General features: G+C 33.6%; 7 protein-coding genes and 1 long non-coding RNA gene across 8 annotated transcripts in view; 1 reads left to right on the plus strand and 7 right to left on the minus strand.

Annotated features, from left to right (window-relative positions):
- Nucleotides 1–619, minus strand: part of LOC130934693 (probable carboxylesterase 15) — a 1,026-nt gene extending 407 nt beyond the window's left edge. The window contains exon 1 of the mRNA XM_057864236.1: nucleotides 1–619. This exon is cut by the window's left edge and continues 407 nt beyond it. Within this exon, the coding sequence (XP_057720219.1) occupies nucleotides 1–619 (619 nt within the window).
- Nucleotides 620–21,810: 21,191 nt separating this feature from the next.
- LOC130934694 (uncharacterized) lies at nucleotides 21,811–23,632 on the minus strand. The gene is made up of 2 exons (XM_057864237.1): nucleotides 21,956–23,632; nucleotides 21,811–21,885 (listed from the first exon to the last, which is right to left on the minus strand). Exons 1-2 carry the CDS (start codon nucleotides 23,630–23,632, stop codon nucleotides 21,811–21,813), a joined length of 1,752 nt encoding a protein of 583 aa, XP_057720220.1.
- A 371-nt stretch (nucleotides 23,633–24,003) lies between these two features.
- Nucleotides 24,004–26,071, minus strand: LOC130935892 (uncharacterized). The gene is made up of 3 exons (XR_009067990.1): nucleotides 26,021–26,071; nucleotides 25,806–25,934; nucleotides 24,004–24,369 (listed from the first exon to the last, which is right to left on the minus strand). It is a non-coding gene; the product is annotated as an uncharacterized LOC130935892 (long non-coding RNA).
- A 512-nt stretch (nucleotides 26,072–26,583) lies between these two features.
- On the minus strand, nucleotides 26,584–28,289 carry LOC130934695 (uncharacterized). Its single transcript, XM_057864238.1, has 6 exons — nucleotides 28,140–28,289; nucleotides 27,638–27,905; nucleotides 27,410–27,506; nucleotides 27,166–27,287; nucleotides 26,982–27,066; nucleotides 26,584–26,758 (listed from the first exon to the last, which is right to left on the minus strand). The coding sequence occupies exons 1-6, from the start codon at nucleotides 28,287–28,289 to the stop codon at nucleotides 26,584–26,586; spliced, it is 897 nt and encodes a 298-aa protein (XP_057720221.1).
- Nucleotides 28,290–30,464: 2,175 nt separating this feature from the next.
- LOC130934696 (uncharacterized) lies at nucleotides 30,465–34,125 on the minus strand. Its single transcript, XM_057864239.1, has 14 exons — nucleotides 33,976–34,125; nucleotides 33,506–33,773; nucleotides 33,306–33,402; nucleotides 33,049–33,170; nucleotides 32,852–32,936; nucleotides 32,609–32,741; nucleotides 32,356–32,510; nucleotides 32,054–32,204; nucleotides 31,793–31,960; nucleotides 31,525–31,698; nucleotides 31,288–31,374; nucleotides 30,991–31,107; nucleotides 30,645–30,833; nucleotides 30,465–30,560 (listed from the first exon to the last, which is right to left on the minus strand). The coding sequence occupies exons 1-14, from the start codon at nucleotides 34,123–34,125 to the stop codon at nucleotides 30,465–30,467; spliced, it is 1,992 nt and encodes a 663-aa protein (XP_057720222.1).
- Nucleotides 34,126–38,572: 4,447 nt separating this feature from the next.
- LOC130934697 (uncharacterized) lies at nucleotides 38,573–43,651 on the minus strand. Its single transcript, XM_057864240.1, has 8 exons — nucleotides 43,546–43,651; nucleotides 42,809–43,121; nucleotides 42,328–42,577; nucleotides 41,888–42,129; nucleotides 41,660–41,787; nucleotides 40,348–41,565; nucleotides 39,373–40,233; nucleotides 38,573–39,291 (listed from the first exon to the last, which is right to left on the minus strand). The coding sequence occupies exons 1-8, from the start codon at nucleotides 43,649–43,651 to the stop codon at nucleotides 38,573–38,575; spliced, it is 3,837 nt and encodes a 1,278-aa protein (XP_057720223.1).
- Nucleotides 43,652–67,856: 24,205 nt separating this feature from the next.
- Nucleotides 67,857–70,788, plus strand: LOC130936847 (uncharacterized). The gene has a single exon (XM_057867008.1). It carries the CDS (start codon nucleotides 67,908–67,910, stop codon nucleotides 70,527–70,529), a length of 2,622 nt encoding a protein of 873 aa, XP_057722991.1. The 5' UTR covers nucleotides 67,857–67,907; the 3' UTR covers nucleotides 70,530–70,788.
- An 812-nt stretch (nucleotides 70,789–71,600) lies between these two features.
- The window catches only part of LOC130933351 (uncharacterized), a 738-nt gene continuing 249 nt past the window's right edge, over nucleotides 71,601–72,089 (minus strand). Inside the window, exon 2 of the mRNA XM_057862940.1 lies at nucleotides 71,601–72,063. Within this exon, the coding sequence (XP_057718923.1) occupies nucleotides 71,601–72,063 (463 nt within the window). The remainder of the gene's footprint in view (nucleotides 72,064–72,089) is intronic.

The following is a 72,089-nucleotide window of genomic DNA, read 5'->3' on the forward strand; positions in this document are numbered from 1 at the left end:
CAGGGCACAAGATCAACCCACCGACCAACCTCACTGGCTCGATGTCCGTACACCCTGCTCGAGCTGCCACGTCATGAACAATGTTTCCACCGGCACTGTCGCCAATAAGAAAAACTCGCTTGAAATCAAGAATATCCGTCGTCAGCCATGGCTCACACGACTCGGCTAGAGCCAAAGAACGGATCCACATGAGTGACGCAAGTGCTGCATCGCTTGCCGCCGGAAGCTTGTGTTCTGGAGCTAAGGGCAAGTACAGTGACACGCACGGAGCACGTGCCTTGCGCACGAGGTTGGTATAGAAGTGATAGTACATGAACCAGTCGGGTTGGGTTATACAGTATCCCCCGCCATGAAAATGGAGAAGGAGGGGAAGCTTATTTGTCCGTTGTTCTGCTGTTGTTTCGGGAAGGTATATGCGCGCCTTTAAGCCAGTTTCTGGGTTTATGATGAGGTCTTTGGTGGCAACGCCGTGGATGAATTCTTGATGTGGTGGGACTGGATTCAAAAGAATCTGGGCCTGTGGCGGCCCAGTCCATGTACGGTCTACTGTGCCGTCGTCGTACACCCGTAAGAAGCCGGAAACCTCTTCCACAACTTTCTTGCCGGTGTTAGAAGCCATTGCTTGGGTGGGACTTTAGTTTGATTGGGTCACAAAGAAGAGGGAAATATATAAAATGGAGCATTCCATAAAGATCCTATATCAATAATTTTATTCATTGATTCAAAGCTAAATAAATCACTTCTTGTAGAATGTACGTAGGAGAGAGGTTGTACCATTGTAGTCTTGTCTTTTGTAGACGATAATTGAAGTGAGAGAGAGAGAGACAAAACGTGGTAGGGATGGAATGGAGTCCAGCTGAGTTTGAACTAGACGGTTTACAAAATTGAGTTTGGCTCCCTGAATTTATTAACAATTTAGTTTATTTCATAAGTTCAATCTTGTTTCATAAAAAATTTACGAGTGAGTTCAAATTTGCGAACTAATTTAAATAACAAAAACATAATTTATAATCTTATATCAATAAATTATAATTTGTATATATAAAAAATAGAGATTTGCTATACATTCAAACTTTTTTGACTTACAAACTATATAAGTTGGTTCAAGTCCAAGAAAAAAAATATGTGCACCATTCCTTTAAAACCAAGCGTCCAACGCATGCGTTCATTATGCTGCACTCTTCTTCTTCTTCCTCAATCAAAACGCAAACCGTCAAGATTCAAGCGACATTCGAAACAAAAGACACGTTCCAACTCCTCATGAAGAGTAGAAGAAATCAAGAAGAAAATATACAAATCTCCATAAAAAATCACCAGAAAAAACGAAGAAACATTATTCAAGTTACTCTTCTAGGTTTTTTTTAGATTGTCTCTATCATGTGCCTCATCCTTAACCAGCAAAACATTAAAAGATTTCAAAAAGAAATATATTGTCTCCCCCATGTTTTGGGTGTATTTCTTAAATCTTTTGGGTGTATTTCTGTAATCCTTTTGGTGTATTTCTGTAATCCTTTCTGTAACCGTTTGTGTGTATTTCTGTAATCGTTTGGGAGTATTTCTGTAATTATTTTGATGTATTTCTGTAATCGTTTGGGTGTATTTCTGAAGTTTCATTATCTTCAAAATAATTTCAAAGCTTGATTTCAGAAACCATGAAAATCGAAAAAAACGAAGTAAGAAAGAGATCCAACAAATTTGGCAAGAAATTCGAAAAAAGAAACGAAATCTTTTGAAAAATGGAAGTTATATATTTGTGCGCTAATTGATTTGAATTGATTTAAAAGTCTGTTAAAGAAGCACGTAACATAAGCAGCGCGTTTAGTGGGTTTTGTTTTTTTCAGACTTGTAAAGCTTGTAAGCGCAAAACACTTGTATGTAGAGATTAATCTTAAAAAATATTTAAAAAATTAATTTTATATATTATCCATCTATCAAATATAAATTTTTTATTTATATTTTATATCAAAATTATATATAAAAATAACTATAAAATTTTAAAAACTAAGAACATTAATATTTTTGTAAATTATATATTACTATTTTATAAGACAATTCACGTTAATAAACCAAATAGATCTCAAATTTACATATATCTCCCAAAATAAAAGATGTAACGTGAATCTCCCCATGCACAAATATATATAAATCGAATTAGTGTAACTCGATTTAGCATGAATAGTAAATCGAACTAGATTGAGTTGATTTATTATGAGTTTTGGTAGTTCAAATTGGTCCAATTCGATTTAATTAGGGAGTGCACGACGAATGAAGTAAATCGAAGCACTGATTCAATTTACCAAGACAGAATGTATTGTATGTAAATCGAATTAGACATGAAATTAAGGGATTAAATATTGAATGCTCATAGTAAATCGAATAAGCATAATTCGATTTATTCAAAACGGTGGCTATGGTCAATCGACTCAGTGTATGCCGATTTACAATGGATTGAGTTATATATATAAATCGAATTTGACTAATTCGATTAGTGTGAAACTAACATATATAAATATTACCTGAAGGTGAATTCCTTATGATAGTGGAACACAATGTCTAGTGAGGATAGTTTAATTTGATTTACTAATGCACGTAACGTAAGCAATAAATCAACACACTCCAATTCGATTTACCATGTATTCACCAAGATATATAAATGGATGTAAGTTAATTCGATTTACTGTGGTGCAAACGTATATAAAGAGTATAATAAAGATTAAATTTAATAATGAGATATTCTCGACATCCAAGCAATTTTGGCATCCTAGTTCATCCAAGCAATTTTAGGTCACGCGCTTTTTTCGTTTTCTTCTTTCCTCACGCTTCTTCTCTTCTCCCCGTGCTTCTTCTTCTTCACACGCTCGTTTATGCACGGAGCGTCTTCTTCTTCTTCGCCTTCTTCTTCGCGTTTCTCCTCCTCATTCTCCTCATTCTTTTTTGCGTTCCTTCTTCTTCACGTGTTTTCTCCTTATCGTCATTCTTTTGTTGTTGCTGCTGTATTTTTTTGTCTTTTCCTCCTTCTCTCCCTGGTGAAGAAGCACTAGAAGGTGATGAGAAAGAGATTTGAATTGTGCAGAACAGAAATGAACCGAACATGTTATTATGGTGAAACAATTGTATAGTACTAAATGAATGGAACATTATCCATTATATAAATTCAAATTCGAACAGCTTTCTGCATAATAAACCGAACACGTACTCATGGTAAAATAATTGTATAGTACTGAATGAACGAAACATAATCCATTATATAAAATCAAATTCAAATAGCTTTCTACATAATGAACCGGACACGTACTCATGGTGAAACAATTGTATAGTACTGAATGAACGAAACATAATCCATTATATAAAATCAAATTCAAACAGTTTTATGCATAATGAACCGAACACGTACTCATGGTGAAACAATTGTATAGTACTGAATGAACGAAACATAATCTATTATATAAAATCAAATTCGAAACACCTCTGTCTACAATTTAGAGATTATCAATTCAATTCAATTCAGATTCAGAACACATGCGTCCATTCAATTCAATTTAGCAAAATGTTGGTGTTGTTGGTGATGACAATAACGAAGGAGGAAGAGGAGGAGGAGGAGGAGGAGGAGGAGGGGGAGGAGAATGAGAAGAATCTGAAGAGGAAGAGGAAAAGGAGGTATACGTGAATTTGAAAGAAGAAGAAGAAGAAGCGCGTGGGAGAAGAAGAAGAAGCGCGGGGAGGAGAATAAGATAAAGCGCATGTAATGATGCTCTTTTAATGAAAGTGGTTTTTGTTGGTGTTAGACCTACTTGGATAATACTTGGATGTGTAGCATAGCCATTTAATAATACCCATAATGAATATAATAAAGAGTACATTCAATAATAAATTAAAAAAATAATAATTATAAATATTTCCTATAAAGGTGTTGCTGTTTTTGTTCTTCGGTCATGTCTGTCTTCTTCGCCTGGTATATTCTGTCTAAGTGGGTCGACGTTGACGTGATTGTTGATGTCGTGAAGTTTCCATTTCTATTTGTCAGAAAGAGAGCATTATGCAAATAGACCAAGTTTGAAAGTGAAAGAGTAATCTAATTCTCTTGTGGGTTAAGTACATTGAAGGTGGAATAATTTTTTATTGTAAATGAGTCGGTTTTTAAATTGAGTACGTAGTAGCAGTTTTTTTATTGGAAGTAAATCAATTTTAAAATATGTCGTGGGTTAAGAGTGAATCCATTTGATACTCTGTCGTGGGATAAATTATCTTTTTGATAAAAAAAAATGGAAGACGTAGTAACAGTTTGTTATATTGAATTTATTGTTTAACAAAAAAGAACTAAGAATAAAATAGGAAGAAGAAATTGGATACCAAATTTTCCTATCCCTATTATACATTGGTACAGCCCATTATATTTATTGGTATAAATTTGATTAAGAAGTACTATTTTATACATAATTTTTTTATTAAATATACACATAAAAAAAGTTTACTTTAATTGACATACGTAATTAAAATTCAAGTACTATAATAAGTAAATTCAAGTACTATAATAAAAGTTAGTGTTTCTTTTTCTTTTTGGTAGTACTCTTAACATACGTAATTTTAATATCATTTCTTTTATACACATGTTAAGTTTTGTTTTATCTGAAATAAAATGAATCAATTTTAAATTCTATCATAGGGTAAAGTCAATTTTTTTTATTAAAAAAATAAAAAAATTGAGAGTGAGCACCGAGGAGATTGATTTTAATTCCTTTCGCGATTGAAAATGGAGGAATTACGTAATTCTCTCGTGGGTTAACGGAAAATTTACAAAACTGAATAGTTTTAGTTTATAAAAATAAGGGTAAAATAGGAAAACAGATTTGGATACCAAACTCTTCTATTTTAGTATGCTATGATTTTTTATTATTCACAACTAGAAAATTAATACTCTTTTTTATAATAAAAATTAATATTTATTTATTTATTAACTTAAAAATAACATATAAAAATTGATAAGTTAAGTACTCTTTTTTTATAATAAAAATTAATATTTATATTGGTTGATTTCACATTAAATTTAATAGTCCAAATTCGATTTATACATAGAACTAGGGGCATTCAAAACCGATACAATCCGAACAAAATTGACCAACCGTGCCGAAAAAATCGATAACCGAACAAACCGAAAATCGAAAAAAACCAAAAAATGATATTTTGCAGTTTTTTTGCGGTTAAGTTCGGGTTTCGGTTTTGTTTTGAAAAGCCCTAACCAAACCGAACCGAACCGGTTTACTAAAAAATCCCTATATAAAAACCAAACCCCACCCCCTTCCAGACTTCCAGTCAGATACAGCCGCCACTCATCAACCCTAACTCTCTCCTCTCCCCCACTATCCACTCTCTTTTTTCACACGGTCAAAATTTTCACATCCCACCCTCACACGCTGTCGTCCTCTAAGCCCTTGATGTCGCCAGACAGCACCTTCGCGGTGGCCTTCCTCGTCGTGCTTCCTTTTTCTCGGCGCAACGCTTTCTCTCCTTCTCTTCCTCATCGCGATTCCTTCTCCTCGGCGCCGCCCTTCTTCCACGCACAGCAGCCGGCGTCTCCTCTATGCACAGAAGACGCCGTCTCCTACATGCACATAAGCCGCCATCTCCTCCCATCGTCTTCCTCCCGTTGTCCTCCTCACGCCGTCCTCCATTCCGTCGTTTTCAAGAATGGTTTGTAGCCTCTTCTATGTAGTTCGCAGTGTCGTCTTCATTGTTCACTGGCGCTTTACATCTCTGATTCGCAGTCCTAAATTTGTTGGATCTGACTATTTGTTATTGTTTTGTTTTTGGGTTCAGATCTGATACTTGTATACGTTCTAATTTTTTATTTTGATTTTTAGCTTTTATTACTGATTATTTGTTCTTGGTTGTGAGTTTTGTATAGGGTTTTGGATCTGATTACTTCTTTATTTTGATTGTATGTTCTGTTCTAAGTTTTGCTTAGGATTTTGGATCTGATTACTCCTTCTTTAGTTGTGATCACTCATCACTGATCATCTGTTATTTTGGTTTTTTATTATTTGTTCTTGATTTGAGTTCTGCTCTGGTATTTGATTTTAGGGTATGGATAGAAGTTTAGAATGGGATATTTTTTGAATTATTTGAAAAACAAAAAAAAAACGAACCGAACCAAACCGGTTTCAATTGGTTTGGTTTAGTTTGGTTGGTATTGATAAAAAAATCGAACCAAAGAATAAATATAAAATTGGATCGGATGACTTTTTCTCAAATAACCGAACCAAACCACACCGCGAACACCCTTACATAGAACTCAGTTTGCTAGTAAATCGAATTAGACTGAATCGATTTACCATGGATGACCAAATTCCATAATTCGAAGCAACCTAATTCGAATTACTAGTTGTCACAAACCATGCATAAATCGAATCATACTCATTCGATTTACTACTATGGACATCATGCATGCATAAATCGAATTAGGCCAATTCGATTTGTGCAAAAGACATTTCCATGTAATTCAAAACCTATTACCAATTCGATTTACTACTATATTGCGTAAATCGAATTTAACCAATTCGATTTATATAGAAATATGGTTTGGGGGTTTATTTGGGTGAATCACGTAATATTGGGCTAGCTTTGGTTTATTTATGTATTTTGCCTTATTTTATATGTGTATATATAATATTAAAAGTATAGGTTAAATACATATCTTATATGTATATTAATAATTATAATATATATATATATAATCGAGCCCGCTCACGAGTTAATGAACTGAGCTTATCCAAGTTCAACATCGACTCATTTAATTTATGAACTCAATTCCAGGTTCAAACTCAACTCACTAGCTCACGAGTTCAGCTTATCAAACTATTAACAAATCGAGTTCGAGCTGACTTGACACACTTCCAACCTTAAACGTGAGTAATAATAAGATGGATTTTCAGTAGACTAACCAAATTTCTTAGGCAGAAAATTTCAAAAAGAAAATTTAAGGAATCAACTAGGATACCAATTAATTCTTTCAATTACAATGTGAATTGCAATAATACAAAAAAACCATCTTATAATATTATCCAAACTTTTTTTATTTTAATTTCTCACTATTACTTAAAATAAAAAAAAATAACCTCATCTCACGTTCCTCTCCCATCCCAACAGCGTCGTACTTTATCTTCTCCAGTTATTTTGTTGTTGAGAGACATCACCTGCGCATCCAACCGTGGCAATCAATCTTTTGTCGTACGAAAGAGCTGTTGTGCCTAATATCAAAATCAACGTCCACAACACGCACGACGGAAGTTCCTTGGCGGCGTCACTACGCCGCGTGACTTGACACCAACCTCGAATGGACATCTGCCGGTGTCCATCCCGCGCCTGGTGATCAGAATGAGTGATGCTATAATTGCTGTTTGCCGCCAATTATAAGGTAACGTTGTTTGTGTCTGTTATTATTTTGTCATTTTTTTTGAAAATCAGACAATCCAATTTTGTGGAGGGAAGAAAACGGATGATATGATTATTTTCTCTTCCCACAAAGTGTCTATATAGCTGTTCAATGTAATCACCTCCTTATATCACAAGTGCGAGATTTACTTAAACTACTCCCAAATACAAAATAAGGATTAATAATGAAATTAGTCTTTAAAAATAGTTAGTTTTTTAAATTCATCTCAAAAAAATTTATTAATTAAATTAATTTTTTAAAGATTACAAATGAATCATTTTGTTATTTTATTAATAGCTTTTGTCAACGATTGGTGATATGAAATATTAATTGATAATAATATAATATACATGACATCTAACATGTCTAATTGAATACCGAATAAATATATTTATGAAAATCTATCAATTTAGTCAATAAATTATATTGAAATTAGAATTTATGTAATTGGAAGTAAAAGGTTATATTGGTCTGTATTTCAATAGTAAATACTTGATCATATTTTCCATTTTAATAAAAATATTAACAATTCTTAATTGTTTATTAATTAGATTCTAATTATGCATAAAATAACTAGATTTATTTGATTTTTTTATTTTTAAAAATTATATATATTTGAATTTTTATTTATTTAATAATTAAAAATAAAATAATTAAAAAGAGAGGTAAGTATCCCATATGAGAATTATTGTAGATAATAATAATAAAGAGAGAGCACTCAAATTAAATCATGTGGGGTGCGCATGGCAAAGTGGACTGTCTTTCCTTCATACTAGCGTGATAACCCGTGCAATGCACGGGATTCACGAAATCTAAACCTTTTTAAAAAGAAAATACTAAGAATATAACTAAAATGTATTCTATAAAAATAAATCTGTTGTATTAACTTTGAATAATTACAAAATTATCATTAGACTAAAATAAAAAAATAGATTACAACAATTATTCAATATGTCAATAAATATATGACAAATTTTGTAAGATAATAAAAGTTAATAAAATATTCAAACAATTGCTAAATACAAAAAAAAAAACAGATAAAAAAAGTACAATAGAGATGTAGTTTACTATTACATAATATCTTAAGAACACATAACGTCAGGATACTTACTGTTAGCAAAACAAAATATACACAACATATATAAATTTGTTCATTAAACAAAAAATAAAAGATGTCCAAGACAACTTAACATATAATTCAAAATATCCATCAAATACAGTTATACATAGGAGGGCTAACAACGCTGAATCGATAACTCTATATGACGGTTACTTATCGAGCTGAGTTTCAAAGTGATGCTGTCACCCTCCTTTAAATTGTATCTTCTACAACATTCACTCCACCCGACTCCAAATTTCCATTCTGTACGTCTTCCTCCACTATTCACTAACTGAAAAAAGAACACATTCTTCTCAAGATTGAAATTTGGACCAGTGATCGTCCAAATGGAACCATCTCCAGATGGTTTAAGATACACAGCAAATTTTGAAGCCAAATACTGCAACGAATAATTCATAGTTAATATAAACATAATATTTTCATACACAATGAATAACAGATTTAGAAAGAACATCCAATAAGTTTGCAGGGAAAAAAAAAGAAAACACTCTTTAAGATCAAGTTACCAATCTAGATTGTCCAACATCCGAAGCTGTGAGCTTCTTTTCATAAGAAACCTCTGGAGCATATCTAATTCAAGATAATATGAACCTTAGTCACGACAATAAAAAATAGAAACCTATCAAATGATATTAAAGTACAAAAGAAAGGAAAATAGTTACATGTAGCATTACCTAGGTTCAGCCAATTCATTTGACGCGTTAATGTGTTCAACAACTTCCAATGATAAACTGCTGTCACTAGACAAATCTATCACATCATCTGGATTATCCCCCACCAATGGCCCATGTTGATCATTCTCTTCATCACCATCCGATGAAAACTGTTCATCTGATGGTTCAGACCCAGATAGAACAATCACATCAGCTGATGAGTCTTCTTCCATCCTGATATACTTTATGTGGAAGACTCTTGACACATTATCAAGTGTCTCTGGGTCCATTAGCTCAGGAACATAGCAATCAGGATCAAGGTGAACTTGGATGGGTTGGTTGTCCTCATCGAACAATGAAATAAAAAAAATTCCAAAACCAACATACCTAAATTGAACACATGCCGGTCTATCAATAAGATAGAAAGTTCTAATCAGTTCAAATGAGTTCTCAGTTATCAGCAACTGATCATTCTTTCTGATCACCTCCAGCGATAAACAATTATCTAACTCGTCAATGACATATTGGACCGAATCCTTCCCCATGAGTTGAAACAAAATTTGAGGGAAGAGCTCTATCACCCTATAATCAAATTTCTTTGCAAAGTTAACTCGTGTAACAAAACATGCTAAAAAAGCTTCACATAATTTTACCTAATGAGTTAGCAAATAGAGGTATTTTAAATCTACTATTATTACCAACTAAGTAACACAAGAGAACAATAATCACGGAAATGAAATAACATTATAATGAGAAGGAAACTTTAGAATAAATAATTGAGAAAATTCTAGTTCAGTAAACAGCTCAATGAATTTAAAAGAAAATATCCATAGAAAAGCAACAAAGGGGCAAAGAAATCAGTCTCACACATGCAGAAAATAGTAGAAAATAACAAATTAAAGAACATCAAGCCAAATCAGTAATCTAATTAATTCAGATTGATACTACCGCACAAAACTGCACATTCGCCATTATATTTTGTTACCTGCTGACTGAAATCACAAAATCTGAAAACCAGTTCTTTTCCGCTGGGCCAATATACATGGGTTGCTAAAAACCTCCTATTAGCATATAAAGGCACGATTAGAATTTAAGACCGACACTTTTAACCAAGAAAACAACTGGCTAAGTATACGAAAAAAAAAATTAGTAACAAACTAAAAGCACGTACCTGTTTGGATCTTCTCTATTAGCATCCATGACCATTCAGACTTATCAAATAGAGAGGCTTCATATAAAGATTCAAGAAGAAATAAAGGATGTTGTCTCCTACTGCAAAAGAGAACATTATAATAAAGTAAACCCTAACAGCATATTTCAACAAATTCAAGAAAAACAAGTGATAAAATTGAATAAAGAAACTTAAAGAACAAACATAAAGAAAGAACAGCAACCATTCACAAAACAAAAGAAGAGAGACAGCAACAAAAATATCATTATTTATTATAGTAAATTAAATTTCTACTAAATTTTAATTATAATGTTGAGAAGTTTAAGAAGGCTAACAACTACTACTAATAGTAATCTAAAGAAACAATCATGAATTATGAATTTGTTAATCAGGATATGCATTACAAATACAAACAACCAAAAAAGAAAAAAAAGGGAATATACAAAAATTAGGTGAATAATAAAATATAAAAGACCAGAATGAATATCAAAAAATTATAGTTACAGGTTTATTTTTTTTTACTCTTAGAAATGTTTAGGATTATCTGCATAATATTTTTTCTTACTCGATAAAACATAGTAATACCAAAATTATGGAACTTCACACAGACAATACAACCTCACTGAAACTGAATTAATTAACTTGCTAAAAAGAGATTAACAAAAACAAAAAAAAAAGAGAAAGTGACTAATCAAAAACCACAAATTTTATGTTAAACTGATTTGAACTCACAAATACTACACTTTGTGTTATTGTAACTATTGCAGCATTTTCACCTCGAGATAAAATCTACATACAACAAAAGAGAAAGTGTATTGTAATTATTGCAGCATTTTCAGCTCAGAATAAAATATAGAAACAACAAAACAAAGGCGAGAACACAGAGTCAAACACAATTTTTTAATTTTCACTCCCGGGAGAAAGGATCCAAAATCGTTAACCAAAAGTAAGAATAAATTATACAGAAATTTGAGACCTTCTTTTGAGTAGAAATTTATTTGAGAAACTTTAAAGCATGCAATTTCTAGTACCTTAAATCAGTTAGGAAATTGAAGATATTTTAGAAATTTCACATACAAACAAAAGCCCCAAAGAAAACATTAAAACTGATAACAAATAAGATAAGAAAATATCAACACTAACACTCCAGACATCTGAATTAGTAAAATCAAAAAGTAAAACAAATTGATAGTATCGTACAACAAACACAACAGGACCTGAAACAAAAACACAACAGATGAAACAAAAAAAATCCAGCACAGAGGAGGGGAAGCAAGTCAGCAGAGATCCAGAGCAGGGACAGTGCAACCAAACAATGAACAAAACTCAAAAAACTTTGAATCAGTTATACACTGCAAATTCAAGAAACTTTAATAAAATTTAACTATACAAACAGATAATAAAGCAGTAATAGAGTTATAAATCTAAAATTTATCATCAAATATAATCAGTGAGCAAAGCCAATCAATCAAGAATTGACTGCGCATTCGAGAAAAAGAAAGAATCAAAAAGAACATTTAAATCACAGCAACAACACAATAACACCAATTCAAAAACTTAAAAAGAAAGCAACTAAAAAGAATATCTAAAAATCACCAAGATTGAAAACAATAATTTGATCTCAACAAATTAAAAGCTAAGCTTCCAGGAAAGTGAAGAATACCCAAACCAAAGAACCTTCAATCACAGTTTAAACCAAAATTCAGAATCCCCTCAAATTGAAGCAGCAAGCAACTTGAAAATCAAAGAACCAAAAAATAATTTTCAAATAAAATATTCAGATCACCAATCCTAACCAGAAATAAAATCAAATTCCAATAACAAAGAAATCTAGAAGCCTAGAACAGAGCAGCAGAGCAGATCCTAACGAAGAGGGGGAACAGCACTGACCGGTGAAACAGAGCTGGTTTATTGTTGACTAAACAATATTAATCCCAAAACTATATCACTATATCAATATATCAATTTCCCCAAAATTAATCCCAAACTACATCACCATATCAGTGTATCAGTTCACACTTCACAGTTGAGAAAAAAAAATATTCAATCACTATATCACCATATCAATTCACAGCTGAATCACTTGAATCAGAGTTCACAGAGCTTTACTATTTCAGTAAATCATAGATTCAGAGTTGACAGAGCTTAACGATATAAGAGTTCACAGAGCTTCACTATATCAGAGTTCAATCATAAATTGATAGTTAACAAAAAAAATTACCTAGAGAACATGCAAGAGACTGGGGTTGAAGAGAGGGACAGAGACACCGAGTGACCAACGGAGACAGAAACACCGAGTGAGACAGAGCATGCAAGAGTCCTGGAGTAGACGCTGGCTTCGAAGATTGCGATGGCTGCCGCGCGATGGAGGCTTCGAAGATTGCGATGGCTGCTGCGCGATCGAGGGGAAGTGGCGCGCAGACGGTAGCTATTTGAATGAACAATGGCGGCGGCACGAGGCGGCGGCACGAGGCGGTGGCTGCACGGAGGTGAGGGGCGCTCTGGAGCTCGATGAGATTGAAACGGCACTCTGGACTCTTCAATGCTAGCTCTGGCACGAGAGGATGCACTTAGGGCTTGCTAATTGCCTCAGTGAGTGGAAGGGCAGCGTCTTGCTGCCTAGAAATTTTGAACCTTTTTTTTATCAAAAAAATATCTAACTATACACTATTAAATTACTAATATAGATAACTTGATTAGATATATCAATAAATAAATTAATAAAAGCAACTAAGTATTTGAGTATTGGATGACTACTAAATCGAAAAAATAAAAAAGGATGAATAATATATTTTTATTTACTTTTTAGTGGAGTTGATATATTTTTAATAATAAAAATAAAATTACTAAAAAATTCATTCAATTTTTTTTCTTAGTAATTCAAATTTATGTTTTAAAACTTTATTTGAAATATATATTTTCACATGATAAATAAATAAGAAATACATTTAACCAATTTGACTAAAAAATATCTTTTTACATGAGATATCTAAATCTAAATATAAAATTATAATACAATTTAAAAAAATACATTTTTTAAATGATTTTGGAATTCATTATTTAAATTATTGGATACATTTTAATAAGTTGTAACAAAACAAATATATATATATATATATAAGCACAAGAAAGAAAACAATACGTTTTATAAATATCACAACTCCAAAGAATGAGTTGATAATTACATACCAAAATAGATCCATTGAGAATATACTTTACCAATTTTCCAAGTACTTAACACAATTAAGCAAAATTCTAACAATATTTCAAAGTCTTCCAATGATATTATACATATCTATATAAATATATATTGTAATGTAACAAACAATTAGCCACTACACTCATCCATCCTTTCCACAGCATCGCTAGTATTTTCACAATGTCCAAAGACCCTCCGAAGCTCCTCCCTAATAGTGAGATGCTGATGATTGCCAACTAAATTGGAACCTTGTGAGGAGCAGATTCTTGCATGAAAATCATGGTTAACAGTCTACAGAGAACACAGCAAAATATAAGAACAAGGAACACAGAAGAAAAAATAAATAAATAAATAAATAAATAAAACAAATTGAGATGATAAAGAAATTAGGTATGATAAAAATTTGGAAAGTAATAACAGAAATATTAAACAAATAAAGAAACCAAAGCTAACAGACATACATGTATGCATATATGTATTAGTGTAAACGTAGTTTACTAATAGATAAAGAATCAAAGCCCATTAGATAAAGAAATACCCAACAATTCCAGTTCAGAACGGAAATCGGTGAAGCATCATGCACTGGAGCACCTGAGCTCGACGAACATTGAACGGTTGCATTGAGTGAAACTCAACTGGATTCTTAAATTCGAAAGGAAAATGAGGAAGAAAGGGATCCAGAGGAAATTTCTAAATGGAACAAGAGAGGAATAACATCAGTAACACTTAATACATCGCCCATGAAAAAACACATAACAATATAGGCAATTGAGGTTAACTTGATAACAAAAAAAAAAAAACAAAGTGGAGTAACGCAACATCAGATTTACATAATAATGGTACCACCTGCTGTTGATTATCATGGATGGAGTCCTCTAAAAAGCTCACAATATCAATATCATCACATATTGCACGAACAACATGAAGAGATTTATTCAAATCATATCCAATGGGTCTAGGATCCACTATGAAGACAATTTTCTTGTTTATCAACTGAGAAATCATGCTATTCGGAACAGTGTAATCATCCGTTGACTAACAAAAAGAACAAAAAAAGAATAGGTACATTAGCAAAATTCACATACCTGAACCATAAACACTAAACTGAAAACAAGGACAATTAAATTAAATTAAAAACAAAATAATTACTTGGGACGAATTTCCTTCGTCCATCAAAAAATCTGAGCAACTCTTTTTCAGTATTTGCATCACCTCATCATCCTCAAGTATGAAAATATTGCTCCCATTTGAATGGGAAACAATAATTTTGATGCGATACCTAAATAATGTAAACAAAAGCAAAAATATACACTGAGAGACAGCTGTAGAAGATGCAATTAAGCAAAAAGAAAAACTGGTACCAAGAACTCCAAGAGATAAAATAGATACCTTCTTATGACATCTAAACACTCAACTTTACACAGATAACAATAAAATAAATTCCCAACATGAGAAACAGGTGCATTACACAAACAGCAATAGTACCACCACTTCTGATGTTTCAGCACATCAATAATTTCACCGATCAAAATACAAATCTGATCCTGTAGAGAAACAGTAATTGGTATATTATGATACATGTTTTATCATACAACATATGCTGAGACACAGTCCAGACGGTTGAGAACATAAACATAAATACTAACATTTCTTGATGCAGAAGAATATATTTTAGCACAAAGAATGTCAGCAAGCATCTCTTTAATGCTATGCAGTTGTACTGGAACACCAGATATGAGTTGGTTGTCATAACTTCTAAGATGTCCACACTGAGAGAAGTCTTCAACTATTGGGCTAAAGGCCGAATCAGAACTAACATCCTTAAAATTTGGAAGCAAAGCATGAATTACAAAAGGTAGCAAACTTTGTAAAGTAAGAGTAAAAATCATATTGGCATGTAAAGGAAACCATTCAAAACAACAGCCAAAGAATTAGAAAGTGGGGATCAACAAACTATATCCAAAAAATGATTCCTCCAACTAATCAATTAATTAATATATAACATAAAGAAAGAGTACTAACATTGATGCACTGATCAGCCTCAAGTTTGTTGAAAAAACATGCATCACTAATCACATTGATGATTTTAAAGGTACCGCAATAACCGCGAGTGTTAATCCTCTTTGATTGAACTTTGAAAACAATCTCTTTCCCAATGAGTTGATGAAAAAACTGTGGACAGTATTGGTGCTCAATTTTCTGTGATAGAAATTGAAAAGTCATCACTAATTAATGGACAAAATTGAGGAATAAAAAATAGTTATTGATAGAGTATACAGAAATAAAATTGAAGAGAAATAATCATACCTCCTGTTCATCTTCTAACAACAAAAACACATCAGAACAGGTTCTCCCTAATAACTTAGTGGCTGCACTGTCTAACAACACAAACATTCCACAAGAAGTCCCATCTTCAACAAGTATCTTAATCCTATAACTATAACCAAGAAAATAAATATCAGATTAATCTTTCTGTGAGTCTCACAAGAAGCTGATATCTGAAGCTTATTTATATTATTGAATCAGAACAAATGAAAGAAAATTTTTAAATCAGAGCATGGATTTACTTGATCGTAAAATGCTGGACCTCTCTGCCGCAGAGCTGACAATGAAACACATTATCATCACCTACAATTGCATGACCACAAACACAAGAAAAGACCCACCACTCTGGATCTTCAACAATCTCTTTAATTTTTCCAACCACAAAGAGTTGTCCATCCTAATAAAAAAAATTTATGAATTGAATAGACAAAGCATGTCCACAATATGAAAAAATCAATTAACATGAGTACTTCTTGTAACACCCTACCACAGTAAGCTTTACGCTTAAGTCGTAAAGCAGAGGTGGTGTGGTATTACGACCTCTAAAATAAAATGTATATTTATAATAGCAGAAGAATTATAATATGCTAGGAGCCTTGAAGAATAGAGGAAATAAAAATCGCGAATATAAAAGCGCAACACTCGAGAAATGAGTTAACTTGCATGCTAAGAAAGCTACAGCTGTCAAGTGTAAAGAAACCCAAAACAAGAACAGAGAGTCAAAGATACAAAATAACGAGCTCCTGACTCAGCCTGCGAAGTCAAGACTGGCCGGAGAATATACATACATATATACATATATATACATATCCAAAACCCAAATGTACATAAACAAAATTCTGCCTCTCCATACACCTCTAGGAGGATCAAAAAGAATAAGTTATGTGGAGAGAAAGCTAAGTACATATATATACATCATAACATAACAAAATAACCCAGTAACCACTCCGCTTCAAGAGTCCAGACGCCTAACGAGATGCCTCTCAACCTGCATCTGAAAAATAACAACATAGTATGGAATGAGAACCAGAGGTTCTCAGTATGGTAAAGGTGCCACACACATAATATATAAGGTCCTGGGAATGCCAGAGGCAATCCTAGAACGCCGACACTCAGTTTATAGAGCTTAAAGTATTAAATAGAAGCCATAGAAGGTGGTTTTCTAAGAATATGTAAACCTGATTTAACTTAATCTTAAACCTAAATCTCATATTGCCATTCCTCCAAACCTCCATCTCCATCAGGATTTCACAGACAAACAAACAGATAAAGCAAGCACATGAAGGTTACAAGTACTGCAGGTAACAAATATACATTTAGCATGGCAGATACATTCAGGCACACCCAGTTAATGCACAAGCAAGTAGTTCAAATAGTATGCATATGATGCATGCCTGTCCTATGGCTGATGAGGCTCATCTGTCGGTTATCCAGCCAACCCGACAAGTCTGAATTGTCCTTAGACTGTCCCCCGACGTGCATCCCCAAGAGTCTATGCATAGCTTTATCTCAAATAATCAATATTGCTCAATGGGGGTAACATTCCCGGGAATTTATATAGTGCCCGGTCACACTTACGTCGTAGGGTCAACAGAGTATCGAGTTTTCTACCTGGTACACGTGGTGGCAAGCCACGGCACTTTATCCAGGGAACCTCGTATCTCAGATTATTCAAATTCATAAGCCATATAAATAATTCAATTATAATTCATTAACATCCACATCATTCTCAATTGCATCTCATTCATCATCATACGTTAAACATATTCAATCCTTATCCTTCGATATCACACCTCTCATTTCGTCCATCAATAGTTCCAATTCAAAATATAATTCATTCTTTTCTAAGAATCAAACTTCAAACTTAAAACATACTTATTTTCTTAATAACTCTAATTCAAACCATATAATCTTTGAATCTAAATCTTTTTAGATAATCATATAAACAAAATCTCTAATTTTTATAAAATTTTGACAGCACCTCCTCTAAAACTCGAACTTTGCCACCCTTTTCGGGTCCAAACCTGCTTTCTTTTCAATTCAACACACCCTTCCTCATCATCATAACAGTCACCACAATAAATCTACCTCAGATCAACAATTATACTCATACAATATTCAAATCCAACAACCAAAAATTCAACTAAGGATCATAGTTCACTAATCCTAGGCTTCTAACACAAGATACCTCAAATCAACAATTCACCAAATTATTAATTAATCAACAAGCACCAAACTAACCATGTTCATCAATAATAACATTCACCATCCAAATTAATAACTAATTATCCAATAAACTTCAACCAAATATATTCATCGAAAAATTACTAAACATTAAACATACACCCGCATTCCAACTTATCCTATGGTCACCTAGCCTAAGTTTTCACAGAACATTATATATTAAATGCAAGAAACCTAAACCATACCTTAGCCGATTCCCAAGTATTATTCCAAGACAATTTTCCTAAAAGAACACAGCCCTTAAAACTTCAACTAATCCGCTTCCTCCAAGTTCCAGTATTCACAATTTCAAGCTCCAATTATTTATTCACAACCTAATACACATTCATAACACATATATATCCAATTTAATACTCAAAGCTCAAATTCAATGAAATTAAAATAAAATTATCGTATCCTCACCTTACCCAAGCTTCACATAAGCAAGAGTAAACGTTTTCCTCAAGCTAATTGGATCCTAAAACATCATAAATCAAGGAAATTCAACATTCCCACTTAAAATTCGAAAATTGGGAGAAGAGAAGGCTGAGAGTGATTAAAAAAGTTACCTATGAAATTGTTCCGATAGAAATGTAGAGCTCGACGCGGTGGACGCGTGGCCGCAAACGGTGCGGCAATCGGAGCTCGGACGGAGAAGTTACGGCGAATTGAAATTTGCCGCAAGGGTTTCGGCGTTGCTTTCTCTCCCTGGAGCTTTCATGTCGCTGAAGCCAAAATGGAGAAGAAAGGAACGTGGGCTCATTTAAAGTGTGGGTCCGGTTGGACCGGTAGCCCAGTTCGGGTTCGGTTCAACCGATTCGACCCGTTCGGTCCAATCTTGGACCGATTTTTTTGAAATTGGTGTCAAAATTCTCGTTTCGATGAGCTCTATCCTAATTTGGTATAATATTTACATTTATAATCCTCCTTATTAAAAACTAATTTATTGACTAATTATCTACTAATTTAATTGGGGTTTACATCCTACCCACCTAATAAAGAATTTTGCCCTCAAAATTCAAATCTAGTTACCTGAAAAGAGATGTGGATAGTCTTTTTGCATATCTGATTTGAGTTCCCATGTGTGTTCTTCAATACCAGCTCGACTCCAAGCTACTTTTACCAATGATACTTCTCTTCCTCGTAATCGTTTAACACTAGTGTCATCAATTCTTACCGGAATTACTGGAAGTGTTAGATTTTCTCTCACTTGGATTGGTTCTGGTTCTAGAACATGACTTGCATCAGGAGTATACTTCCGAAGCTGTGATACATGAAATACATCGTGCAAATTCGAAAGGTACGGCGGTAAGGCAATTCTATAAGCCACTGGTCCAATCCTCTTTAGAATCTCAAATGGTCCAATATAACGGGGATTTAGTTTCTTAGTCTTAATAGATCTTCCTACTCCAGTGGTTGGTGTAACTTTCAGAAAGACATGTTCTCCTTCTTCGAATTCCAAAGGCTTTCGCCTTTGATCAGCATAGCTCTTCTGGCGGCTTTGGGCTATAAGCATTCGACTACGAATCTTCTTTATCTGTTCAGTAGTTTCAGCTATCATCTCAGGCCCTAACAAACTTCTTTCTCCAGTTTCATACCAACACAATGGAGATTGACATTTTCTGCCATACAGAGCCTCATATGGAGCCATTCCAATGCTCGCATGATAGCTATTATTATAAGCAAATTCTATTAATGGCATATACCGATCCCACCTCGCTGGCTGGTCCAAAACACAAGCCCTTAGCATATCCTCCAAGGTCTGAATAGTTCTCTCTGACTGACCATCTGTCTGAGGGTGATACGCAGTACTCAAGCTTAACTGAGTCCCAAATGCACGCTGAAAAGCTCCCCAGAACCTTGATGTGAAACGAGGATCTCTATCAGATATGATAGTAGAAGGCACGCCATGCAACCTGACAATCTCTTTAATATACATTCGAGCCAATTCCTCCATTGTGCAACTTATTCGGATAGGAAGAAAGTGAGCTGATTTTGTTAGTCGATCCACAACCACCCAAATAGCGTCACAACCAGATCGGGTTTTAGGCAAACCTATCACAAAATCCATTGCGATACTCTCCCATTTCCACTGTGGAATCTCCAAAGGCTGAAGGGTTCCTGATGGTCTCTGATGCTCAATCTTAACCTTCTGACACGTTAAACATTTAGATACATGCAATGCCACATCATTCTTCATCCCTGGCCACCAGAACATTGCTTTCAGATCCTGATACATTTTAGTACTCCCTGGATGAATTGAGAACCCACTCTTATGAGCTTCCTTCAAGATACTTTGTCGCAGGTCTCCAACATTAGGCACAATAATCCGGTTTTTGAACCTCCATAAACCATCCTGGCCTTCTGACACTCTCCACTGTTTTCCCTGTTCAACTGCCGGTAATACTTTACGTAACGCTTCACTGTCTTGATGAGCCTTCAGAAGTTCTGATTTAAAATCACTTGAAATCTGCAACTAACTCAAACACAAAATTCCAGATTCTTCTCTAATTCCTAAATTCAAACCTTGAAATGCCTTCAGTAACTCTTCCTCCTGTAGCATCATCCAAGCTGCATATAAAGATTTCCGACTCAAGGCGTCCGCTACAACATTCGCTTTTCCTGGATGATAATTCAATTCAAAATCATAATCTTTCAGAAGCTCCATCCATCTCCTCTGACGCATATTCAACTCTTTCTGCTCAAAAAGATACTTCAAACTCTTATGGTCTAAGAAAACATGAAACCTAACGCCATAGAGGTAGTGCCTCCAGATCTTTAAAGCAAACACAACAGCAGCAAGTTCTAAATCATGTGTCGGATAGTTCATCTCATGCGGCCTTAATTGCCGTGAGGCGTATGCTACAACATTCTGGTGCTGCATTAGAACACACCCCAAACCTTTCAGAGATGCATCACAGTACACTTCAAATAGTTCACTTAGTTCAGGTAACACCAATACAGGTGCAGTAGTCAACCTGTGCTTTAATGCTTGGAAGCTCTCTTCACATTCTGGAGTCCAGACAAAAGACGTATCCTTCCTAGTCAATTTAGTTAAAGGTAAGGCGAGCTGTGAAAATCCCTTAATGAATCTACGATAATACCCCGCCAAACCTAGGAAACTCCTTATCTCTGTCACTGAAGTTGGTCGCTCCCAATTCATCACTGCTTCTACCTTAGCAGGATCCACAGCTATTCCCTGCTTACTCACCACGTGGCCGAGAAACTTCACCTCACTCTTCCAGAACTCACATTTAGATAACTTAGCATATAACTTCCTGTCTCTCAGAATTTGCAGCACAGTTCTTAAGTGTTCAGCATGTTCCTCTTCAGACTTAGAATAAACAAGAATGTCATCAATGAAGACAATGACAAACTTGTCCAGATACGGTCGGAAAATCCTGTTCATATAATCCATAAATACTGCCGGGGCATTAGTTAACCCAAAAGACATTACTGTATATTCATAATGACCATAACGCGTCCTGAAAGCAGTCTTCGGGATATCCTCATCTCTAACCCTTATCTGATGATATCCGGATCGCAGATCAATCTTAGAAAACACACCGGCTCCCTGTAACTGATCCATTAGATCATCGATTCTAGGCAACGGATATTTGTTCTTCACAGTGATCTTATTCAACTGCCGATAGTCGACACACAAACGCATACTCCCATCCTTCTTCTTTACTAGTAACACTGGTGCTCCCCACGGAGAAACGCTTGGTCGGATGAAATGCTTACCCAACAAATCTTCCAGCTGAGCTTTCAATTCAGCCATTTCTAAAGGTGACATCCTATAAGGAGTAATCGAAATTGGACCGGATCCAGGTACCAACTCGATTGCAAATTCAACCTCTCGGTTAGGTGGGAATTCATTAATATCATCCGGAAACACATCTGAAAATTCACATACAACCGGAATCTGATCTAAACTCTGATCATCACCTGATACTCCCGCAGTTAATAACATAATACCCTGACATTTAGTTCCTGAACAGTTTACTATCATAGAATTCAAATAGTAACTATTCACCACAACCGGTGCTTCTGACCCTTCTGGCATAAACTGTACTAACTTCTCAGAACAATCAAGCAAAACATGATTCTTGGATAACCAATCCAATCCCAAAATGAGATCAAGACCAGTCATAGGCAAACAAATCAAATCATGCACAAATTCACGCTGTTGTACTCGAAAGGAAACTTGTGGACATCCTATCCTAGTCACCATAGCTTCATGAGTAGCATTATATACTTTCAAATCATAACCTAAAACCACCATTCTCAATCCTAATTCATGGGCCTTTTCAAATGCAATAAATGAATGACTTGCTCCTGAATCAAATAAAGCATTTAAAATTTTACCAGCCATTTCACAATTACCTCTAATCAGTGTCTCAGATCCCTCAGCACCTACGGTAGAAGTGGTGTATACTCTCCCCGGCTGCTGCACCCTACCAGTCTCATACTTCTTCTTCTCTGGGCAATTACTGGCTATATGCCCAGGCTGTCCACAGGAATAGCATACTCCAAGTCCTAGTCTGCACGGAACTCCAGGATGATACTTTCCGCACCTCTGACAATTCAGATCCTGCTGTGGCTGCTTCCCAAATCTTCTTCCCTGATTAACATTGGTATTCAGCCTTCTGTAATTACCTTGACCCTGAGTCTGCTGCGGAATAGAGCCTCCACGCTTGAAATTCCTACCTCTCGGAGCAAAGTTCCTTCCTGAAGGTCTCTGAAAAGGCACCCTCAAATTTCCTTTCTCTGCTGCCGCCTTCCTCACACAATCCTCAGCCACCCTACTCTTATTCACCAATTCAGAAAATACCTTGATCTCCATTGGGGCAACGAAGCTCAGAATATCACTCCGAAGACCTCCTTCATATTTAATACACTTCCATTCAGAAAAATCTTCAGGCGCACCTTGACAGATACGAGAAAAGCGACACAACTCCTCAAACTTACTAGTATACTCAGCAACAGTCATCAGTCCTTGTTTTAACTGCATTAATTCAAGTTCCTTGGCATTTCTGACTGAATTAGGAAAGTATTTCTTATAGAACTCTGTCCGAAAAACCTCCCAAGGAATCGCAGCACCATCAGGCTGCAGGATACGTCGTGTCCCCTGCCACCAATACTGAGCTTCACCTTGCAACTGATAGGTTCCAAATTCAACCCATTGCTCTTCAGGAACCTGTTGTGCCTGTAACGCCCTTTCCATAACCTGAATCCAATTATCTGCATCAGTGGGATTTGAGGTTCCCCTGAAGGTTGGAGGATGAACTTTTAGAAATGTAGCAAGTGTCATAGGACCATCCTCATCATTATTATTTCCATGATAGCCCTGATTTATCTGATTACCCAGTGCCTCAGCTGTCGCCTGCATAGCTGCAGCCATATTTCCCAGGGCAGCCATAAAGTCTACTGGATCAGTCCCTATGGGGGCAGGAGTAACGGTGCCTGTCCTACCTCTACCTCGCCCGTGACCGCGTCCGCGAGTTGACATCTGGTCCCTATATACACCAAACAAGTGATATTAAGTTGATCAGTCTCAATATCGCAGGTCTAATGCTTTAAGTTCCAAATGCATGCTCACAAACGTTTATGCCATATATATCAGTTAGATATCCTAATAGCACATAAACACATATACAGAGAATGCACAGAAGTACAATCAGTCCGTCTTTCAGGCTCTATAGGAACGAACTGCTCTGATACCATAATGTAACACCCTACCACAGTAAGCTTTACGCTTAAGTCGTAAAGCAGAGGTGGTGTGGTATTACGACCTCTAAAATAAAATGTATATTTATAATAGCAGAAGAATTATAATATGCTAGGAGCCTTGAAGAATAGAGGAAATAAAAATCGCGAATATAAAAGCGCAACACTCGAGAAATGAGTTAACTTGCATGCTAAGAAAGCTACAGCTGTCAAGTGTAAAGAAACCCAAAACAAGAACAGAGAGTCAAAGATACAAAATAACGAGCTCCTGACTCAGCCTGCGAAGTCAAGACTGGCCGGAGAATATACATACATATATACATATATATACATATCCAAAACCCAAATGTACATAAACAAAATTCTGCCTCTCCATACACCTCTAGGAGGATCAAAAAGAATAAGTTATGTGGAGAGAAAGCTAAGTACATATATATACATCATAACATAACAAAATAACCCAGTAACCACTCCGCTTCAAGAGTCCAGACGCCTAACGAGATGCCTCTCGACCTGCATCTGAAAAATAACAACATAGTATGGAATGAGAACCAGAGGTTCTCAGTATGGTAAAGGTGCCACACACATAATATATAAGGTCCTGGGAATGCCAGAGGCAATCCTAGAACGCCGACACTCAGTTTATAGAGCTTAAAGTATTAAATAGAAGCCATAGAAGGTGGTTTTCTAAGAATATGTAAACCTGATTTAACTTAATCTTAAACCTAAATCTCATATTGCCATTCCTCCAAACCTCCATCTCCATCAGGATTTCACAGACAAACAAACAGATAAAGCAAGCACATGAAGGTTACAAGTACTGCAGGTAACAAATATACATTTAGCATGGCAGATACATTCAGGCACACCCAGTTAATGCACAAGCAAGTAGTTCAAATAGTATGCATATGATGCATGCCTGTCCTATGGCTGATGAGGCTCATCTGTCGGTTATCCAGCCAACCCGACAAGTCTGAATTGTCCTTAGACTGTCCCCCGACGTGCATCCCCAAGAGTCTATGCATAGCTTTATCTCAAATAATCAATATTGCTCAATGGGGATAACATTCCCGAGAATTTATATAGTGCCCGGTCACATTTACGTCGTAGGGTCAACAGAGTATCGAGTTTTCTACCTGGTACACGTGGTGGCAAGCCACGGCACTTTATCCAGGGAACCTCGTATCTCAGATTATTCAAATTCATAAGCCATATAAATAATTCAATTATAATTCATTAACATCCACATCATTCTCAATTGCATCTCATTCATCATCATACGTTAAACATATTCAATCCTTATCCTTCGATATCACACCTCTCATTTCGTCCATCAATAGTTCCAATTCAAAATATAATTCATTCTTTTCTAAGAATCAAACTTCAAACTTAAAACATACTTATTTTCTTAATAACTCTAATTCAAACCATATAATCTTTGAATTTAAATCTTTTTAGATAATCATATAAACAAAATCTCTAATTTTTATAAAATTTTGACAGCACCTCCTCTAAAACTCGAACTTTGCCACCCTTTTCGGGTCCAAACCTGCTTTCTTTTCAATTCAACACACCCTTCCTCATCATCATAACAGTCACCACAATAAATCTACCTCAGATCAACAATTATACTCATACAATATTCAAATCCAACAACCAAAAATTCAACTAAGGATCATAGTTCACTAATCCTAGGCTTCTAACACAAGATACCTCAAATCAACAATTCACCAAATTATTAATTAATCAACAAGCACCAAACTAACCATGTTCATCAATAATAACATTCACCATCCAAAATTAATAACTAATTATCCAATAAACTTCAACCAAATATATTCATCGAAAAATTACTAAACATTAAACATACACCCGCATTCCAACTTATCCTATGGTCACCTAGCCTAAGTTTTCACAGAACATTATATATTAAATGCAAGAAACCTAAACCATACCTTAGCCGATTCCCAAGTATTATTCCAAGACAATTTTCCTAAAAGAACACAGCCCTTAAAACTTCAACTAATCCGCTTCCTCCAAGTTCCAGTATTCACAATTTCAAGCTCCAATTATTTATTCACAACCTAATACACATTCATAACACATATATCCAATTTAATACTCAAAGCTCAAATTCAATGAAATTAAAATAAAATTATCGTATCCTCACCTTACCCAAGCTTCACATAAGCAAGAGTAAACGTTTTCCTCAAGCTAATTGGATCCTAAAACATCATAAATCAAGGAAATTCAACATTCCCACTTAAAATTCGAAAATTGGGAGAAGAGAAGGCTGAGAGTGATTAAAAAAGTTACCTATGAAATTGTTCCGATAGAAATGTAGAGCTCGACGCGGTGGACGCGTGGCCGCAAACGGTGCGGCAATCAGAGCTCGGACGGAGAAGTTACGGCGAATTGAAATTTGCCGCAAGGGTTTCGGCGTTGCTTTCTCTCCCTGGAGCTTTCATGTCGCTGAAGCCAAAATGGAGAAGAAAGGAACGTGGGCTCATTTAAAGTGTGGGTCCGGTTGGACCGGTAGCCCAGTTCGGGTTCGGTTCAACCGGTTCGACCCGTTCGGTCCAATCTTGGACCGATTTTTTTGAAATTGGTGTCAAAATTCTCGTTTCGATGAGCTCTATCCTAATTTGGTATAATATTTACATTTATAATCCTCCTTATTAAAAACTAATTTATTGACTAATTATCTACTAATTTAACTGGGGTTTACACTTCTTACATAGACCTAAAACATGTTAAAAACCTAACAGTACACACCTCATTGTTTCCCTTGAGATTAGCAATAGTCCGTATTAGTTTCCAGTCAAAAGATTCATCATCAATTACAGATACCAAATCCCCAATCTGATTACTATGTAGTCTACTGAAATGGTGACTTGCGATATGGTATCTATAAAAAAACATTAATATTAGAGTAAAAGAATTTCAGGAAAAGAGATAAAGAGAGAGACAGAGCGAAAGAGTAAGAGTGTGAGTGAGTGAGCATTAGAGACAGAGACAGAATCAGCAAGTGAGGAATAGAGAGAGAGAATGAGCAAGTGAGGGATGAAGAGAAAGGCAGAATTTTTCAGTTCATTGTGACAAAACTTGAGTAAAAATTGAATGGAACTAACTGATTGAGAAAATTCACAGTTTCCTGCATATCAGGGTTGATTGAAACCCGAGAAACATTGATCACATTTTGGAGGCTAACTTTATCTACAAATCACAAAACACAATAAGAAAGAATTAATTCGTAAACAAAAATATATAAACAAATCAAGCTCAGACATGTGTCCAACATGGACAACTTTTCACCTCCAATGATTTTGATCTTGAAAGATTGCAAAATAAGAACTGGCGGTCTCTGATACTTTTGCAAACTACTGATGTCTATAAGAGCAGAACAGTCACCAACAAGACTGCAGGGAATTTTCTTCCTGGGTAATCATTATAATAAATGGAATACAACAATAGAACAATTCAGGAGCAATAAAAAGAAATGAAAAAGTGGCATAACATAATTTAAAAATAGAATGAAAAACATAAAGGCAAAGGATACCCATCAGCAAAAACCTCAAGCACAATAACTTTCAATATCTTTCCATTACACTCAACATCCACTTTCCTTTTCAATCCGCACAGCATCCCAACAAAATCTGTTTATTCAAATTATATCAGAAAAGATTAAACTGCCGGATACAATACCACAAGACATTTCATTGAGGTGTTAATAATCTTACTTTAAAAGACCTTTATTTTAGGTGAATTTTGAAAAAACGAAACTTACCTATTAAGTACTCATAACCAGTGCGCTTTTGAAGAATCTCGTCCATAGAGGTTAAACTTAAACCAGGATTAGGTATGACTTTATTCGGAGCTGCAACAACAGAAGTACTACACTTGAAAAGGATCCGGAATCGATGTCTTGTAACCCTAACCAATCCACCATTAGGTATCACTTTGAAGTCAGAAATAATGCATACATGTCCTTCTTTTAACTGATGAACAAAAGTTTTGATCAAATCATCCTCAACAGTTGCTTGGACCTTATTGTGCTGGAAATTAAAAAAGAGGGAAAAAATAATCTGACCATTTCTAAATATCATACCATGAAATACTACATGCTAAAACTGATCACAATCAAAATTTTAAAATACATAATTTAGTTAAGTAAAAACTGAGCTTTTGATAACACACACACAGTCACACACACACTCACACACACACACACACCCACACACACACACACACAGTCACACACACACACCAACAAACACACACATACTCACTTGTTTATCCATCAAGATTACATGTAACAGTTTCTGCATATTTTCATTAACAATGAAAGCATCTTCCCAAATGGTCAAGATCTTAGCCTCAATACTCCAAGTTTCCTTCCATGGAGAGATTTTGTGAAGAGGATCAATACTAACACTCATCTTATCGATTAATAAATAGTAAAGATGAGAGAATATGCATGCAAAAAAAATTAAAGAAAAAAAAATGGGCAGAAGAAAACAGCGTGGGATATGAGATTTATCTCAATAGAAAGGAATGCAAGGGAAAAAAGACAAGTAAGGAACAACTGATAGCTCTTGAAAAATCTCCACAATACTGCATTACCTCAGTACTACTTATACCAGAGGAATGAGCAAGTTTCTAAAGCAAAGCTTGTAGAATACGTTTCTCTTAGACTCCTTGCCTAGATTGATTGATTGATTGACATATGACAGTCAATGAGTCCATAGCTAATTAAATTAGATATACTCATACCTCTATATTATATAGATATGTCATATCAACCCATCTATGAATCTACTACCCTAAACAATGATTCTACTCATCACAATGAGAGTTGGTAAATGTGTTAGGTAAGGATACATTCAAAACAGCAGATGAGTAGGAAAAAAAAGTTTAGATAAAAATAAAAAAATCTCAAACTGAAACCAACATTCATGAAACAGATGAGATTGAAACTTCATACCTTGTTAAAGATGCCCAAATTTCGAATTCCCAATAAAGAATATACACAACAACGTTATTATGTATCCAAACCACATTTTCATGTGAACATTACATCAAACATAGAAAACAGAACATGTTTCTCAAAACAGAAAACAATTTAAAAACTCAATGGATTTGTCGAATGTAAAAAAAGTAATAAATCATAAATATATTCATGAAAAGCACAAGAGACATGCAACAAACAATTCAACATGTACCAAAAGGAGATCTGATAATAAGTTCAAACTGAAGGTTAAGAGCAACACCCAAAAAAATCGAACCAACAACATGAACCCAAAAAAAAACCAAGTGACATACAGAATTTGCAAATTAGTAATTTCACAAAACCTAAACAATAACATGTGGGTTAAACATCGAACAGATACCAAAACGATGACAATTTGCAAGATTAGGAATTTCACAAACCCTAGAAAAAAAAATCTCGATTAACCATAGAAGAGATACAAAAAATGAACAGAATTTACACAATCAGGGATTTGAGCAACCATACACAATAAAACCCAGATAAATCATCGAACCGATGACAAAATTCATTAGAAAAATCGGCAGAATCAAGGAAAAGAAAAAGAACCAAGAGGATAATAGTTTTCGATGAACCCGATTCATTGATCTGATATCTGTTTTTGGGAGAATTTGAAGAGAAAGAAGCCCCTGACTAAAGAACAGCATGCATCGCGACTCTGATTGAATCACACACCCACCAAACAAAATCAACGATATCAAGAGAACGATTCGAAGCTCTGGGTACTTGGCTTTCTGATTCTGGAGAGGGCGAGTCAGAGGGAATCATCGTTGAGCTCATAGAAACCAAATCGGGTTTCAAAGTGAAAAACAGAAACACAGGAAAAGACCCGAAAATGAAAAAAATGAACAAAAGCAACAACATGACTTATGTGTTAATGGCAGTATGGCTACCTTGAGTTCACATTTTTTGAACAAAAAAAGGAAATTAAAAAAACTGATATCCTATATATTTTTCAATAACAATTAAATTTAATCTCAACTTGAATACATTTAAAAATAGTAATGAACCCCAGTTTATTAACCATTATCTATATTTTTTTTTCTAATTATCAATTTCTTTTTTAGTTCTGATTAATAATTAATTAATTATTGCATGGATTTATTTGAAATTGGAAACACAAACACATATTTTTTCTTGTAATTAAAAAAGAATTTGATTAAATAAATAAAAAAAACTAAAGATAGATATATTTTTTAATAACAATTAAATCTAATCTTAGGTTGAATACATACATTTAAAAATGGCAATGAAAACAATTTTATTAAGCAGTATATATATTTATTTTCCGCAATTATCATATTTTCAATACTGATTAATAGTTGATTAATTACTGCACGAGTTTATTTAAAAATGGTAAAAACAAACACATTTTTTTTGTTGTAATTAAAATAGAAATTTGATTAAATATATAAATATCATAATTATATCCACATTACAATTTAGAAGAGACTAACATTGTATTACAAACCAAACGACAATTTAAATTACTATCTGAACATATTAAATTAAGAAGCATGAAGATCCTGCACAACAACAACTTATAGTAGTATCCTAACATATTAAACTAAAAAGCATCTAGATCCTCCACAGCGTCATGATCACTTCCACATTGGCTAAAAGCGTCTTCAACTTTAGGCAAAGAATCAACCAAAACACGAATCTGAAAAAAAGTTTAAATCCTCTCAGTTATTGATATTTTTAAATACTAATAATCGAACAACTTATAAAAACCATAAAACCAAACCTTATGATCATTCATCTCAGACGCAGATTCAAAAACATTAATAACAGAGGCATCATCCCAAATTTGTTGAACAATATACACAGATCGATTCATCTCATAACCCACAGGCCTAGCATCAACCATGAATACAATTTTTTTGTGCAAAAGAATTGAAATGAGTTTCAATGGAACAACTTTGGAATAAGATCCCTAAAAACGAAAAATAAAAAAAAAACAAAATAGTTAGAATATAGCATAATAATAAGTTACGTATTTCTTAGAAATGTCAAAACATACAAACTAACTATATCTATATCTATATATCTATATAACTATATACTAATTAAAACCACAGCAGCATGAGAACCTGATTCAACTCTGGGTGATTATCCAAGAACCTGGAGCATTTAATCTTTATTAGTTGCACAACCTCACGATCTTTAAGAACAAATATATTGTTCCCATTGGCATGAGACACTACAATCTTCAAGCAGAATCTTAAAAACCAGTAGAAAACAAGGAAATTTTGAGTTAAGTTTGGAATAATAATTAGTTACGAAAACAGAGGAAAACAGAATAAAACTAAAGAAGAAAACACCTTGGGACAGCATCAATGCATTGAAGCTGACATAGATCACACGATAAAATTTGTTTATTAGCTGACACGAGAACCACACAAACAAGTTGAGAACCACCACTTATGTTTCTTGAAAACAGATGATATAGTTCCCAAAATAAAAACGAAATCACCCTGCCAGCACACAAAAAATTAATATAGCATTTCAAACTTCAAATAATTTACAAAACTATCAATTACTAAGTTTTCAGCATATGATATAACAAGAATAACAAAAAAGAAAGGACAAAGAGATTTTATCACAAATGAGAATAAATAATATACGTTCTCAACATCAGAATAGCAGCGATTGGGTGAAATCAGATCAGTAATAATATCTTCAATAGTTTCTGATTGAATAGAATTATCACACACTACTTGAGTCTTGTAATCTTCCGCAGTTGCATACTGCAAATAGGCATCATAGATTGGTGCAAAAATCGGATCATGAATCCTTGCCTGGGATAATTTGCTTAGAATAAGTATCGAATGCATTGATCAAGAAAAAAGAGAAATGCATCAACATGTTGTAACATAGGGTCAGAAATCATACATTCACATAATCATCGATTGCAGCTGCTTCCAGATTATTACTAAACACATTTACAACTTTAAAGGACCCGGAGTAATCTGGATCAACTGCAGAAAGAATTTCAACCTTGAAAACTTTCTCCTCTCCAACAACATCACCAAACATTTGTGGAGAATATGACCGACAGACCTTGGGAGTTTAATATAAAAGAATCAATACAGTTGAACACAAAAAATAAAATTAACAAACACTAAATGAGGTTCAATATGAAAAAGTTCATACTGCAAGCACACTAGGATCAACAGGGAATTCTTCGTCTACCCCGATAAATGCTTCAGAACACGTTTTTCCAAGTAGTTTTGTTGCCGCATTATCAAGCAAAACAAACAAAACAGCACACCCACCATGATGAATCTTTACACGAATCCTATATCTAAGACAATTAACAAACAAGAATGATAACTAAAATCAAGAAATTAAATCTGCTTAAAAACACATAGAGTGAAATATAACAAAGAACTAACCAAAAATCTAAAATATTAATAATTAATCTATTAAATAGTAGATTTATATATGAACTTTACTTGACCAACACATGTTCAACACATGAACCACAAGCATCACAAAGGTAGAGATCCTCATGGTCAACAACGGCATGACCACACACACATGAGTAGTACCACCAATCTGGTTCATCCATAACTTCATTAATTGTCCCAATAACAAAGTAATGAGCATCCTGTAAAATTTTAAAGACAATGATATAAACCCAACATACATGTTTAAGAAGTTGAAGTTTAAGTATTAAATGGAGACTTTGCTAATCTAAAATAGTACCCCGTTATCTAAATGAATATCTTGAATATTACAGATATCTTTGGGATTGAAATAATCACCATCAACTTTAGAAACTAAGTATCCAAGATCATTGCTCACAAGTCTTGAGAATCCATAACTGGATACACTAAATCTACAAAAAAATATACAGTAACTGATCTTCATGAGACAAAACATATACATGAATACCAACAAAATAAGCACAGCAGCTTGCACCTTTACAATAATTATTTCACAACTAACCTGCTTAGGAACTCAACAGACTCAGGAATGTCGGGATTAATAAATAACCTAGAGACATTGATCACATTCTGTAGAACTACTCCACCTGCATCAAAGAATCTTACTCTATTAACCTCAAACCATATTTAACTTAAAAGGTCAAAAATCAGAAAAGTAGATATTAGATAAAAAATTTGCTGAATATGCCTGAAACTAACCTTCAATTGCTTTGATTTTAAAAGACTCGAGCACAATCAATGGAGATCTTGGATATTTTTGTAATTTATCATACTCCAAAAGATCACAAGCATCTCCAAAGACATTGCATTGGACCTTTTTGCTGGAGAAATAAATTTCAAAAGATCAAAAGAATCTAAGTATATATTTATTGTTATAAACATAAAGGCTCAAACAAAAATAAATTGAATGAATAGAGCATAACTACTGATATAGGAAAAAGTAAGAGACATATTACCCATGAGTGAAAACTTCTAGCACAACTACTTTGATCAGCTTCCCATATGATGCTACATCTCTTTCTTTTCGAACACCAGTAATGATCCCAACAAAGTCTAATAATTACATTAAAACATTTACAAATTTGAGTTACAAACCAGACTTGTTAAAACATAATACTATGACCATAAAAAGGTAGAGCAAGAAACTTGTACAAACCAATAAGGAAATTGTGCTCGGTTGTCATTTGATCAATTTCATCTATTGATCTCAAACACAAACCGGAATGCGGGATCCTTGGAGATACCACAGAAACAACAGAGGTCTTGTATTGGAACAAAAGTCTGAACCGATGAGTGGTCACTCTGTTCATACCAGTGTTTGGTACAACTGTAAAATGGTTCATCAAATACAGATCCCCTTCGTGTAGAGAGGAAGCAAACTTTGATATAAGCTGATCTCTAATCGTTGCTTGGATCTTGTGTAACTGGATTTGAAAAAAAATGGTTCATATTTTGAATTTATTAACATATTTAGCTATCCAAACAGCATAAAAACAATTGATTAAAAAACTAAAACAACAAAAACAAATCACTTTGCAACCAACAATAAAAATTCCGTTCTGCATATTTAAAAACAAAAAAAGTTTCCAACAACTTAAGGAAATACAAACATAAAATAAGACTTACCTTCTCATCCATTAAGACCATATGCAATAGATTTTGAGAAGCATCCAAACCAGGATTCTTGTGGTACCACAACTTCACAACTTTAACATGCACTTTCCATGATTCTCTCCAGGGAGTGATTTTCTCCACCAGATCAACACGGTTATTCATTCCCAACATATATAGGATAAGAACACCAAAAAGAGAAGATATACAGAGAAAATTTCAGCACTAAGATGAGAAGATAAACAGATATGTTGGAGTTATAAACTCCGAAAGTTAAGAAACACTAAAGCTTACAATGAAAGTTTCACATATGGGGCAGAGATAGACTAATAGGCATATATAGATTGATATCCCTACACACATCATTTAGGAAGATATCACAAGTAACAAAATACACATCGGAAAAGAGCAAAAAAAATATGGGAAGAAGCCTGTTACAAATTACCAAATACCTACCACATATAGTTGATTTGACAATTCACAATAAAGCAGAAACAGGATTTCATGAGCCTAGTATACCTAACACCACACTTAACTTCAGTCCAATAGCAGAAACAAAATTATATAAAATATAATCACCAAAAGCCCCAAGAACAAAAAATTGCACAAAAACACCAAAACCACAAACATAGGAGAGAACCATTGATTTAGAAAAAAAAGTTACATTCACCATGATTAAATCAGAAACCAAACAAGTGAAAATAAACGATGCAAAAAGAAAACATTAACAATTAACAGGAAAAAAATTTGAAACTGGAGAAGGAAACCAGAAAGATTGAAAAGGAGGACAACGGAGCCATAGAACACAAATACCTCTTGAGCCGTAGTGGCGACATCTGCTATCCAAACAGAGAAATGGAGATGGAGCATGATGTATGATCGGAAGAGAGAGACAGAGGAACCCTCGTGGTGGAGAAAGAACAGACGCAACGAAGAGAAGAACACCCTGGCAGTGGAATCCAATGGAATCGCAGAGATACAAATACCTTCTCTGCATGTGAGTAAAACCCACTAGAGAAGCAGAAGCTTCAGCCCAGGGAGGCGCTACGAAGATGGTGCGATGGATGGAGTGAGCTTGGCGATGAAGAAGAGAACTGTCGAGCTGAAGTGGTAGCGTGTTTTAGGACTTTAATTAGGGTTATGCTTAAATTGAGAGTATTATATTAATAAAATAAAAATTCTGGAACCAAATATTTTTAGATTGATAGTACAAAAAAATATTGATCATTTTAGATATTTAATTTTTGAATTTTAATAAAAGTCAATATAAAAAAAATAATTTGAATTGATTTCTTTTAGAAATAAAATTCTGGTTTCTCTATTAAAAAAAAAAAACATTTTAACTAACACAAGAAAAAAACAAAATTAATTGAAATTTGGATAAATTAACTAAATGATGTTAAGAGATGCCAAGAAAAAACTTAGATATAACATTATAAAAAAATTATTATTAATAATATATTTATTATCTAAATATATATGTTAAAAATAGTTAAAATAAATTAAAATTGTATGAATAGAATATAATTTAGATTTTTATCAAATTTTTGTATGATAAATTAAAATCATTTTTGCACTGGTATCATGTGACTATTCTTTGTATAAAAACATAAATAATTAGTTTTCATTAATAAAATTATGATATTTTATTTTCATCAATATATTAACAATACAGTTTTTTCAACTTATTTGGAAAAAAAAATATCAAATTTATAGAAATAAATAATGAAGTTTTTTAACAAATTTTAATACCATGAAAACCACATAATAAATTAAGAACAGAGTATCTTTTAAATGAGCATAACAATTATCTGCTTATAGAATGTACCATATTTATATACAACATTTGAGTATATTATATATAAATCAAAGGTTAATATAAAAGAACAACATTCATAGACTATAATAAATGCATAACACTTTAGTCCATAATTAAGTACTTTAAATCTCAATAGTCTAATACAAAATATTTTATAATAGAAAGAATTTTTACTAAAATTTAAACTGAAATAATATTAAACTGCTCCAAAATTATTTTACACTCAAATAAAATACTTAAAATATTAGACAAAAAAAATTAGAATTAGACATAAATATTAGAACCAAATTAATAATAAAAAAATAGAACACAGAAGGCACCAAGAATTTTTTTACTAACAAAATATATAATATGGATTAAAATCAAATTTTTTTGACAGATTAAAATCAAATTTACATTGATATCATCTAACTTTTCTTTTTAAGAAGATAAATAATTATTTTTTATTAATAAGAAAATCATATATTTTTTGTTATTAATATATTAAGAATATAATTTCTTTCTATTTTGTTTCGAAAAAATAATATTACATTTTAAAAAGTAAATAATCAAATTTTCGAATAAAATTTTGTATTTTCAAAAAAATACATAATATATGGAAAAACATCATTATCTGTGTAGAAGTGATTTTTAGGAAAAAATAAAGGAGGACCATAATTATTGCATACTTGGTGTGACAACACCCAATCCTTTCTTAATGAATATGTTAAATTCAGCGGAAACAACTTTATGTCTACGAAATGCAACAAATGAAAAATAGAATAGTTTTTATTAAAAAAATAAAAAAATAAATTTAAACAATTTAACAAACAATTTAAATGGATTATTGAATGACAAGAAAAATCGAAATACAAAACTCCAATAGGAGCTTGGTTTCAATTTCATGATTCCCTGATCAACTAAATCCGCAGAAAAAACAACTTACGTCAAGGAATCGCAAAAAAAAAAAAAAAACCGCTGACGCCGAAAGCAAAGAGGAGCACATGCACCCTTGGTGAGGATAAGCCACACTGGAGAAGAACGTACAACTTTCATGTATATGACCCTGAAACGTGGATACCTATCCGATTGGAGATGAAACCACACGTATGATAAAAAAATTGGCCTTTTCATATCAGACAAGATAACTATATTTAAAAAATGGCTTAAAATAAAAAAGAAAGCAAAATAAAATACAAAAATACAAACCATCAAATTCATAAACTAAAGAAGAAAGCATCTTTTAAATAAGAACTACAATAAGCTAGTCATAGAGAATCCCATATTTATATACACTATTTGATTATATTATATAGAAATCAAAGGTTAATATAAAAGAAGAACACTGATAGACTCTAATAAATGCATAACAATTTAATGCATAATTAAGTACTTTAAATCTCAATAGTTTAATACAAAATATTTCCTGATACAAAGAATTTGCATCAAATTTAAGACTGAAAAAATATTAAAATCATGCAAAATTATTCTACACTAAAATAAAATATTTAAAATATGAGAAATCAAATTAGAATTTGACCTAAATATTAGAACCAAAATAATAATAAAAAATAGAAGACAGAAAAAACCAAGTAATTTTTTTTCTAACAAAAGATATAATATGGATTAAAATCAAATATTCTTGACAAATTAAAATCAAATTTGCATTGATATCATTTGACTTTTCTTTCTAAGAAAAGATAAATAATTGTTTTTTAGTAATAACACAGTCATATATTTTTTTATTAATATATTAACAATATAATTTCTTTCTAATTTTTTCTGAACAAAAAATATTACAATTAAAAAACTTAATAATCAAATTATTGAATAAAATTTAATATTTTCAAAAAGTCACATAATATATGGAAAAACATCATTATATGTGCAGAAGTCATTTTTAGGAAAAGATAACAGAGGACCACGATAACAACTTGGTGTCACAACATCCGTTCCTTTGTTAATGAAGTTGTTAAATTCAGCACAAACAACGTTATGTCTACGGAATGCAACAAATGAAAAATAAAATAGTTTATATTAAAAAATAAAAAAATTAAATTAAACAATTTAACAAACAATTTAAATGGATTATTGAATGACAAGGAAAATCGAAACGCAAAACTCCAATAGGAGCTTCGGATCAATATCATGATTACCTGACCAAGTAAATCCACAAAAAAAGGGGCTTGCGCGAAAGGATCACAAGAAAAGACACCGGACGAAGAAAGCAAAGAAGAGCACATACACCCTTCCTGAGGAGAAGCCAAACTGGAGAAGAACATCCAATAGTTTTTTATAAAAAAAAAGGAAAAAAATACGAAAATACGAATCATCAAATTTATCAACTAAAGAAGAGAGTATCTTTTAAATAAGAACTACAATTATCTGCTTATAGAACATCCCATCCCATATTTATATAGAACATTTGATTATATTATATAGAAATCAAAGGTTAATATAAAAGAAGAACACTGATAGAGTATAATAAATGCTTAACATTTTACCACATAATTAACTACTTTAAATCTCAATATTTTAATAAAAAATATTTCCTGATACAAAGAATTTATATCAAATTTAAGAGTGAAAAAATATTAAGATCATGCAAAATTATTCTGCACTGAAACAAAATATTTAAAATATCAGACATCAAATTAGACTTTGGCATAAATATTAGAACCAAAATAACAATAAAAAATAATAAACAGAACACACAAAAAAATAAAAAAATTCTAACAAAAGATATAATATGGATAAAAATCAAGAAACTATAAATTACAGAGAGAAGATTAAAAGATATAACAACAAACAACATTATATCTTATCAAAAACTTTCTTAAAGACAACGTTTTCAGTCCTACCAGCATCATCTAATCCTTCATCACAAAGTAAAATCTTAAGACCGTTTCTATTCCGAACCCGGGAAAGAGCTACATAAAGTTGACCATGAGAAAACACAGGACGATGCAAGAACAAACCGACCGTTGATAATGTCTGACCCTGGCTTTTGTTGATTGTCATCGCAAAGGACAGAGAAACCGGAAATTGACGGCGTTGGAATTTAAACGGTATAACCGTATCACTAGGAATCATACTCATTCTGGTGATAAAAACTTTGTCCCCAACTTTGCTACCAGAAACAATATCTGCACCAATGACATTTGTCCCTAGATCTCGCACGACAAGTCGAGTCCCATTACACAAACCACCGGCCGGATCAATATTCCTCAACAAAATAATAGGAACGCCTATTTTCAACTTTAACGAATGATTAGGTAGACCAGAACACCTAATCTGATTCAAGAATTCAACAGTTATCCAATCAACATCAACATCAGAATAGGCATCACTACCACATATCGAATCAGCACTGAGATAATTTTTCTCCTCACCGGGCAACAAATCAACTATATAATTATTTATCTCTTCAACATTGTCAACAGTCGGAGCAAGTATTGCCCTATCTTGGAAAAAACTTGGATCACTAAAATTCTGAACCAAATTCGGGTATATTGTATTTACAATATCTTCCACTGGATTTTCCAAGACAGGAATGATTAGATCAGAAGGAATATCAACAAAAAGTTTATCGTTAACCACTGTTCCACATCAACCTTCACCGATTTGAAGTATCCAATCTGAAAACAACCTTAACTCCTGAGCAGATGATTGTTCAGACCCGATTCCTAACCTCATATTTTTTGTCAATTGCAAAACCTCACAATATTTCCAAAGAACAGAAGAATTTATGGAAGCCATAACAATCTCAGCACGCGAACCTTTTGGAATAACTGGCAAGACCTGCCTAAAATCACCACCAAGAACAACCACCTTCCCACCAAAAGGTAAATTTTTATTCCTATCAGAGACCGAAACCATTATATCACGCAACGTCCTATCGAGCGCTTCAAATGCTAATTTGTTAGTCATGGGTGCCTCATCCCAAATAATCAAATCAGCAATTCGAAATACCTCAGCCTTTGGGCTATCCTTCTTAATCCGGCAAACAGTGTCTTCAGTAAGCTCAACAGGAATATTGAACATAGAATGTGCCGTCTTACCACCCGGTAACAACAGAGAAGCAATACCACTAGAAGCAACATTAATAACAATCTTTTTCTCAGATCGCAATCTAGCTGACAAAACTCTGTATAAAAAAGTTTTTCCAGTGCCACCAAACCCATACACAAAAAAGAATCCATGTCTCTTATTTAAAACACAATCAATAACTTTATCGTAGACCACCCTCTGTTCTTCATTTAACTTTAATATATTTGCATCATGCTCCCGAGACAAAGAAACAGTATCATACTGTAACTCACGCAGTAGCATCAAATTGCTAAATTGAGAGACTAAAGAGTTATCAGGAACCGGCATACCAGCATAATTTCTCAATGATTTTCCATTACTCTGCAATAGTTTCTCAATCTCCAACAAACCAAACATTTGTAACTCATCCTGACTCATAGTTAGATCTACGTTTAACAATAATTAATAAATATTAACACGATAATATAACTTATCTACTGTGTGCATGCGTGTGTGCCCACTTGTCATGTAATAAATTCACGATGATCAAAAAATCGTACCAGGGTATTGTAGCTCATGTCTTCTGTGATAAAGAATATCATCAGACAAATAAGCCCAAGTTTGCTCCCAAACTAATAGAGGTCTTCCCATGGAACCAGATAGCAGCAAGATCACAAAAAGCCTCCTTAACTGTGCAGCTGACGCTAACTCGGCGACTTCCTTAATAGCAGAAACATACTTGTTATCATCTATCAAGAAACCCATGGCAGAACATGCCTCTTGAAATGTATCATAAGTAACACCATTCACAGTTCTTATACTTCGAAAACTGGTACAACCTCTCTGCACATTCAAAAGCATCCGCATGTAGAAAAGTTCACCGGATGAGGGATGAGCGAAACTCAATCTTCCAATAGAGAATCCCCTCTGTCTTGGTTTCCACTCCCTACTCTTCAAACAGTATACAAATTTACCTGGATATTCAACATATGTTAGAGACCGCCCCTCCATGAACCGCCTGTTGGCCATCATCCAACCCGTAAACATCGTAAGCAAATCTCTGTTGCGCAAATAAACATGAGTAGTGCTATCAGCATCATCGAATACAACATGTTGCTGGTTTGGCAAGTGAAAAGTCAACCTCTGTACCGACGGCCATCTTTGATGAATATCGTAAGCAAAAATTCTCCACATGGATTCAGAAGGTGACAAATAACGACAATCATAATACTGTTTGATCTCATCAACCACCTGAGAAGATTCACCAACATCATATCTTTCTCTAACAGTTGCAGTCACCCGATCCGGACCCTTATTAACATACTTAAAAAGATACTTAATGACATTTGACTTGTTACAAAACTCAAGATTTATGTGAGCTTGATATTTCATTAACAACAGTGGATTATATGGCACAACAAATCTGTTGTCAATATCGACATCGTTGATTTTCACCGTCACACCCATATTACGACGTCTATATATTGGATACCCATCTTCATCAAAACTCGTTTGGTCAACGAATCTTTTTGGATAAAATTTTGAGCACTTACCATCTTTCATGCAAGGAGAACTCGGTCTAAGTGCACCACAGGGACCATGGATCATGTACTTGGTGACGACATTATAAAGAGATGGAAATTTCTGTGGATTGGGTAGCTCGGCACAAATGAATTTATCAACAATTTCAACACTTTGTAAGTTGCTTTCTCCATTAAGCCAGAGTAACATGTGTGCATGAGGTAGACCTCTTTTTTGGAACTCAATAGTATACATACCTAAAAAATAAAAAAAACATACTAAAGAACCAAACAACTGCATGTCCGACAACAACAAACAGAAATTGAAATGCTTAGCGAGAAAAGAACATACCTGCATTAAGTGGACCAAAAAACACACCTTCCTTGAGATCGCTAAGAAGGCACTTCAACTTGGCATGAAAAACACGACAAGAGATATCAGGGATCAGCGATGGGAATTCGCTCTCGCTCTGTGAACCGCTGGAATTCAGGCCAATTTGGATTACATGTAATAGTGAGGAATAAATCTGGATAGCCAAAATGTTTACAAATTGCCATGGCATCCTGACAACGATTAAACATATAACGTCTATCACCAGTGAAGGAGGAAGGCAAAATAATTCGTGTCCCAATTGAAGAAGCCTCATCATCACCACGACGCATAGCCTCCTCTATTCCTTGAAGAACTTCTCCTCTAATTGTACTTTGCTTCATTCTAATCTCATACAACCTTTGGGACTCAATCATCGTGAAACAATCAACAACAAATTGTTGAAACAACCGCCTACACTTGTGAATAATTCCATCTTCATGCTTCCTAATCTGCAGACAAAAACATATGAATTCCCTGAGAGAAACTCTTGTTCTCCTTCCAGGAACATATCCAGACTGTTGACCTCGATAACCAATGTTCAACTAATAACCATCCTCACCATATGGAAATAACAGAGGATACTGTAAGGGCCAATATAGAGCATGAGTTTCATATATACGTTGCAACCGACTAGCAGTAGATCGAACAATAATGTCACGACCATGGTCCGACGAATCAAAATCGCCAACAATTAAAGCAGCAACTTCATCGCAAGAGGGAGCACTGTACATTCTTCGATCAACGTTCCGTTGCGAATACAACTTCAATGAGAAAATCTCAGATGGATGACACTGATAGAATTCTTTAACTTTTCGAAATGACTGTGCTATGACATTATGAGTATCGATCATTTGCAACAACTCAGTTATCAATTCTTTATCTATCTCAGATGTTTGCCTAAAAGAAATATATATTAACCACAAAATATATTTAAAAACCACATAAAATACAATTGTAAGATATTTTGATATATAATTATTAGAAAAAAATGACTAATAGCACATTATAAACAAAACACAGTATAACTATGAAGTCACATCTATAAACCTGTTCTCCAATACAAATAACAGTAAAACATCAGGAAAATACAACAGAAAGACTAAACAACAATGTTTCAAACACACATACCCAAAGATTCGCTGCCTATGCATTATCTCATGCTGAGTGTCGTATATGTATAATTGCGCAAATTTAGGCTTCTCACCAGCATTTGGGAGCAAACTTCCAATCCGATGATAATTTTGACCACTTATTATAAACTGCGGTGGACCCCTCCCATCATTCACTGAATCCAATACCTTACCGCCAAGAGACGTAAAGGCAAACATACTGTTATAAGATCGAATATTCTTTTGGAAATACAAACTCTTGCTATCATCTCCATTGATCAAATTATATAACAGATCTGGGGCCTTTGGAGATAAGGTAACTGAAATTTTCCCTTTGAGCAACAAATAGTAAAAATAGGATGATTAACTGTAGAATCTCTTTCAACACGTTCTAATAACCAGAAACACGCGCCACAAATTGAACATTCATAGTTAGGGACACCAACATCAAGGCAGCCTGCTAAACATAAAACCGAGAAAAATATACCCAACAATAATAGAATTTCATCTGAATTACATGACACGAAATACACTCAACACAAAATGAATAAACTATTAGTATAAAGATATAATATAAAATAAATACTTTACTCATTTGAGTGTTGTGAGAAAAATACGTCAGAAAATATTATTTACATTTTACACTAATTGAATAATATCTCATCACATAATCACAATCGGATGTTTAGAACTAAATAAATAAAGTTTCTATTTTACTATTCTTGATTAATATATGATTTAAGAAAGAGAATGTACCTTGTATCTCACTTTGCAAGAACAGAAGATGATCAATAACAGAACCAACTTGACTGAATGAATTTACGGAAGGATCATATATTTCTGATTGGTCTATATCATCCATTTTGATTTAGAATAAGACAAACTTACGTAAAGATAAATTCGACAACCAAATATAAACAAAAATAAATCATGCAAAAAGAAATCAATTAATTATCTAATAATGAACATGGAATGTGAACAGTACAAATATAATAAAATACAAAAATCAATAAAAATAAAACATTCATTTATGAACTAAATGCACATTCAAAATGAGTTTCACTTTTAACAACATTAGAATACACTTTGTTTTATTATTTTAATCACTGATACTAACTACGAATGTTAAAATTAAATAATCTAAATTACTGATTATAACGTAAAAAGATAGCAGCAAGAACCGGACCAGAGCTTCCGATTCATTCGGAAAACCGATGAATAAATCGAATCGACAGTTCGGCCAGTCCGACTTTAAATTTCGACCTGTTCGTCACAAATCGCACGAAACCAACCAAAAGTGGCGCCGGTTCGATGCAATACACGAACAGGCTGTGCTCACAACAAATGCAAATCTTGGATCCTTCAACATCATTTAAATATCAAAATCCAATATTCATGAACAGACTGTGCTCACAACAAATGCAAGTCTTGAATCCTTCAACAGCATTTAAATATCAAATCCAATATTCAAAAATCCTTCCAATGGGTATTGAACCCATGTCTCATTGCTAGGCAAGCATAAGGAACACCACGAAACTATTGTGTTTAGTTATAAATCTACATCCTGATTATTCTATATATTATATACATACACAAGTAAATTATTTTATTTTTATTTTACTTAACTTTTTATACTCAACTTTCTTAATTCTTTAGAATTTATAGAATTATTAAAATAAGTATCAAATATTTTAATATTTACATTTACATATTAAAATTTAGTAAAGATATCAACACGAATTTTTTTTAGAATATTGGGTTAATAAGTCTTGGAAGATTTTGCCGTATGAAAAATTAGTAAGAACATCCTAGTATAACACTAAATTTCACATGATAAATAAATTAATGGAGAGACGTAATATATTCATGGTTCACTATCTTGAAGGACCAAATTAATATTTATCTTTTGATTCAAGGCCTAATTAATCTGAAGGCGAAAAATATAAGGATGGACCTAATAGTCACTTTATTTAATTTTTGACTACTTTATATCTTTTACTGACGTACATCCGGTTCTATCGATTCAAGATTTTATTATTCTTCAAGACAAAAATAAACACTAATTAAACAATTTAATAACCTCTAGTCCTTGTGGAAGTTTGAAAGAACATATAAAATAAACCTATCTATTCATCTAAACGATTAAATAAGAATTTTATAATCGCAGTAATTATGTTTAAAAAGAGACAAAGTAGAGAAGTATAAACATATCTTTAATTATAAATTTTATAGGTTACTAATAATTAAGCTAACCCTTTTAGGTGTAACAGCATAAAAAAACAATAATAAATGACTTAAAAACATTTGCTATTAGACATAAATCAAAGAACTTAAAATATAATTTAACGGAAAAAATCAGACAGGGATCAAATAGTTAAAGATATTATTATACCTGACAAAATAAAACTTGAACTCTGATTAACATTCTGGGACACCTCAAATAAATTTCTAAACATAAGAAGAAATAGAAACATTGAAAACATATAAAATAAACAGATAGATTATTATAAACACAAAGATTAAGTACAAAAACATAAAGAGAACAATAAAAATTACCCATATAATCATTCAAATTGAGAGCATGTATCGAGGAATCAAGCACCTCTAAAGCATTACAAAATGAAGAAAAATTACAAACACTCACATAGATATAAAATCACTAAAAATTGGAGTAGAAAAGACTAAAAATATCATGAAAGCCAATTCAGTACTAACCTCTTGCATTTCGACGTTGACTTTGCGTTCGTTTTCTTTTTAAAGAATTTCGCCTATATTCTCTAGCACGAATAGAGTTATGAGACATCTGTGTTACTCGTACTAAAGAAAACAAGAGGTTAAAACATAAAAGCCAAGAAGTACGCCTGATTCAGTCCCAAAAACACATGCACATCATTAAGTTCCTATTAAGTTACTATAAGCAACAATTGGAAAAAAAAGGAAGGGGAGAGGGAAAGGAATGGTTGGCTGCAAAAGTTGTCAAAGACACCAACAAAGAACTCATATAAACATTCACACCTCTGATAACGCATAAAATAAAAGAAATAGAGTATAATGAACAGCAATAACTAACCAACATAAAAAGATAAAGTTATACAACAATAAAGAGATACAAATAAAAAAACTGCTGCATTTCATTAAAAACATTGTTTGATAATGATATAGACAATTACATATGCCTATCACCCCTATGATAAGGAATTCCAAAATATGACCACATCCTAGTATGTAACATAAAGAGGGTACAACATTGAAAATGTGTCCAATCCCTAGCAGAGTCACTATTACAAAAAAGGAGTTGAGAATAGACCAACTTGGCACATTACCCGAGCCAACACAAAAGGAAAACCCCTATATCTGACAGTCCTATTTGTTGGACACAATCCAAAAAAGTGAAATCAAAAATAACATCCAGCCAGCATCATTACATGTCCACCTATTTGCAATCACAAGCCTTCATAAATACTTATAGATATACAATACATAAAACACCTACACCTAGACAGCAGCTCAATTCCACACCTTCAATCAAACTCCATTAACTTTGGCAACCTTCAACCCAGCCCATCTACATCAACAGCAGCCTCTTCAAATTTGGATTCAAATTCCTCTTACCCTTGCAGGTCACAACATGATTCATGAATAAGCTTCTCTCCATATTGCGAAGATGCATCAACAACATGGGACAACACCTCCTATGACAAAGAAATAAAAAAAAAGCCATTAAAGTGACTCAAGAATACAAAATACAGTTAGGAACACCACGGATAGGAATAAGAAGAAAAATTATTATCCATGAGTACCTGAGTTTCTTTTTCCGCTGAGCTAAGCAATATATCGAGTTCAGCAGAAAGATCATCACTAACAGTATTATTGCTGGGTGTTTTCTCTTCTTTTCCATGTTCACCATCATTTAAGGCAACAAACTCACTCACTCCAGAAACAGCAGCCTGTTTTCCAGCTAAAAAATCTATAAGAATCGGGGATTTACACAAAATCCCAGGACACTCACCAGCATCTTTCTCACTTTTCATAAAAGTATCTGAAAACTCCTTCTTAATACCAACATCCACTTTTCCATAAGGAACAGATTTGTGTAAATCATGCTCCTATTCATATGCCATAAGAGTTTAAAAATACATAAGAGCAGAACAGAAATTCACCACAGTAAGATACATAAAAAAAATAAAAAATTAAGCATGAATTAACAGGATCTAAAAATATTTGTATGTATATCTAACCTTTTTTGGAGTAGACTCGTCATCAGCGTCATAATCGGGAAGTTCAAACATCGCAATAATAGTGGAATCATCACAATTCTTCTAACTCGGAAAGTCCCATAAAATGTATCATGGGACACCTTTGGTAAACCTTGAGCAGCAACTTCTTTCCAAGAGGACTTGAAATATGGGAGGATAAGTATCCCCACATATAAGCGTTTTGACAGTAATACATAAGAAATATAGAGTTTGAATAATAAATATGCCAAACCATAAACTGAACAACACATAAAAGAGAACTAAAAACATACACTTGCATCTCTTTGAACCTCAGTAAACAAGTCAGCACATGACTTCTTAAGCAAATAAGATGCCTCACGATCAAACAGAAGGAAAATACCCTCCCCAGTATGATCTTCAACTGTTATTTTAATTTTAAATCTGCATAGAGAAAAAAATAAAAAAGTACACCATCATTCAGCTAAATAGAATGAGGAAACCTTATTTTTATAAACAATCCAATCTACAATATAAGAAAACATTTTCTACAAATTTTCTAACCTTGGAGTCACATTAGTTATGTGCTTCAAACAAAAATCACAGTAATATGCACCATTTTGAGGATAGATACCGTTTCCACACACACAAGCAGAATACCACCAACCTCCATCCTCAACAATACCTTGAATTGCACCAAAGATGATAAAAGAACCCTCCTATCCAATGGGAATTTCAAAGTTAATTAACAGCATGAATGAAAAAACAGATATGGAAATTCTTATTTGATTTTCTTTTTCGGTTCATTTGTGTATAAAAGAAATAGAAACACAACTAACTCAAAAGAAAACAACCTGATTGTTATCTTGAAGCTCTTCAATAGTGCATTTTCTGGTTAAACGCATGAAATCATCTTCCAATGAGAGAACTTTACCCTCATTTGCAATAAACAACGGATGGGTACCATTAACACCTTGCTCAATCATACTAAAAAAAATCATTGCAAATACTTGTACTTGTTACTCCAGATAGCTTGTAAATAAAGAATACAATAAACATCAACTAAATAAAGCATCCTAACCTCTGCCTGAACTCAACGACTTCAGGAATATCAGGATTAAATAACATTTGAGTAGCATACATCACATTTTGAAGACCTACTTGACCTACACAAAAACAAGAAGAGTCTAGCAAACTTTATTGGAGACAATACCTCTAGCAGCCATGAGATGTACAGAAAGAAAAAATACCCCTAGAACTTGACTTTTGCAAGCTGAATCACCACAAACAGGCTGCTCCACATAGCCAGAAGCAAGAAAATGATTCACTGATTAACATAATCCCCAAACAATGCACATCGCACTGTAAGACTGAAACTCAAAAGATAAACAAAGAATAAACAGAAAATAAGCAAAAGAGATCATTAAAAGATAAAGAGAAAGCAGCAGAAAATAACTCAATGAACATACTCTTTCGAAGTTAATTCCAATGCAATCATTTTCACAATTTTCCCCTCTTTTGCATATTCTTTCTCTTCTCCGACTGAAGTTAAAAGACCAATGACATCTATTCCAAATAAACACACTATTAACTATTCAATGATTGTTAAAAAAACTTCAATAACAGAAAAGCAAGAAGTTATACACACCGACTAAGAAATCATAATCTTGGGTCATGTTCAACATCTCAGAAAAAGGAAACATGTTGAAACAAGTCTTAGGGATTACATCTTCATCAACAGCTACAACAGTGGTTCGGTGAAGGAAAACCAATTGAATTCATGAGAAGTTGCTCTATAACTACCATGATTTGACACAATAGTAAAATATGCCATTCTATAAACTTGTCCTTCAACTATATGATCCCTAAACCTATTAAGCAGTGGTTTCTTGACTGCTTGTATTTTTCCACACTAAATGGAGCAAGAGAACAAATCAGAATAATCAAACACATAATCTAAAGTTGAAACTTAAAAAAACAACAAGTAAGACCATATTTAAAAGAGAAGCTAATAGGGACTAACATGCTCATCAAGGAGAATCATCTCCATTGAGTTAGGAACCTCATGGTTACCAAAGAGGGTACAACCCAAAGCCTTAGAACCCTAACTTTCAGCCTCCAAGCCTCTCTAGGAGGATGCATCTTAGAAATCATATCAAATGGAGGAGGCATTGCAATAAAAAGAAAGGAGATAAATGAGTTGATGAAATAGATCAAAATGTAAACAGTAAATTTCTGAGATAAATATAAATAACTTAGGAGGGAATACAACACCAGCAAAATGTTTGTGCATTCAATGTGCTTCACCCACATTCCTTTATAGAAAAAATTCAGGACACAATGCACATTTTTGAATTCAATTCAGGAGGGAAATGGAGGGTAATTGAGTTGAATCACCATATTTTCATTTAATGAGTAAGAAGCAATGATTCATTTCATATCATCACAACTCACCAAACAGATGGGATAGAAAGCACAAACCTTTATAAAAATTCCCACATTCTCATCTCCATTCAAGGCACATACAACTAATCATAGGAGCAAAAGCTGAAACAACACAAAAAGCAAGAAAAATAATTGATAATTTCGAGATATAAAAAGATAGGGACCAGAAATTGATATATCACACCACAACTACTATACTGCAGCTACATGTCATTAGGCCATAGCAAATGCAGTCAACAACTACACCAAACAATGATTCTAGTGATGGCAATCAGAGTTGGTAAATGTGTTAGGTAGGGATACAATTGAAACAGCAGATAAATGGGAACAAAAGTATAGATAAACATGAATAGAAACATGTCAATCACATCAACATTCATGAAATAGATGATAATGAAAGCTGATACATTCATCATGATACCCAAATTTCCAATTTCCAATAAAGAATATATAGCACAACCTTATTATGTGTGGAAAACACTTTCATGGGAAGACCAGCGGCTGGATAGTTTTTCTTTGGCTAGAGACATGTGCTAGTACAAATAAGCATGAACACATTTTACTCAACCAAGGACATTTTTTCTCAACGAACGTGTTAACCTGAGGCCAAGCAGCTGTATCTCATCTAACAACTGAAGAATAAACAGAATTAAAACAACCAAGATAAATCTAATCCAATTCAGTTAAACCTGAAAAAAAAAAAAATAAACAAAAGGTTACACATCATTTTTTGTGAATCACATTAACCACTCATGAATAGATTAGTACAATGAGGAAAAAGCTATGAAACAATTCATATCAATCACATCAGTAATCACCAAATAGGTTTGATAGAAGGTCCATACCTTCATAGGCATTCCAACATTCTCATCTCCATTCAATAGCATAGAGACAACTAAATCATAGAACCAAAAATCGGAAACAACACAAAAACAGGAAAAACAAATGAAACTTTGAAGAAATCAAGAAATAGGGACCAGAATTGTTAGAATATATTGGTTTAGGTCAGGATACATTCAAACCAACAGATGAGTGGGGGAAAAATAAAAAATGATACAATCTTAATCTACGAAAGCAAATCCATTGGGATGACATCTCAATTCAGGAGAAAGACCCCATTTCTTTTTCAAGAGGTGAAATAGCAAATAATTTTTACATAAACAATTTAAAAAAAATGAGAATCAATTGAGTTGAATAACCAATCTTTCATTCAATGAGGAAAAAGCTATATATAAATTCATAACAATCATATCACAAGTAAGAAAATAGAGTTGATACAAAGCCCATACTTTCATACGCATTCTGACATGATCATCTCCATTCAATAGCATATAGACAACTAATGATAGCACCAAAAGCTGAACCAAGAGAAAAACAGGAAAAAGAAGTGAACTTTTCAAGAAAAAAAAATAGGGACCAAAATTAAGATTTCACACCACTACTACTACATGCAGCTACATGTCATTCGAGGAAAAGGGAAGGCAGTCACCAACTACCCCAAATGATTCTCTAGCCCTGCCAATGAAAGTTAGTAAATGTCCTGGTAGCAATAAATGGAGAAAAGAGATAAATGGGGACAAAAGTATACCAACATTAATATAAAGCTGTCAATCACATCAACATCCACGAAAAGGATGAGACTAAAAGCTCATACCTTGATAACGATTCCAAACTTTAAATTTCCAAGAATATATAGCACAACCTTATAAATATGAAAACATTTTTCATGGGAAAATCAATTTATATCAATCATATCACTACTCACCAAATAGGTTTGATAGAAAGCCCATACCTTCATAGGCATTCTCACATGGTCATCTCCATTGAATAGCATATAGACAACTATATAGGATCAAAACCTAAGCAACACAGAAGCAAGAAAAACAAGTAAAACTTTAAAGAAATCAGAAATAGCGACCAGAATTGAGATATGACACAATACCTACTACACTGCACCTAGAACTCATAAGAACATAACGAAGGCAGTAATCAACTATCCCAAAAAATAATTCTACTGATAAAAATCAGAGTTGCTATAATTGGTAACGTAACGAAAAACTCAAACCAGCAGATGACTGGGGGAAAAAATTATACACAAAGATAAGTAAAATTGTCAATGACATCAACATTCATGGTAGAGAGAGATGAAACCTCATATGCTGATAATGACTCCAAAATTTCGATTTCCAATGAATAATACAAAGCACACAACCTCATGTATCCAGACACATTTTCATGCGAATATAACATCAAACATAGATAAGGGACATGTTAAGAACACAGATCATATAAAAAGTCTAGGGATTGTTGAATATAAACAAAGTAAGAATTAAAAATATATTCATGAAAAAAATAGAAATACATGCAACAAACAATTCAGCAGATAACAAATGCAGATCTGATAATGAGTTAAAACTAAAAACTTAATAGCAACTACAAAAATTCTAAGCAAGAACATGAAACGACCAAAAATTGAATAACCACATCTTCATTTAATGAGGAAAAAGCTATGAATCAATTCATATCAATGACATCACCACTAACCAAATAGGTTAGATAGAAAGTCCTACCTTGATAGCCATTCCTACATTCTCATCTCCATCCAATGACACATAGACAAATAATGATAGCAGCAAAAGCTGAACCACCACAAAAAACAGAAAAAAGAAGTAAACTTTTGGAGAAATTAAAAAATAGGGACCAAATATTAACATTTCACACCACAACTACTACATGAAGCTACATGTCATTCGGAAGGCAGTCACCAAACTACCCCAAATATGATTCTACTGCTGGCAATGAGTTAGTAATGTATTAGGTATCAATAAATTGGAGACAAAGATAATAGAAGCAAAGTAATCCTATGAGATAAACCTGAACCAACAGAAAAAAAGGAAGACAAGTGAAGCTCTCAAGAAATCAAGCAATACACACCAGAAATTGAGATATGAGACCATACCTACTACAGTGCAGCTACACCTCATAAGATCATAGGAAAGACAGTAATCAACTACCCAAACAATGATTCTATCATCACAATCAGAGTTGGTAAATGTGTTAGGTAAGGATACATTCAAAACAGCATGAGTGGGAAAAAAAATTTAGATATAAAAAAAAAATCTCAAAATGACATCACACTCATGAAAGGGATGAGATTCAAACCTCAGACCTTGTTACAGATGCCCAATCTCGAATTCCGATAAAGAATACAGAAAACTATTATGTATCCAAACCACACTTTATGTGAACAGTACATCCAAACATGGAGAACAGAACATGTTCTCAAAACAGAAAACAGTTAAAAAACTCAAGCGACTTGTGGAATGTAATAAAAGTAATAAATATAAATATATTCATGAAAAACACAAAAATATACAACAAACAATTCAAACACGTACGAAAGATCTGATAATGAGTTCAAATTGAGGGTAACAACAACACCCAAAAAAATCTAACCAAAACAAAACCCACAAGAAAACAAGTAACATACAGAATTTGCAAATTACAAATTTCAGGAACCCTAGACATACATGTGGATTAAAATCGAACAAATACCAAATCGATGACAATTTGCAAGATTAGGAATTTCACAAACCCTAGAAAAGAAATTATCGATTAACCATAGAACAGATACAAAAAATGATCAGAATTTGCACAATCAGGGATTTCAGGAACCGTACACAATAAAACCTAGTTCAATCGTCGAACCGATGACAAAATTCACAAATATCGACAGAATCAAGGAAAAGAAAAAGGACCAGAGTATAAGGTTTCCATGAACCTGATTGATTGATCTGAGATCTTCAATCTTACCGGAATTTGGGAAATCAGTAACCCAGATGAACGGCGACGAACAAACTTCCAGGAGAACACAGCTCGTAGACAAAGTTTTGTACCGCAGACGAAACGAAATTTGAAGAAGAAAGCAAAGCTGCTAGGGTTCAACGAAATCATTACCTATTCAAGCAGATCGATGAAAAGGGATGGTTGGCTCAGTGATTCGGTGAAAAGGAAGCGACTTTGCGTGAGAGAGAAGCTGAAAGGGATGGCTGACGACTACTGACACAGGAGCACATGCATCCGTGAACGCGAGGAGCCAGATGGATCAGGTGCCACCATGGAAGAGAGGCGCCACCTGGGAGTGGAACCGGCATGGAGTGCGGGGAGCTCTCCAGCTCGGAGATGAAACCACGGCTAACTAGTGTATAATGATATAATATCTTATGATGAGTCCTAGAAAACTTAATAAACAGTGTAACATGCATGACCTAACAATAACATTCATAACCCACTACAACAATTTCAAATTTAGACATTAAAAATCATTTTCTAAATATATGAAAAATGAAATTGCCTCTAATCTGCCTAACACAACAGCACACTTCGGATTTAGACATTAAAAACTATTGTCTAAATATATGAAAAAGAAAATTGTTTCTAATTTGCCTAACACAATAGGACACTTTTGAAGGAGTTATCCATAACATTATTTCTTTTAATCTAGAACAACACTTTTTTAACATACTACTAGAAACACGGGAATTACCAAAGGGTAGGTACCCACAAACAAACAGTGACAAAGCTCAATGATCGTGGTAACCAATTACAACGTATTATATCTCTGTGACCAAATTTTGCGAAATTTTTTGACGTTCTTTTTTGTCCGTGCTTGAGATGGATTTTCTCATTTGCCATAGACCCAATGATCACCGTGACAAAATGGAACGACATCCACTTCCAATTCTGCGCTTAGTTTGGTGTTTCCCTCAAACCCTTTTAAAATATTTTTATGCAGTTCATATTTTTCTCAAATTTAAACCTTAACCTCAAATAAATATCAGGGTGCATTTTTTTTTCAATTTTTCAATAGTTGGTTTCTTCTTCCTCACAGTCACTGAAAATTAATAAAGTATATTAATTATCTAATTTTAGATACGGTTTATGATTTACAATTTTCAAACTTTATGCTAAAGTTGTTAATTTTTTCTTCTTGATTAAATAATAATTTCATAGTGTGGTTATGTTGTTCATTAACGGTATAAAAGTTACATACGGACCATGATTTGTAATTTCGCTCTTTCTTTCATTTTTACCATGCACATTTTTTCTGTCGATGTTCTTTTTGGCCAAATACAATTTATTTTTTATTCTTTCCTATTTATTTATGGTGGTTATGTTTATATTTATTATCTTTTTATTTTTTACTATTTATTCATGGGGGAGTTAAATTTTGATTCTATTTGAGATGCATACTTAAAAGTACAGATACAAGAGTCACTACAATCATCATCAAATTATTAGAAGAGAATTCAATGCTACAATAATAATGATCCATGTTATATATGTTAAAATTATAAGAAGAGTACAAAAAGAAACTAATTTTATAAACTAGACTAAAATTCACTTTTTATATCAGTTATATTTTTTTCATATATTTAATGATCATTATTGTATTTTTAAGTATGCATCTCAAACAGAATCAAAATTTAACTCCACCCTAAATAGATAGTAAAGAATAAAAAGGTAAGAAATACAAATAATAAAGAACATGTAAAATTTATTTTAATCCGATGACACACTGTTCAAAAATAAATACATGTTTATAATTAACTTACAGATGGAGCATAAATTGATTTGAAATTAGATTGAAGAGGAGGGAAGTAAGTGAATTTAATAATAATATACATTAAAGTTATTATTTGACGGAATGAAATTAAAGTTATGATGCAAAATAATGTTAATAAGGTGAAGATTTTTTAGATATGGGAGATAAAAAGGGTATAGTATCCTTTGGAATTCTCATATTTATGTTTAACGTAGTAGCTCTAACTAATTTTAGAAACCACTAACTCTGATTAATTGGAATAATAACTAAGTTAATTACTAAGTATTAATTAAATTCATCTCGATGTTGAAGAAAGAAAAAAGCTATACATTGTACATATTTAAATTATGTTTCATAAGCCTTGAGAAACCAGTTTCATAAGCCTTGAGAAACCAATTTATAAACTAATTCGTTGAGTAGCAAAAGTTCAGGGTCTGGTTTTAATTTTGTTTTGAATTTCATTTTTAACTCTTAGTTTTGATGGCTACTTCTATATACAACGATACTACGATAGTATGTTAGTATAGTTTAACTCTTTTTGGTAGGGAGCATGATTTGAATTGGGGTGTGAAGTGAATAAGAACTAATTTTTTGTTAGTATATTCTAGTGATTTTTCAATCTTTTATTTGTTTATATGAATTTGATTAATTGTCTTAATTATAAAAATATGACTAATTATGCTTTTTAATCTTGATGTATTTGTTACTATTTAGGTCACACAAAATGACAATCGCATGACCTTGCTGAAAAGATTCAACCTGGATTACTATGGAAGAGTATGACTTGCTTGAATGCTGTGGAAGCATCAAGTTTGCTACGCTCTTCTACTTCTCCATTCTCCTCGTTGCAACACGCACTGGATGTGGCCTCCGACATTTGGTGTAACAGGATTAATGTGTATTCTTGACTGATAGCATTCAATGCTCACACCAATATCTGTGAAAAGCCCTTCTCATATACATTCTACACTTTTGCCCCATCTTCTGCTATGGATTCTAGTATAGAGGTTTGTTGTCTTTAATATTATGTTTGTGCTTTGTTATCGAATTTAACATGATGTTACCATTTAATAATTCTCTATAGTTCTTTGGTTTTGGTGGGAAACTTGTAGGAGATATATGCACTTAGCGTGCAGTATCTGCAAAGACATGGGTTCCATATTTTACTATTTCTTCTGACTGGGATGCAGATGTTATATTATTAGATCTGAAGGTACCTTTTAAAAATAAATTGTTTGCTAGCACCTGTATAAAACACTGTAAATTGAATATAAATCATTGCATTTTTTTATCTATGTAGACAAGCGTTACAACCAAGCCAGCATGTGAGTTTGAGTGGGCACGTCGAAAACAATTCATCATTATAGAGCAACACATTGCAAAATTTTTTCAAAAGAGAAGATATGTTCACTCTACAACTGAATCACCAGAAATCCAGGCTGCTATAAAGGATTTTGATCTCAACAAGAAGCCATTTTGGAAGGAGGAACATTATCCAACCGAACCAAACATGTATTTACCAATTTTTAAGCAGGAAATCATTGATTTAGTATGGTTGGACATGAATGATTTCTTTCAATTATTAATGATGAAACTTTGGATATTTTCTGAATCTGAATTTAAGTTTGACTTGTTAAATATGCTCTATGATTGACTTACTGAATATGCTGTATTGGTATTATGCTTAGTAATGTTTAATTTAGTTAAATGTAGAGACATTTATGAAACTTTTTTTTGTTGTTTGACTTCTTATATTTCAATTATATGAAATATTTTATCTGTATTATTTTATTATTTGACTTTTTTTTGAATTCTTTTTACGCTGTCTATGATTTTGTGTCGCAGGAATTTAGTATACTATGAAGCATAAACGTAATATTTTCGGACAATCAATCCTTGAAGAGCTACGAAGACAAAGTGAAGACATAAACTTGAGTTCGGAAGATGGTTTGGAACAAATAAGTCTCAATGATGGTGGGGATGAATTTTCAGAGATAGAGATGTTAAATCAAAGTGGTGTTGATCTACTAGAACCTGCTGCACCTAAGAATAAAAGGGATGAAAATGAGCCACTGCTTGTGAAGGTCAAAGGTAGGTTTATTCAAACTCTAACTTCTCTTTCGAGAAACTAGGAAATAGTATTGGTGTCAAATTTTGTTATCCGAATGCTCCTATAAAATAAAATACATTTGTTACACTATAGCTTTTTTAATATCTTTTTAAGCAAATTAAGAGGCGTTGTCGTCTTGGAGTCCAGAACTGATTTCAGCTGAAATGGTTACCTAATCCCTAATGTTGCTGTTTATGTCTTGATCTATATCTTGAGCAGTAGTGTCTTTTAACATTAAATGATAGATTGTTCTTTCTGTTTTCATTTTCATGTTTTGGTTTAACTTTACCGAAATAATAGTATGTGACTAAAGCTAGTTACTTTATTTTTTCAGTCTACTGTTCTGAAATTATGTGCTCTTTTAATTTTCTCCAATTAGTGCACCATAAATTAAGAGTATTTAGTTTTTTATTAGGTGGCCAGTTTGCCAAATCAGATCCATTTATTTTGCTGATTTATGTGTTCTTCTAGTAGATACTTTTTAATTTCACCAATCTCTAGTGAGTTTATATTTAAAGCCCAGAGGTGGTTGATTTTATTTTCTACAAGTTATACTTGTGCTGGTTGGTTTTTTTCTCATCCTGTTTTTAAATTTGCATAACTTGATTTTTGTTCCCTTTAGTTTTGGTTCCTTCTCTGTTTGCTCTACACAAAGCATATTTGTGTTTTTTCTATCTTATCCTAGATTTGTGTTACTATAAATATATTTTAAATTATTGGATACTGTGATATAGTATTTTTCCTTGTAGTATGTATACATGTTAGACATGATCAGGAAAAAAGTCATATGTGGATAAAAATGTACCTGGTTGTGGTCGGAATTATTGGCCTTGAATTGGTTCTTGTTGTTATACACTTTGCTTTAATAATGTTATTCTTATCTTAATTAATCATGCATGGACAGACTAGTAATATATATGTTTACTTTGTTGGTAACCTCTTTTAGTGTAACGAGACCTTGAACCATATAATCTAATTTCCCGTTTCATTAAAGCCGCACCTGTTTAATTGGTAAGTTCAGGATTCTAGAGACAATTTCTTACCAACCCACCGTGCTTTTATTGTTGAATACTATATTTAGTTTGATACCGATATGTGTATGAAATTTATATTAGATTTGTATGTAATTTAGATTAATTAGTGATATATATGTGTGTGTAATTAATTTGATAAATTTAAGTTTGTTATCTATGTCATTTTGTTTTTCTTTTTTAACTTTGGTTTAGTTTGACTTGACATTCTTCCATTAATTCAGACACCTTTACTGGAGAAATCATCACTCGCTCGCAAGATGACAGCAATTCAAGTTTGGACCTTGAAAAAAAGTGAAATAGTTATGATGGAGTTGGATGCAGATGGACAAGGTCGAGATAATGGGTTGAGCCTGTTTGTGAGATTTCTTGGTCAAGTAGCTCGTCGAATTATATTTTGTCTCATATCAATCAAAAGATGGGATAAGATGCCAGAAGATAACACAAAAAGACAGTGTGAACTTATTAAAGTAAGTTTATTTCACTTTGATGTGTTTTTTTATTGATTTGTTGTATTTTAATAATTGACCTCCTCTATGAAATATTTCAAGGAAAATTTTGAGTTTGATTATACTGCTGGCGTCAAATGGCTCTAAGAACCTTAGGTGATAGATGGAAGGCCCATAAGTATAATTTACGAGGAGAATACTTCTTTCCTAACAAAAGAAAGGCAGAAATTTTGACTGCAAATCCCTCAGGCATACCGCCTATTGAATGGATTGCTTTTGTGGATCATTATATAAACCCTAAAACAAAGGTAAATACTTAATCTATGCTTTTTTTAATTAAATATTTATTATGGATATCTGGTAACATTTATTTACTAGTTTCTTGTTCTTGAAAATCATAGAAACAATATTTGCAAAACGCCAGAAATCGTGAGAAGCTTATAGTTTCACATGTCGGTGGAAGTAAAAGCAATGCTAGAAGAGCAACTCAGATGGTATTATTTTTTATTGTTGAGCCTAGTACTATTATACTATTTCTATTAGCGGTTTTAATTAAATTTGTGATTACCTTTAATATTCTATTTATTGTATTAGGAGAAAAAATTGGGAAGGCCTGTATGTCGAAGTGAAGTTATTGTATCAACTTTGCTAAAGAAAGATGGGAGTTATGTAAGCGGGGAAAGACAACGATTAGCTGTGAGTGTCTGAATTTTTTTTATTTGGCTGTATTTTTTTTAGGTTTAATTACTCTGTTGGTTCCTATAGTTTTACCAAATTTTTAATTAGGTCCCTATAGTTTTTTTTCCTTTCAATTGGGTTTTTATACTACTTTTAATTTTGTAATTACGTCCTTTTCATGTTAAAAATGTTAAAATTAACATAATATTTTTACCAAAATACATGCGATCAAAGATTTAATTAAATTTTTAATTATAAATACCTTCAATTTACGAAAAAATATTCAGCTAACTCTAATATTTTTACACTAGGAAGGACTTAATTACAAAATTAAAGTAGTGTAGGGACCCAATTGAAAGGAAAAAAGCATAGGGAGCTAATTAAAATTTTGGTGAAACTATAGGGACCAATAGAATAATTAAACCTTTTTTTTATATTCCTTAATTATGTCAATACTCTACTCCAATGCGATGTGCATTTGTTTGTAGGAAAAAATAGCAGATCATTTGCCTGAAGACCAAGAACGTGCTGCCACCGAAGGTATTCATTCAAAAGTCTTTGCTCATCCAGATGATGGAATTGGAAAAGTTTGTGGTCCTGAGAATGGTAAGCGAGTACGTGGTTTTAGCAATGTTGCATGTCCCAGTGGTTTTGGTAAGTCAAAGCGCATCTTTGGAGGGGCAATATGCAGAGGTTCTAGCAATGCATCGTAACAGCATGTTGCAGATTTAGAGAGGCAACTTCAAGAAGTCAAAGATCAAGTAGCAACCCTTCACAGATTGCTACAATAGAAGTACGTTGATGAAGTACCTACTTTCTCTGATTCTGTGCCACACATTTAGTCGGATTGATGCACCTCATGTCATGTCTATTTTAATTTTAATTTATATCTAGTTTACACTGTTATTAGAGTCTAGAGATACTTTTAATTTTTTGTCCTACAGAATTTGAAAACTTGGTTTTTGTTACTTCTTTACTATATATATGAACAATGCATATGCAAACCATGATTACTTAGTTTGCTATTTTTTTTGTTTTGATAGTTACGATCGTTGTTTTGATGGTTTTTATTATTAGAAAATATTTTTAACATGTTCGTATATATATAGAAATAAATATATGCAATAACAGTTTGAAAAAATTTTCAATTAGTAATTATAGCTTAGAGTTTTTTTTTAATTAAAAAAATTTAGCTACAGATTTATGTTTTGGTAAATAGCCCATTAATATATTGGCCACGAAAAAAAGCGTGGAAGAAAAACCCGGCCTACCAAATATTTCTTGTACATGTTTTTTTTGCCATAGAAAAAACCATAGCTAAATAACCCATCAATGTTTAGCCACAGAAAAAATGTGCCAAAAAAGCCCAGCCTGCCAATATTAGACACGGAAAAAATTGTGGCAAAATTATACTTGTTGGTTACATTGTTGTCATTTAGCCATGGTTTAAAGTGTAGGAAATAATGTAAAAAACCGTGACTAATCAAATGTCTCCACGGGTCACATAATTGTGGCTAACAGGCCAAAACCTTGGCTAACTGAAAAGACGTCACCGTTGTTAGCCATGGATAGTCGGATATGTATTCGTTGTTAACGTTTAATCACCACGAATTTTCTTGATTTTAGCCACGTTTCTGGTAGTGTATCCAAAAGGATGCTTGACTTTGTATCTTTAAGAAGCATTGTATTTTCTTTAGATATAGGCCACGCTTATTGTGAAATCCTAAAACAACGGTTTTTAAGTGTTCCTTCTATGACAACATAGTATAGTGTTGCCTATTTTAGTTAAGATAACACTATTAAAATGTTGTCTTTTCTTTCAACATAGGCAAACACATAATAAGGTTGCCTTTTCACTTATTACAATAAAAAATTACATACTTTGCCCAAGTTTTAAAAGTCTTAAAGAAGGCCACACATGAAGTACATAATAACTTCTCAATATACCATGAAGGCTATATAATATGCACAGGTTCCTTAGTTAAAAATGGTGAGACTTTCTATTTGATCCAATAGAGACTATATCTTCAATTCAATAAAATAATATTGTCCTTTATTTCAATCCTGTCGATGCCTATCTTCACTTCACTAAATCATACTTATAGCGTTTGTTGAGGTACTGGGACAGAGACTGGGAGACTGAGAGTCAGTATCATGTTTGTTGGTTCAGACACTGGTATTAAAATTTCTGTCTCTATCTCCAAAATGTCAGTATTTCAGTACCTCCAAAAAGTGGAGACACAGAGGACTGAAATTTTTAGAGATGGAGACTGAAACTTTAATAACATTTTATACCTAAAATACCCTCATTTCAATTAATTAATTCCAATTTTATTCTTTGTACAAATTAAATTAGAGTTTTATTCTTGTTTCAATTTCTATCTCCCACTTTACACCAAACAGAATACTGAAATTTATTTCAGTCTCTATCTCTAAGTCTCCGTCTCTCAGTATCAGTCTTTCAATCTCTGTCTCTCTACCAAACGCTACCTATATATAATCAACATAATTCAACAAATGATTCAGCCATATAAATAAAAAATTTAAGAATACACACAAGATCACTAGAACAAGAAACTATGAACAACTTGATAACTAATTCATCTAAACAAAAATTCATAATCACAAAATTTAAATGATTCAACAATTTAAAGAAAATGAACAAGAACTCGCTAGTCAGTAGATATAGGTTGGCAGCTATTATTGTTGGTTGCTTCCTTGTTGTGAAGGGTTATTGAAGTCTTGTAGCCTCAAAAGTGTTGTCTTCTTCGTTGCTTCTTAAATTGATATCTTTAAGTTTATTCTGTTGACAAGACAAAAACTAATAACAAAAATAATAAATAAAATGAGCATCAATAAGAAAAAGAAAATCAATAACAGAAATGGTAAAAAATTATTCCCGCTTATTACCTAAAATCAAGGTGTATTTGGATTTGGATGTGAAGTCTAGACATTTTTTAGTGAGAATTTTGACTTATTCATTGATATGATGATTTGTCTAATGTTTTCGCTTGGACAGTAATAAAAATATCTACAAAAAATACAATATTTAAGTTAGTAAAAACTTTAGTAGAATTGAATGATATTGGATTAAAAAATGTGTATATTGAAATATTTGCAAGCCATGAACCTAATTTGTATGAAAAAAATAAGGTAGGTTGGGCTTATGTTATATAGGGAGTAAATACCCATAGTCGTCCCTGAGATTCACTCAAATACCCATAATAATCCCTAAGATCCCGATTTCTCCATTTTAGTCCTCCAGATAGAGCTCCGAGCACTCAAACTGGTCCCTGACCATATTTCAGGTGATGACTCATCACCGGAGTGCTGATGTGGCCTCGGATTGCCACGCTGGAGGGGTCCAAAGGCTAGCTGAGCTGGCTAATTTCTAATTTGTACCCATGTTAGTCCCTCGTATTATATGTAACCCTAAATTCCCAAATTTTCATACCGTTCATCTCCTCTTCATCTTCACCTCTTCTTCTTCTTTTTCATACACTGCTTGCTGTTCATACTCTTTCGTCTGGGCCGCTACTCATGCCGATGATGGGTGGTGGTAGCGCTGCAGGTGAAAGCTCTGTTCAAATCTTTACCACTAATGTTTTCACCACGATGAACTTGGTTGATGATGGGCAATTACAATCTTTATAAGCTATTTTAGTTCAAACCAAAGCTGGCCGTAATACATCTTGTTTCAGTGTTTCAGTTAAACTGGCATACAAGAATGCAGCTAGATCCACCAGAAATCACAGTGGCAATTGCCTGCATGGCAAGACATATACTTCTCTATGGAACAACTTTATGGTGTATTTGAAAAGCACTAGGTGAACCTAAAGCAGTTTCCATTGAGTGTGCATAGAGATTTTGGTAAAATGAAGGAGCAAAATCCTAAGATAACGTGCATTATGTGCTACTCTTTAGTGCCCTTGGCTGCAACAGAATGCTTGTCGGAGGATATACCATAATCCCTTCATTTTTTTTGAAATCACCCCCATGATGAAACATGATGTCCAAGTTCTCTTCCATCTAAAGAAATTTTAAATTTTCACATAATACGGACAGAATTTGAAAGCCTACTAATACCACAAGAAAACAAAACATTTTTTCCAATCTTGCATACAACTCCCCGTTTTATCCCTGTTTCATTCGGGTTAAATAGAGTAACCCCACAAACCCTAGCCAGCCTTCAAACCTTAGACACTATAATGACACCAAAACTCCAGAACCTCAACTATACTAACAACTTGTATATCATCAACCAACACTGTATTGAAAATGTAAAGTAAAAAAAAAAAGGAAGGTTACCTTGAGTCCGATCACAAAGTCAGAACCTTGTGCTTATGGTGAAGGAGGGGAAGAACGATAACAACTTCTGGTTGGATTACTTCTTCTCTCAAATTTTCCTAAACCCAGCGAATACAACCCTATGGCTACGCCATTGATGGGAGATGAAGAAGAAGTCAGATGGTGGAAGAAGAAGAGACGAGTGAAGTGAAGTGTTTGTGTACGGCGTCGTTTTTGGCTTTTAAGGGCGCCAAACCCAAAACGACAACGTTTTGGACCGCTCCCACGTGGCAATCCAAGTCCACGTCAGCGCTCCAGTGATGAGTCATCACCTGAAATATGGCCAGGGACCAGTTTGAGTGCTCGGAGCTCTATCTGAAGGACTACAATGAGAAAATCGGGATCTTAGGGATTATTATGGGTATTTACGTGAATCTCAGGGACGACTATGGGTATTTACTCGTTATATAGGCCCAGATATAAACAAAAATCAGTAATAATATAAAAAATAAAGTAGCATCAAGGACAAGATAATCTTGGTTGGATCATAGTGTTGGTGAAGAATTTACAGTAGTTAGTGCCTATAAAATTCTAGCTAGGATAATAAATGAGAAGCATATCCTGTGACAGAAACTTTGAAAATGGAAAGGACAAAAAAGAATAAAGGTGTTTGCGTGGCAAATGGCACACAACAAACTTTTTACGGCAAGTAGAAGGGCTAGAATGATGAATACGGGTGATTTGTGTCATAATTGCCCAGAACAAATTGAGACAACAATACATGTTTTTTTATATAAATAAATATTCAAAAAACATTAATTTCGAAAATACACACGACATCAATTTATTCCACTAATGCGCAGAACCAATTCTTGGGAGACGTCTGCAAAATGGTATTGATTACAAATCATGGGTGGTGACAACAAAATATTAGTATTTCGCGGCTGGCATCTAAAAAATGGCGCATTCCAAGCATAGCAAACACGAATTGGAGCACCTCAAGGACAGCGCCAATGAAATAATCCATTTCATGTACTCGATTTTACTGCCAAATGCCTATTTCATAAACCAAACTAAACTTAAAAAAGTAGTAGAATTTTGCCACGGTTCATGGGCTTGATGAATCTTTTCCTTTTATAGAGTTTTGACTTTAAGAGGAAAAGTAAAATCATGTGTCTTGCACTCTTTAATATAAGATCTAGATGATTAGATGATCCTTTTAGTGAAAAGAAATAGACTCTTGTGCATATGCTGTGTCCCACAGGACAAATGAATTTGAATAATTTTGCTTCTTTTGTAATTGTTAAGTACATAAAAATGATAAAGGGATTTGTTGAGAAACATACGTGTCGACATATGAATGTAGAAGGAAAGTATTTGCTAAGAATATAATAGTAAAGATGTTGAATAAAAAAACAATTATAATAGATGTAATATTTTAAATTTATATTTTAGATGAAAAGTTTTTACCTGATGTTTATTTAGAAGAAAATATTATTTTAGTCTTTCACCATTAAATTAAAATTTAAAATATCACAGTTGTGTCAAATGTAATAGTTTGTTTTAGGCGTTATTCTATAATGTTTATAAATTACACGTTTTAACTTCATAGAAACATAAGTTCCACTTTTTAATACTTATTTAAGTAATTTAGTTACAAAATTTATAGACACAATATAATTATCCTTTGTTCTATTAGGTTTTTGATAAAAAATTATTTTATTTTCTTCTAAATATACCTCTTTCTTTCATTATTATTTTTTAACGGTGATGGATATGATAATAATTGTAGTAATTTGGTGGTAAAATTATTAGAAAGAATAAAAAAATCCTAATTTAAACAAATGATATTTTAAAAAAATTAATATTGATTAAAAATAAAAAATAAAATATAAAATATTTGAGACAAAAATAAAATTTTAAATTTTAAACATAAAATTAAAATTTAATTCGAATATAAAAATTAAGATAGTATTTTACCAATTTATTTATCAACTGTATTAGCAAAATCTAAACTTCATTTCTCTAATTATTTTAGTCCCACATGCATAATGGGTCATTTTGCTGGCGCTGTCCTTGAGGTACTCCAATTCATGCTAGTCATGCTTGGAATGCGCCATTTTTTGGATGCTAACCCGCGAAATGCTGATGCCTGCCAAAGTCATCTCCGTTTCATTGCCACCACCCATGATTTATAGTGCAATACCATTTTACAGGCACCTCCTAAAAATTGGTCCTACGTATTTGTGAAATTAATGTTTTTTGAATATTTATTTATATAAAAAAGTCCAACAATATCTGTATTAAGAGACTGCCTTAAGGCAGCAAGAGTGTGGATACAAATGTTAAATCTCGGAACTGTCTCCCACTTTTTTAATCAGAATTAGAGGATTAGATAGTTAATAATCTGAGCAACAGATATGGGAAGGACTCTCAATATAAATGAGCATATGTCTTTCTAACTACTTGCTGGTAGATCTGAAAATGGAGATGTCAGGAGATTTTCAACTCTTCATACTCTAGATCTAACAATCCTAAATTCTAAATACTAGAATACATTATAAAAAATAAGTAAGCACTCATAAATAAAAAGCAGTCACATATAGCAAGAACAACAACAAAAAGATACAAATAAATTAAAAACCATTACTGCAGGGGTGGATCAAACTTAATACAGGCAGAGCATCTAACTACCAAAAACAAAGAGCAGGATGTGGATGTGGATGTGTGTTGTGTACTTATTTGGGAGAGTGGATTGTAGACGTTATTGCAGCGCAGAGTAAACGGAGATGCTTGGTATTCTTCATGGGTTGTGGATGGCTTGGAATATGGGTATGCACCGAGTCATGGTGGAAAATGATGCAGAAGAAGTACTTAGGTCTATCACAAAAAAAAATGAAATTAATTAGATCCATCATGAGATAATAAGAGAAATTGTTAAGATAAAATAAAGACGGTGGAAGCTAAGGTTTTACCATATTTATAGAGAAGTCAATTGAAGCGCTAATTGGTTGGCAAGGAGGAGTTTGGATGATGACTTGGGATTTAGGTTCCTAGATATAGCTCTCAAGAATTTAGAAACGCTATTACAAAAAGATGTTCAAGAGATTGTACTCATTCGTACTATTAATGTAGTTTAAAAGTGTAGATTATATTTTCTTTCTTGGACCTAGGCCTATTTTATTACAAAAAAAGATAGTATCAAATGAGCAATAAATAAAAAAAAACAAAATAAAAAAAATATACCTAAGTTAATATCTTACATCATCAATTCTGATAAAAATTATGAGTGCAATAATAAAAGATAAATATCATAAATTCTTAATTTTTAAATGATCAATTAATAAAATTTTTCAAAAATACTTTAGATAACATCTCATTTTTGTGGAATAAATTTAACTTTTAACCTTTGTTATTTTATTATTAAGATAAAAAATAATGTTACAAATATAAATTTGTTTATAAATTAAGTCTAATTAAATGTTAATCATAATTAATTTTTTCATATTTAGCCGTGTAAGAGAGAGAGAGTCTGTAGGCTGTTGCAGACTTACAGTATAGGTAGGGCTAGAAGTGAGTCGAATTGAGGCGAGCTAGATTAAACTCAAGCTCGGCTCACAAAAATTGAGCTTGACTCATGGCTCGATTCATTAACAATCGAGCCTATTTCTTAAAAACTCCAGTTCGTCTCACTGAAAGCTCACGAGTTGGCTCAAGCTCACGAGTTGGCTTAAATAATAGAAATATAAATACATAATCTATAATTCTATATCAATAAATTATAACTTATATATTTTAAAAAATATTTAAAAAGATCAATTTTATATATTGTTATCTATCAATAAATTATAAATTTTTTATTTATGTCCTACATCAAAATTATATGTAAAAAATAAATATAAAATTTTAAATAATTAAGATTATTAATATAATATATATAATTACTATTTCATATATATGTATATAATATTAAAAGTATAGATTAAATGCATATAGGATATGTGTATTAATAATTATATATATAATCGAGTCAGTTCACGAGCTAATGAGTTAAACTCAAGCTTGACTCATTTAATTTATGAGCTCAATTTTAAATTCAAGCTTAGCTCACTAGCTCATAAGTTTAATTTATCAAACTATTAACGAGTCGAGCTCCAGCTCTAGTGGACTTGATTCACTTCCAGCCCTAAGTATAGGTTTGTACTAAGCTCTCCGCATCCGATCAGATCGTCCCCTCTCAAGCTCTCACTATCACTCTATTCCATTTCTTTCCACTTACGAACTGAACCTCTCCCCACCATGGCCAACCACCACCACCATCATCATCAACGACCGCATCGCCTCTCAGTTCCACCGCGCTCCACCTCCCCCACCACCTTCAGCTCCAGTCCCACACGCTACCCTTCGTTCCCATACACTTCTTCCTCATCGACTCCAACCGCAACCCCATCCAAAACCCGTCTCTCCACCATCCCCTCCTTCAAATCCTCATCCAAATCGAAATCGTCCCTCTCCTTCCTCTTCCTCCTCCTCCTCTCCCTTCGCTCCCTCTACTCCCTCCTCCCTTTTCTCCGCTCCTCCCCTTCCTTCTCCCTCTTCCCCTTCTCCTTCCTCCTCTCCCTCCTCTCCTTCCTCTTAACCCTCTCCTTCTCCCTCTTCTCGTCCCACTCTTCTCTCTTCTTCTCTTCTTCCAATTCCTTAGACCCTTTCAACCAACACAAACCGAAGCAGCCTCTTCTTGCGCTTTCTTCTTTAACACACTCTCAGCAGAGGCTTCTTGTCGCAAAATCAGTCCTTCTCGCTCTTGTTTTTCTCCTCCGCTTCCAGGCTCTCCGCTACTGCGGCACCGCCGCCACCATCCTCGCCGAGTTCACCGGGACCGTGGCAGCGCGGTTCTTTGCAGAGCGGAGGACTCAGAACTGGAACCGGTGGCGAAAATTGCGTGGCTTCGGAACTCTGATTTTGGGATTGTTTATGCTGGCTTTTGGTTGGGATAAAGAAGAGTGCTTCCCTTTGTCTAACAAATTGGGGAAGATGATTCTCCCGAGCGAAAGCTGTGTGGCGATTTGGCCAATGCTGCTTCCATTTGTGGCTGGGTTTATCGGTTGTTACGAAAGAATTTCGATGGATTGGGGAACGATTAGGCAGCTAGGTCAAAAACGGGTACGGCTAATTACTCTGTTTTTCACTACAATTGTGCTTCTTGTTCCTGCTCTAGTTAGTTTTTTCGTGTTTGAATCTGAAGAAGATAGTGTTTCCTTTGGAGATTTGGCTTGGCCTTTGGTTAATACTGTTGCGTTCGCTGTGATTTTGAGTGAGAATTACACCAATGATGAGAAGCTGGTGAGTTCTAAGGACACTCAGAGGGAGTATTTGGTCACTTTTGTGTGTATATTATTATTGCAGCTTTTCTATTTCCCCGAACTTTCGCTTTGGGGTTTGTTGCTTTGTGGTTTATTGCTGTACATTGCTGTTAGAGACTTAGATCCTTTTCGCCATGATGTTGCTGGATCTAGGGAGGAGTCCTCGGAGTTCTTGTCTGATATGATTATGAAGCCTATTAGGCATATTTTGAGCGAGAGGAAATCGCGGAAAATCGCGCTCTTTCTCTTGATCAACACTGGGTATATGGTTGTGGAATTTGTTGCAGGATTTATGAGTAATAGTCTTGGGCTGATATCGGATGCGTGTCACATGTTGTTTGATTGTGCTGCTTTGGCCATTGGGCTGTATGCTTCATATATATCTCGTTTACCTGCAAATAATTACTATTACTATGGCCGCGGAAGGTTTGAGGTTCTGTCGGGGTATGCAAATGCTGTTTTTCTTGTTCTTGTGGGAGCTTTGATAGTGGTGGAGTCTTTTGAGAGGATATTGGATCCTCAAGAAATATCAACGAGTAGTTTGTTAGTTGTGTCTATCGGAGGGCTTTTAGTCAATATGATTGGCTTGATATTCTTTCATGAGGAACATCATCATGCCCATGGAGGGTCTGGATCATGCTCTCACTCTCACTCTCACTCTCACTCTCACTCGCACTCGCACTCAGAGTTACATACTCATCACTCCCACCATTCCCATGGTAAACAACATCATCACCATGCCATACATGGAAGCAATCAAGAGCGAACTAATGTTTCTGGTGGTTGCCAAGAAAATTCATGCCATGGTGATTCTGGTAATCACCATCACTGCAATCATCCAGTGAAGGGCGACTGTCATGCAGACAGTCATGGGATTCAGAGCATTCAGCATCATGAGAACACCAACTGCCATGAACATCAACACGAACATCATCATAATCATGACCATCACCATGCTAACCACCATTGTCATGAAGCTTCAGTTGCTCACTGCTTGGATGTTATCGATGTTGCCAAATCTCATTGTGAAGGAGTGAACTCTACTGGACATTGCGATTCAGAGCTATGGGAATCGTATACTAAAGCAGAGGAGCAGCGAGAGCACAGCCATCACCATATTGATCACAATATGGAAGGCATATTCTTGCATGTTCTTGCAGACACGATGGGGAGTGTTGGCGTCGTTATATCTACCCTATTAATAAAGTACAAGGGATGGCTTGTTGCTGATCCCGCCTGCTCAATTTTCATTTCGGTTTTAATTGTATCCTCTGTAATACCTTTACTCAGAAATTCAGCCGAAATTTTGCTCCAGAGAGTTCCGAGGGCGCATGAACATGAACTCAAGGATGTGTTAACTGATATAGTGAAGATAAAAGGTGTTTCCGGCATTCAAAAGTTTCACGTATGGAGCTTAACAAACACAGATGTAGTTGGGACACTTCATCTACATGTGTCAACAGACAGTGACAAAGTGTCTGCAAAGTCTCAAGTTTCTCGTTTATTGCATAATGCTGGAATCAAGGATTTAACCTTGCAAGTTGAATGTGTTAGATAGTATTTATTTTACATTGAATGTGGTTTACATATTTTTGTGTAAATGTAACAAATTTGCAAGTGCTAGGCTTGCCAAACTGATATTTTAGGTTGTATAGTCTTATTTGTACGAAAAATGAGATTAAGCATCCAAAGGTTAAAGTTCTTTGCTCAAATGTGATCTATCATGGTTTCTCTTGGAAAATTGTCTGCGACTCTCAAGGCAGTTTACTTATTATTACTTTGGAAAAGTCTCATAAAATCAGTCCATAGCATCGGTTTCATGTGCGCCATCAGGCTTGTTTTTGAAGCACTTCATTACCATTTCTCCTTGCAATGATGTGCTGCCTTATTGGATTAGAACAATGATATGATTTGATGTATCTTTAATGTTTTACATAAATATCTAATTATACCTAAAAGTTATGATTTGTAATACAACTGTGAAATTACAAGTAGCCACCTATTTGGGAAGTATTTTTCTCCAATCCCATTCCTTTATCGAACTCTTGTCCGCCTATTTGTCTCAATTACACAAAAATATGCAATTAACAATACAAAACTATTCTTAACATAGTTAATTAGACTTCAACTAAAGACTTCAACTAATAGATCCATTCCCTCAATCCCTATACATAAACAAAAATCTCAACAAAATTCCTATACATAAATGTTACGACCAACTTCCACGTTGGGCCAGGATGCAAATAAACGGTCTATTTAGGGACCTATACGCCCAAGTCAGAATCATATCCCACAAAATAAGGCGGAATCAAACAGTCGTCACCAAAGACTAACTTGATTGTCGGAATCCTTGCAAGGTACACTACTCCCATCCAGCTCTAAAGTGATGGTTGATTAGTGACTCTCCTTCTCAACTCCCTTTTATCACTGTTGGTAGTTCTAGACCAGAACAATAAACAACACATCTCTTTAATCTGCTGCTACTTCTCTTTCTCCACATATAACCTAATAATGCAAGAACATCAAGCCAACTAGAAAACCAACGTGCAAGTAACCAATATCAACGAATAAATTGGTGTAATTTGTTATATTAAAGTTTCCTCATGTTGCTAGCAATAGTAATGATACACTAGACTGGCAAGCGTTTTTCTTCTCTGCTAAAATAGCTTCTTATGGTATCAACGGTTTGAGAAAACACCTGATGAAAACATTGGCACATTTCTTCATAGGAAGCCAATGTTGCTTTCAGAAAACAAATGCTCCAAAGTACCAACTTCAAATACCCAAACCAGGGCATTATGATTATAGTGAGCAACACAGCCTCAAGAGCTCCCATAAGCACAGTGAAGCGTTTCGCAATCGAAACGAAGCTATGTTTACGTTCCTCAAGATTGAATTCACCAATCAACATGATGGAATAAAGGGATAGCACCATAGAAGCTGCCCACATAATCTGGTAGTGTTCTTCGAATGGCGACACGTTCTTCGATTGGAATCGAACTTGGAGGTATCCACCTAATGTGGATATGACAAAGATTACAACGCCGTTCAATGGGGACGGGAAACTCGCTCCTTGGTAAGAGCTTGCTTGACTGGAAAACACATAATGCATACGTTA

Source organism: Arachis stenosperma, chromosome 6 (genome assembly GCF_014773155.1).
Source record: "Arachis stenosperma cultivar V10309 chromosome 6, arast.V10309.gnm1.PFL2, whole genome shotgun sequence".
Taxonomy (NCBI): domain Eukaryota; kingdom Viridiplantae; phylum Streptophyta; class Magnoliopsida; order Fabales; family Fabaceae; genus Arachis; species Arachis stenosperma.

Bases quoted from the DNA above. Each gene is read 5' to 3' on its own strand.
- LOC130934694 (XM_057864237.1), bottom strand. From the start codon at position 23,632: ATGTCAACTCGCGGACGCGGTCACGGGCGAGGTAGAGGTAGGACAGGC. The intron at 21,886-21,955 runs GTACCTGGATCC...CTGAATTGAAAG, and splicing joins TTGAATTTGCAATCGAGTTG to CTCAGCTGGAAGATTTGTTG.
- LOC130934695 (XM_057864238.1), bottom strand. From the start codon at position 28,289: ATGAGTGTTAGTATTGATCCTCTTCACAAAATCTCTCCATGGAAGGAA. The intron at 27,906-28,139 runs GTGAGTATGTGT...TTTAATTTCCAG, and splicing joins TAATCTTGATGGATAAACAA to CACAATAAGGTCCAAGCAAC. The intron at 27,288-27,409 runs GTATCCTTTGCC...ATGATTACCCAG, and splicing joins CTTGAGGTTTTTGCTGATGG to GAAGAAAATTCCCTGCAGTC.
- LOC130934696 (XM_057864239.1), bottom strand. From the start codon at position 34,125: ATGAATAACCGTGTTGATCTGGTGGAGAAAATCACTCCCTGGAGAGAA. The intron at 33,774-33,975 runs GTAAGTCTTATT...TTTCAAATCCAG, and splicing joins TGGTCTTAATGGATGAGAAG to TTACACAAGATCCAAGCAAC. The intron at 32,511-32,608 runs GTACTATTTTAG...AAAATTTTACAG, and splicing joins ATATTCATTTAGATAACGGG to GATGCTCATTACTTTGTTAT.
- LOC130934697 (XM_057864240.1), bottom strand. From the start codon at position 43,651: ATGGATGATATAGACCAATCAGAAATATATGATCCTTCCGTAAATTCA. The intron at 42,578-42,808 runs GTATGTGTGTTT...TATTTCTTTTAG, and splicing joins CATAGGCAGCGAATCTTTGG to GCAAACATCTGAGATAGATA. The intron at 39,292-39,372 runs GTTGATGTGGAA...TGGAAAATCCAG, and splicing joins GATACTTCAAATCGGTGAAG to TGGAAGATATTGTAAATACA.
- LOC130936847 (XM_057867008.1), top strand. From the start codon at position 67,908: ATGGCCAACCACCACCACCATCATCATCAACGACCGCATCGCCTCTCA.